At 45.8% G+C, this 61049-nt stretch overlaps 1 protein-coding gene across 2 annotated transcripts; it reads left to right on the forward strand.

Moving 5' to 3' along the window:
* The first annotated feature begins 23435 nt into the window (after positions 1 to 23435).
* LOC130113195 (CREB3 regulatory factor-like) lies at positions 23436 to 59393 on the forward strand. Of its 2 annotated transcripts, XM_056280748.1 has the most exons (11): positions 23465 to 23499; positions 27172 to 27253; positions 27962 to 28046; positions 32508 to 32583; positions 32688 to 32804; positions 34845 to 35658; positions 40462 to 40638; positions 42416 to 42605; positions 47531 to 47604; positions 52005 to 52133; positions 52984 to 59393. In XM_056280748.1, the coding sequence occupies exons 4-11, from the start codon at positions 32575 to 32577 to the stop codon at positions 53097 to 53099; spliced, it is 1626 nt and encodes a 541-aa protein (XP_056136723.1). In that variant the 5' UTR covers positions 23465 to 23499; positions 27172 to 27253; positions 27962 to 28046; positions 32508 to 32574; the 3' UTR covers positions 53100 to 59393. The 2 variants fall into 2 exon arrangements, with proteins under 2 accessions (XP_056136722.1, XP_056136723.1); XM_056280747.1 differs by lacking the exon at positions 27172 to 27253 and having other exon boundaries at positions 23436 to 23499.
* The last annotated feature ends 1656 nt before the right edge of the window (positions 59394 to 61049 follow it).

Below are 61049 nucleotides of genomic sequence, written 5' to 3' on the forward strand. Positions count from 1 at the left end.
GCACGTGGGACTGCACTACATCCTGTAACACCTTGACTCTCCTGGGACGTATGCAAGGATTCTGTTTGCAGACTTCAGCTCAGTGTTCAACACCATCGTCCCCAGAAGTCCTACTCACCAAACTCACCCAGCTCACTATGCCCGCCTCCACCTACCTGTCAGTGCATCGCAAACTTCCTGACAGACAGGAAGCAGTAGGTGAGGCTGGGGAAAATCACATCCAACACCCGGACAATCAGTACTGGCGCCCCCCAAGAATGTGTGCTCTCCCTACTGCTCTTCTCCCTCTACACCAATGACTGCACCTCAGGAAATCCATACGTTCAACTCCTGAAATTTGCAGATAACACTCATCAGCCTCATTTGAGACAGAGACGTGTCTCCATACAGACGGGAGTGGGAACAGCTGGCCCTGTGGTGCAGTCACAACAACCTAAACATTCTTGAAATTGTGGAGATGACAGTGGACTTCAGGAGGAGCCCCGCAACACTGCCCCCCCCACACACACACACCATACTCAACAGCACTGTGTTGGCTGTGGATTCCTTCTGGTTTCTGGGTTCTACAATCTTCCAGGACCTGAAGTGGGAGTCCAACATCAACACAGTCATCAAAAAGGCCCAGAGAGGATGTACTTCCTGTGCCAGCTCAGGAAATACAACCTGCCTCCAGAGCTGTTGATCCAGTTTTACAACACGGTCATCGAGTCTGTTCGCTGTACTTCCATCACTGTCTGGTTTGGATGGGCCACCAAACAGGACAAGAACAGACTACAACGAAGAGTCAGGTCTGCAGAAAAGATTATCGGTGCTGACCTGCCCACCATCCAAGACTTGTACACCTCCAGAGTCTTGAAACGGGCAGGGAAAATCTCTGCAAACCCCTCACATCCTGGATGCAACCTATTCCAACTTCTGCCCTCTGGTAGGTGCTACAGAACACTGTACACCAAATCCAGCAGACACAGGAACACTTTCTTCCCACTTGCTGTCACACTTATGAATAGTTAACTCACTGTGGCACTGTGCAATAATCATGGAACACTACTATAACCACTGTACCTACAAATCATATATATTTATTTTAGTCTACAATACAAATGTGTATCATATTTCACTCACTACTGTATATCTGAACAGGATGTGTACTGCACATAAAAAAGAAAATAATCTTTTAAAATATATGTATATAAAGTAAAAAAAAAAGTTTAATAATCTCAGCACTCCTTGTACTCTTCACTTCTTTGCACTATTTGTTCCCTGTTACAGTTCACAGAAACAGTTTCACCTGTATATGGTCCTTCCTTGTATATATTCCTGAAGATTGCTGTGTTGTTATTCTGTATAAGTACATTAAGGGCAACTAAATCAGAGTCAAATTCCTTGTATGTGCAAATATATGTGGCCAATATAGATGATTCTGATTCTGACAGCATTACTGTTGCATCATAGATGCAGAATTTGAACCCATGAGCTGCTATGATGAGACTGTAAAAAATAAAGATAAAAAAAAACCAGGAAACTTGCAGATGTACAATTTGCAATGTGGGATAAATTGTCAAATTGGCTGTACACTTTGATTCAAAACCCCCTTGTCATTTTTTTTTTAACAGTTATCAACATGGAAGAATTACGGAAAAAATTCCCGAAAGCCTCTCTTTTCAGAGACCATAGGGTAGGGCTTGACTATAATTCAATACTATAACTTATTGGTTTTCAATGTTATTGTATCTGAATGAAATGTGGGTATTTCCATATCATTTGCTGACTAAATGGATGCAAATCTATTGCCTAAAATTTATCATAAGATGGGGTCTGAAATGTTCGAGGGAGTATTATTTGACAACTAGTTTTGGTTTGATATTAGTCTGTCCTCTGCACATCCATCACTGTCTGGTTTGGCTGGGCCACCAAACAGTACAGAGACAGACTACAACAGACAGTTAGGTCTGCAGAGAAAATCATTGGTGCCAAGCTGCCCTCCATTCAGGACTTATACACCTCCAGACATCACTGCAGACCCATCACACCCTTGTCACAACCTGTTCCAACTCCTCCCCTCTGGCAGGCGCTACAGAGCACTGTACCCCAAAACAACCAGATATAAAAAGTTTCTTTCCGCGGGCTGTCATTCCAATAAACACTAAACACTGTCAATAAATCCAACCATTTTGTATATAATGTACTGTACTTTGTAAATATACTGGGATGCTCTGTCATGTCCATCTACCTCAGGCATGTATGTAAGTAACCTGCTAACATCTATTTCAGCATCTCTGATATATTCTCTACATCATTGCACCTTATCGACTCTTATTTCACCTGTACATATAGTCAATCCTTGTGTATATATCTACAACACATAACAACTACAACACAACAAGATTGTTGTGTTGTAGTGTTGTTATTCTATGTTAAGTACACTGAAAGAGTCACGAAACCTGAGTCAAATTCCATGTGTGTGCACACCTACATGGCAAATAAAATCTAATTCTGATATTATACTTTATATTACCAAATAGTTCAATGTAATTAACCTTAGAGAATAATGAAGAGCCTCATTTCTTAAATATGGTAGTTTTTATATGCAAGTGATAAATATTGTGATATAGACATTGATTGTTTCAAATTCTATTTGATTATTGTGATATTTTCCCAGCATGAGTTAATGCATGCTATTTCAGGACTTCCTTTCCATAGGGCACATTCAGTTCAATTTTAATGTTTTTATGAATACATGTCTCGTAGGCTATGTGCATACACATACATGGGCTGCACTCAAGTACAGACATAAAGCACTGAGCTTATGTAATTTCACTAAATTCGTACAACACTGGCTTATGTAATGTTGATTAAAGTTGCACAAACCTACACGTATTGGCCATGTCCCCTTTTCCTTTGCCAGCTATATGAGCTGACCTAAATTATAAGCACCAGAGCACGATGTTCTTCTTTCTATCAGAAACCAGCAGTCCATACCAGTGGAAAACCCTGGTTTAGACCTTTAAGTCTGCTGGTTTAGCCCATATTTTAGCCCATTTACTGCATGTTTTAGCCCATTCACTACACATTGTCTAAGCGTTACATCACTCAAAAAAAATGTGTTTTTTTGACAGTTATCAACATGGAAAAATCATGAAAAAATTACAAAAAGCCTCCGTCTACAGACTGCAGAGTAGGTCTCGGCTATAATTCAATAATATAATTTATTGTTTTTCAGTGGTATCGTATTGAGATGAAATTTAGGTATTGGCATATTGTAATGTTTCTGTCAAAATTTTACTCCCACTGTATTACCTTCCACCCCTCTCAGCCATCCTATTTTAAAGGACCACTTTGCCGATTTTCAATCTCTATCCGAAATCGGGGTATAGTGTAAAAAACGCCTGCAGTTGTTGCCAATGTCTCTGGGACGTAGTTGCAAATTCTGTTCTTCCGGCACCAATGTCATCATCTGACGCTTCAGTGACGTAGTTGGTGACAAGGAAGAACTACGGGCAAGTTCAACTTCGATTTCTAGTCTCCGCCTCCGCGGGCGTGGTCTAGATGCCCCTCAAAAACAAAACTTGCTCGTTCTCTTCGCTTGCATTGCAAACGAGCTTTCCAACAGCGAAATGGCGCCCCAAAATACGAGTGCAGAGGATTGTATGGACGAGGATACATTTTACAGTGTTTAGGCTGGCTCGGACATTCAACCGTATATATTCGAGCCAGAGTATACGACCGAAGGAATGCAGTGGAGAGAGGCCGAGGCCGGCAGCAGGCATCCAGAACCTCAGCTGCATAGAGCAAACAGCGACTGCTGGTGCCATTGCTAAAATCAGGCATGACTGCCTGAAAGACGTTTTGAAGAACACCCATTTCAAAGTCAGTGACTATTCCAGGTTTTGCATGGCTTGTCACGGCCCGCTCCAGACCCTAGATGTCTCTTCCTCTCAAGTTTCCCTCCTGTGTGATTACCGGTACCGCCCTTGTAATATCCGTAGACGCCTTGTCTTACTGACATAAGAATAATTCAAGAACGAGCCGACTTCGTAGGTTCTTAACTGTGTAGCTTTTACTAGCGTTCATCCGACATACAACCTTCATAACATGCGCGTCTCCTTCCTGTATACGTCACACGCACTGCACGTACACCCGTGAGTAGGTCAAGTTAAACACGTGACCTTTCATTCATTACATCTCCCCCTCTAAGATGATTTTCTAACCTGTATATCACCCCCCTTTTAACACAAAAAATAAAAAATCCCCCACAGTACACAAGTCCATACGCCTCACAAATCCAGCCGGATTGCAGGCTTGCTCACCCTGCCAGAGCGAGTAACATATGGTGTGGAAGTTGGCATTTCTGCTGCTCGGGACTCATCCATGTTTCCACTCTCCCCTGGAGTGACATGGTCAGGATCCCTGCTGACAAAGGTGAGTGTTTTGGGTGTGGCCAACAGGTGGCGCCTGTTCCTTCTGTAATGTTCACCTTGAGCTGTCTCCACTATGTAGGATCTGGGAGTGGAGCTCTGACTGTGAACAACTGCTGGCATTGTCCATGTTTTCTGTCCATCAGGTTTGGTGAGTACTGCGTCACCCGAGTTCAGTGGGCGCAGTGTCCGCACGCCGTTCCTGCGGTTGTAGTAGAAAGCCTGCCTCGATTTGGCTGCGGCGTCAGCGGTTTTGATCAGTTCCTCTTTAGGCCAGGCCGGTTTCAGGTTATGCTGCAATGTGGGTAAGGTGGTTCTGAGTCTCCTACCCATGAGCAATTCCTCTGGACTGGCTCCAGTGGAAGAAGAGGGTGTAGCTCTGTATGTCAACAGGGCGAGGAGAGGGTCTTCCTGCCTTAATATGCTTTTGGCTATCTGAACAGCCCTCTCTGCCTGTCCATTACTCTGGGGGTAGTGTGGGCTTGAAGTCACATGGATGAAATCATAATCCTCACTGAACCTCCTCATCTCTTCTGAAACTAGCTGTGGCCCATTATCGCTAACTACAATTTCAGGGATACCAAAACGTGCAAATGTAGCCTTCAGCCTAGCTACAACCTGACTGCTAGTAGTTGTTGGTAGATTTAGGATCTCCAAAAACCTGGAATAATAGTCAGACACTATCAAGTAGTTTTGCTTTTTGTACTCACACAGGTCTATGCCAACTTTCTGCCATGGTCTGGATGGGAGCTCACTTGACATTAAAGGCTCTTTTCTCTGTGTGTTCTTGTGTTCTCTGCAGAATTGACATTGCTGTATCTTTGTTGTAATGTGCTCTGTCATTTTGGGCCACCACACTGACTGGCTAGCTCTCTCTCTGCACTTAGCTATCCCCTGGTGCCCGTCGTGTATTCTGTCTAAGATCACCTCCCTCATCTCTGTGGGAATGACGATACGACTGCCTCTGATGACTAAACCATCTACCTCAGATAACTCCCCTCTCACCTGATAAAAGTCTCTGACTGTCTCCGGCACTTTATCGACATACTCAGGCCAGCCGTGTCTGATGAAGCCCAACACTGTCTGGAGCTGCAGATCCCCATCCGTGCTCTGTTTTATCTCCTGCATCCTTTGAGGTGTGGCAGGCACCTGGCACACGATGGCATCAATGTGCGCTGCAACATCATCATGAGAAGCACCATCTCCGTAGCGCTGCTCTGGGCCTCTGGAGAGTGCATCAGCCACAGCTAAAGTTTTGCCTGGTGCGTATTCAGCCACTGCATTGAAACGCATCAGCCTCATTAACAGTCTCTGGCACCTAATGGGCACATTATCCAAGTCTTTGCTGTTCATGAGAGGCACTAGTGGTTTATGATCGGTGACAAGTCTGAAATTGTCAAGCCCAAACAAGTACTTCTCGAACCTTTCACATGCCCAGACGCTGGCTAAGCACTCTTTCTCGATCTGTGCGTACCTTGTCTCTGCGTCACTCAGCCGTCGGGAGCAGTAGGCCACGGGCTTCCAGTGTTCCCCGTGCTGCTGGAGCAGAACGCCTCCCAGCCCGTAGCTGCTGGCATCTGCTGACACCACCGTAGCCTTAGTGACGTCATAAAAGGTGAGTACCGGGGCGGTGGCGAGTGCTGCTTTAAGGTCTTGGAATGCTGTGTTCTGTGCAGGTCCCCACAGCCACTCTGTCGTTGCTTTAAGCAGTCCATAAAGCGGCTGACCTACAGTGGACAGCTCTGGGACGTATTTTGCCAAATAGTTCACCATCCCGAGGAACCTCTTGAGTTCCGTCACGTTCTGGGGCTGAGGAAAGTTCTCTATTCCGGCCACTTTGTCCGGGTCAGGTCTGATGCCTGCCTCGTTGATGATATGACCAAGGAAGCGGACTTGTTTCTGTTTGAACTTGCATTTCGCTTGGTTCAGTTTGAGACCTGCTGTTTCAATGACCCCCAGCGCCTCTGCTAGGCGCCGGTCATGGATTTCCTCAGTCTCTCCATGTATAAGGATGTCATCCATGTACACCTCTGTGCCCTCTAGCCCGGTCAGAGTTTCCGCCATCTTTCTCTGGAAAATCTCTGGAGCACTCGTTATACCAAATGGAAGGCGGCAGAAAGCATACCTCCCAAATGGGGTGATGAAAGTGGTGAGCCCCCTGCTGTCTTCATGCAAGGGGATCTGGTAAAACCCACTTGCTGCATCCAACGTTGTGAAGAACTTTGACCCTGCGAGCCTTGGCATTATTTCCTCCATAGTGGGCAGCACGTATTTCTCACGTTTCACCGCTCGATTCAGCCTCCTGAGGTCAGCGCAGCAGCGAACCTCTTTCTTGTTCGGTTTCAGCACCGGCACCATAGCGGCGCACCATTCTGTGGGCTGAGTCACTTTTTCAATAATGCCCTCATTTTCCATGCGCTGCAGTTCTTTCTTAACCAGTGGTACAAGTGGCAGCGGTATCCGTCTGGCTGTATGCACCGCGTATGGCTGGGCACCCTCCACCAGAGCTATTTTCACTGGGTCTGTTTTCAGCAGTCCACTTGAACCGAAAACTCCACTGACCTCATTCATCCGCTTCACTAGACCCATCTCCACTGCCTCTGGACGACTCAGCAGACAGCTGCCTCTCCCCTTGATCACATACACTGGAAAGGAGTATTGTTTCTCCTTGTAGTTGGTTGTGGCTTGAAACTGTCCTATGCAGCTGATGTTTCCACCTGGGCTTATGAAGCACGTGTCAGGAGGTCCCAGTTTTATGTTTGGCTTCAGCTTTTTAAATGTCCCTTGGTTGATAACAGTAGCGTCAGCCCCCGTGTCAATTTTAAAGGTTATTGGTACATCACTTATTGTTAAACTAACAGTCCAATCTTCCTGACTGCTCTCTTTGCCAACTTCTCCCAGAAAGTACAGCTGTTTAACCTCTTCAGTGACTTCTCTCACCGCTTTAGAGTGACATACACGCTCCCAATGTCCCTTTTTATGACACTTGTTGCACTTACTGTTCGTTGCAGGACACTTCCGCTCATCGGTGTGCTGCGTCTTGCCGCACCTCCCGCATTCATCTACTTTGTTGGTTGCCGGACTGCCGCCACCATGACGCTGTCCGCCCTTTTTGTTTTGGCGTTCGTCCCGCCATCGGACAACATTGACGTTAGCCAGCTGGGCCTCTGGTTGGTTAGCTTGGAGGCTGAGCTGCTTTGTTATTGCCTCCGCCTGGCGCACTTGTTCAATGACTTTCACCAGAGTAAGGTCCGCTGTGAGCTGGAACTGACGGGAGAGCACCTTATCTTTTATGCCCACTACCAGACGATCTCTGATATGTTCATCCCTCTTGTCCCCAAACTCACAGTGTTCAGACAGCTCATACAATGTCCGGATGTACATCTCCGCTGTCTCTCCTGGCTGCTGGCTACGTTGATAGAAGCACGCCCTCTCATGTATGATGTTACGGCGGGGAATAAAGTAGTCGTCGAACCTTTTCAGTACGATATCATAGTCCACTTTATCACCCTCCGCCGCGAAGTCAAACGAGCTGAATATCTTTTCAGCCTCGCTGCCCATTGCATAAATCAGCGAACTCACTTGAATCTCCCCGTCGTCTTTATCCAGCTTTGTCGCGAGCCTGAAGCGCGAAAACCGTTGTTTCCACTCCCGCCATTCAACGGGGCAGTCAAACTTGAATTCACTCGGCGGATTAAACTTCGGCATGACCGCTCGTGTTCCGATACACAGACTATTCTGACACCATGTAATGTCCGTAGACGCCTTGTCTTACTGACATAAGAATAATTCAAGAACGAGCCGACTTCGTAGGTTCTTAACTGTGTAGCTTTTACTAGCGTTCATCCGACATACAACCTTCATAACATGCGCGTCTCCTTCCTGTATACGTCACACGCACTGCACGTACACCCGTGAGTAGGTCAAGTTAAACACGTGACCTTTCATTCATTACAGCCCTAATGTGTTCCACCTGTGTGTCATTGTCTTCCCCATGTGTGGATTTAAGCGATCTGTTTACTCCCTCATGTTGCCAGCTCGTCTTTATCCCCGTGTGAGCGGTCCAGCATTATTTTCTGGTCTTACCAATAAATGTTTTGACCGTTGCCTGTTTTTTTTTGTGACTCTGCCTTTTTAATATAGATGTTGTATTGTATTTCACCGTAGGCAACCACTTTCTTCGAATAAATATCCTCAAACTGAAGCTCCGCCTCCGTGATTCTCTAATCGGAGTCACACCGCCATAGTGTTCGCCCGCTCTATTCAGTGCATCTGTGGAGGCCCTAAACCTCTGTTATAACCACCTCTCTCTTCTTTCTGTAGTTATCGCATCCCAGGCACGATACAACCAAAAGGCATGTTTGTTGTCTGTAAAACCAATCCGATTCAATTTATGTGATTTTAAGACGCCGTTCTTCGAAACACCCGCCTCCACGAGCTGGGCGGGCTTTGGAAGGAAGGATTCGGGGTTTGGATGTCAGAAGTTCGCGCGCAAGGCATCCCGGAACATGTAGGCACTGCCGGGATGGTTCCGCAACCAGGAGAACTCGGATTTCTTGGTCAATATAGCACGCACTGAGGAATTTATTGCTTAAATTGACTAGATTTCCGCTCAACACTGATTGGGCAACCACATAAAAACCGGTGAAATTTCTCTTTAATGTCTGAATTTGGCCTTGTGACGGACTGGCGACCAATCCAGGGTGTTTCCTCGCCTTCCGCCCAGTGACTGCTGGGATAGGCTCCAGCACCCCGCGACCCGGGTTAGGATAAGGGGAGCTATAACATAGGTCGTGTTCCGTTATCGGTTTATAAGCCCCTTGAATAACCCCTTGAATTCACTGAGATGGCAGGTGGATTATGGCTACAATCAAACTAAATAACTCGCTGTTCATAATATGTAATGTATATGGTCACAATGGAGTAGCCCAAGCTAAAATTATGTTCACTGAAGTTTATTCAAAAGTAGGGGATCTACAAGACAAAAACAAAGATGCATTTCTGATTATAGGAGGGGATTTTAATGATGCTCCGAATGACTTGATAGACAGAATAACGGAAATAATCTCTCAAAATTCACAGTTCAAAGCCACACTTTATCTAAGTGAGAAGTTGTCAGTAACAGATGCATAGTGATTCTTTAACCCTGGCTGTAAAGAATTTACTTGGTGTAATGCTAGATGTACGCACCATTCCAGAATAGACTTATGGTTAACCTCTACGTCTTGCATACGATACATATCCGAAGTCTCACATTATTATGCTCCTTTATCTACCATAAAATGATTTCTATACACTTAGTTGGTTCCAAAGAAAGTAATAAGAAACTACTAGGGTACTGGAAACCAAATAATAACTTATTAAAAGACAAAACCTTTCAAGATTCAGTTAAACAGATGGCACAAAACATTTTTAGGAAAAATGAAATGAGTAATACTCAGAAATGGGAATACTTTAAACTTAAGATTAGAGAAATTGCTATTAATCGCAGCAAAAACATTAAAAAGGCTAACAATGCAAAAGAAAATGAAAGTATGGAAAATTTAAAAGTTTTATTAAACAAAGAAGATCTTTCGGAAAATGAGAGCAAAACTAATGCAACTCCAGAACAAAATAGATCATTTATTTGTTAATGCTGCTGAAGGAGCCTTTGTACGATCCAGGGCAAGATGGTTAGAAAAAGGTGAAAAAAACTCCCAATTATTTCTTTTGCTCTTGAAAAACGTAATTGCAAAGGAAACAATATGTCAGCATTAAAAATAAATGGCAACATTACTACCAATCCCAAAGAAATAGCTTAACATATAGGATCCTTTTACAAAGAACTATATAAATCTAGATTTGAACCAGAACACTGTGAAGAATTCTGAAATAACATTAAAGTATATATCCCTACAATTTCAGAACAATTTAAAACTAATTGTGACAAACCTATTCTGAACAGTGAATTTATAGAAGCCATAAAACTTATGAAAACTGGGAAATCACCCGGGATTGACGGTTTATCCTCTGAATTCTACTTATTCTTTTGGGATATTATTGAAGCCCCACTTATGAATATGTATAGAGAATGTATTGCTAACAAAGAAATTACAGCAATGATTAAACAAGGACTAATAGTTTGATACCCAAACCAAACAAAGACTCTCTGTGTATAGAAATTTGGAGACCGATCACTCTTCTAAAAGTAGATTTTTGGGCTTGTATTTGCCAAACGTTTAAAAAGGGACCTTGGGAGAGATTATTAATGAAACCCAAACGGGCTTCATGACTAACCGACATATAAGATTAGTTCTAGATTTGCTTGACTATTCTGAATATGTGGAATCACAGGCAGTCATTGTATTTCTCGACTTTTATAAAGCGTTTGATGCAGTGGAACATCCATTTATATACAAGGTTTTAGACTTAATGGGTTTGGAGAAAACTTTATTTCGGTAGTAAATATGCTATACAAGGACATCAACAGTCATTTAATGATTTACCCCAGTACTTCCAAAAGATTCCCTGTTAATAGATCTGTGCGTCAAGGTTGTCCAATCTCCCCTTTTTTATTTCTGATTGCTACAGAGCTCCTCTTATTAAAGGTTTTAAATAGTCCCAATATAAATGGTCTGTCTATATTTCAAAGAGAAATTGGAATAACACAACTAGCCGATGATACGGTTTTATTTCTGAAAGACAAACACCAAATTGAACCAACTATACAACTAATTACGGAATTTTCCAAAGCTTCAGGATTACATCTTAACATAGGAAAATGTGAAATCTTAAGCCTATATAATACAGATAATGAAAGCATATGCAATATTCTGGTGAAAAAACTGTCAAATACTTAGGAATTGATGTTACTAAAGAAAAGACAACTAGACAACTTAACTTCTTTCCTAGACTTAAAAAAACAAAGTATTTTGAATATGTGGCTTCAGTGTGACCTATTTTTGGCAGAATCCTTTTAACCAAGGCAGAAGGTGTTATGCTCGCGCACCAGAACCTGACCCGTGTGGCGAAACCCAAGACAGACAGACACGAGATGACTTCAAAGTCTACAAAGGGGGGTTTTATTGTGGAAGGGAAATGTATGGTGAAAAAAGGCGTTCTGTTAGTGGGATGTGTGAATAAACTATGTGTGGTGTCCCGTCGTTTGCGTGTATAACAATGTGTGAGTGTTTTTAGCCAATGTGTGGTGCGGTATGTAAATGACCAGGAGGTGTTGAAGAAATGTGCGTGCACCTGGCGAGAAAGTCCAGTCCGTGATCCAAGAGGGGTTGTCCGAGAAAGTCCAGGTCCGAGATCCGGGAAGTCGAGTCCGAAAGGAGGGGTCCAGGTAGAGGGACAAGGGGGGAGATCGCAGGAGAGGTCCGGGGAGAAACGTGAAGGTCGCTGGGGACGAGGGAGACGCGGGGAGCCGTGGAGATCGCGGAGGGAGAGTCGCAGGGTTCAGTACGTCGAAGCACTGAGAGACGTTCTGGGAGGCTCTTTGTAGAAGGCTGCCTGATTGCCACAGGTGTGCCTGATGGATGATGGCAAACACCTGGTGCAGTGCAGCGCTCGTCTCAGAGCGCGAGCCGAGCGCTCGGATGTTTCCGGCACGTCCGAGCTGGGGGAGTGGCTTGAACGTGCCGGGGAGGCAGCTCGGGGCGGTGTAACCACAACAGGACCCCCCCTCCTACGGGAGACACCGGGCGACCGTCCGATGGCGTTGGGGTGGGCCCTATAGAACTCCTCCAGGAGTGCGGGGTCGGCCAGGTAGGACCGGGGAACCCAGCTGCGGTCCTCGGGCCCATAGCCAACCCAGTCCACCAGGTATTGGTACCCACGCCCCCGGCGGCGTACGGCGAGCAGCTGGTCGACATCCCAGACCATGTCACCACCGTCGAGGACCCTGGGGGGTGGAGGAGCTTGGACAGGGGGAGACAGGGGGCTGGTGGCTACCGGTTTGAGGCGCGAGACATGGAAGACGGGATGGATCTTGAGTGAGGTAGGGAGATGGAGACGCACCGCCGAAGGGTTGACGATGCGGTCGATGGTGTAGGGACCGACGTAGCGGGGAGCCAGCTTCCGGTTGAGGGTAGGGAGGGGCAGGTCCCGGGCCAGGAGCCATACCCTCTGGCCAGGTCGATAAGCTGGGGCCGGCACTCTCCGCCGGTTGGCGCTGCGCCGGGCCCGCTCTGTAGCTTGCAACATAGCGGCCCGGGCGGTCTTCCAAACGCGCCGGCATCGGCGGAGATGGGCCCTCGTGGACGGGACCGCTACCTCCAACTCCTGATGGGGGAACAGAGGGGGTTGATAGCCCAGGGAACACTCGAAGGGGGACAAACCGGTAGCCGAACTCTCCATGGAGTTGAGCGAGTAGTCCACCCAGGGCAGGTACTTGCTCCAGGAGGCGGGGTTGCTGGTGGTAACGCAACGCAAAGCCGCCTCCAGGGCTTGATTGGCCCGCTCTGCCTGCCCATTGGTCTGGGGGTGATACCCGGAGGAGAGGCTGACCGTGGCCCCAATCCCCTTACAGAAGGCCTGCCATACCTTCGAAGTGAACTGGGGACCACGGTCAGAGACAATGTCCAGGGGAATCCCATGAGGTCGGACGACGTGGGAGACGAGAAGGTCCGCCGTCTCGGCTGCAGAGGGGAGTTTGGTGAGGGCAACAAAATGGACGGCCTTGGAAAACCGGTCGACAATGGTCAGGATGGTGTCATTGCCTTGGGACACGGGGAGGCCAGTTACAAAGTCCAAGGAAATGTGGGACCAAGGTCGGCCGGGGACAGGAAGGGGGCGCAGGAGACCTGCTGGAGGGCGATGGAGAGCCTTGCTGCGGGCGCAGGTGGTGCAGGCTGCCACGAACTCTCTGGTGTCTGCCTCCATGGTGGGCCACCAGAAACCCCTGCGGATGAAGGCCGCCGTTCGGTAGACACCGGGGTGGCAGGCAAGATGGCTGGAGTGGCCCCACTCCAGCACCTGGGGCCGGACAGAGGGAGGCACAAATAGCCGGTTCCGGGGTCCATTGCCTGGGTCGGGATGGGCGCGCTGGGCCCTTCTCACCACTGATTCGATGGCCCAGGTGACGGCGCCCACCACCCGGGCCGGGGGAAGGATGGTGTCTGGGGCGTCAGGGGACCCCTCGGGAAACAGACGGGAGAGGGCGTCTGCCCTGACGTTCTTGGTGCCCGGGCGGTAGGTGAGGGTGAAGTCGAACCGGCTGAAGAAGAGAGCCCAGCGCGCCTGCCTGGGGTTGAGCCTCTTAGCCGTCCGTACGTAGGTCAGGTTTTTGTGATCGGACCATACGATGAACGGCTGCCCTGCTCCCTCCAGCCAGTGTCTCCACTCCTCTAGGGCGGCGTGGACGGCCAGCAACTCCCTGTTGCCGATGTCATAATTCTTCTCCGCAGGACTGAAACGCCGGGAGAAGAAGGCGCACGGGTGGATCTTCTGGTCCTCCTCCGACCGCTGGGAGAGGACGGCTCCGATGCCCGTGTCCGATGCGTCCACCTCCACGATGAACTGTCTGCACGGGTCCGGGTGGGCGAGCACCGGAGCCGTTGTGAACAGCCTCTTCAGGGCCAAGAAGGCGGCTTCCGCCTCCGAGTTCCAGGAGAAGGGGCGGAGGTTGGAGGTGAGTGCAGTGAGGGGGGCGGCCACACGGCTGAACCCCCTGATGAAGCGCCGGTAGAAGTTTGCAAACCCCAGGAAGCGCTGGAGTTGCGTCCTGTTGGTGGGCCGTGCCCACTCCTCCACCGCTCGGGTCTTCCTGGGGTCAGTGCGGACGAGCCCCTTCTCCACGATGTGGCCAAGGAACTCCACGGAGGCGGAGTGGAACACGCACTTCTCGGCTTTCACGAAGAGCCTGTTCTCCAGCAGCCGTTGGAGGACCAGGCGGACATGCTGGTGGTGTTCCTCCTCAGTCCTGGAGAACACGAGTATGTCATCCAGGTACACCGCCGCGAACGTGTTCAGCATGTCCCGGAGCACGTCGTTGACTAATGCCTGGAAGACGGCCGGGGCGTTGGTGAGGCCGAAGGGCATAACGAGGTACTCGAAATGCCCTAGGTGGGTGTTGAAGGCCGTCTTCCATTCATCCCCTTCCCGGATGCGCACCAGGTGGTACGCGCTGCGCAAGTCCAGCTTCGTGAACACCGTGGCGTGAGTGAGTGGCTCGAACGTGGAACTCATAAGGGGGAGTGGGTATTTATTTTTCACTGTGATATTATTTAACATTCGATAATCTATGCAAGGCCTCAGGCTGCCCTCCTTCTTTGCCACAAAAAAGAAGCCCGCCGCCACCGGGGAAGACGAGGGCCTTATGATTCCTGAGGCCAGCGACTCTGTGATATAATTGCGCATAGCCTCCTTCTCTGGGACGGAGAGGTTATACAACCGACCGGTGGGAAGGGCGGCCCCGGGAAAGAGATCTATGGCACAATCATAGGGACGGTGAGGGGGGAGGGAAAGTGCACTTTCTTTACTAAATACTGGGGCTAAATCGTGATAAATGGAAGGAACACCAGTGAGATCCGTGGGAGGAGGCACGGGTCTGAGGCCGCTGGACGGGGAGTGGGCGGAGCGAAGGCAGTTGGCATGACACGCTACGCTCCAACCCAAAATCCGCCCAGTAGACCAAGAGATGTAGGGATCGTGCCGTTCCAACCACGGTCTTCCTAACACCAGGGGCGCGCAAAACCAAGAAACGGATAGCTTCCACGTGATTACCCGAAAGAGTGAGGGTGAGGGAAGCAGTGCTGTGTGTGATTTTACCTAGTGAACGTCCATCTAGGGCTTGGGCTGTGAGGGGTGTGTCTAGGGGGACGAGTGGAATGCCGGCCTGCCGGGCCAGCGAGGTGTCCATCAAACACTCATCCGCCCCCGAATCCAGGAGTGCACCAACAGACAGTGAGCGGTTACCCCAGGTGAGAGTGACCGGAAAGAGGTGGTTGTGCTCCTTCTTGGGCTGGGGCTGAGGAAGGGTCGTCAGACTCACTAGGACACCCCTCACTAGTGAGCCGGGTCTTTTTGGGCGAGTCGGGCAGGCCTTGATATAGTGGCCCGACCTCCCGCAGTAGAGGCAGAGGTGGCCATGCATCCTCTGCTCCCTAACTTCCAGCGGGAGCCGTGACCGACCCAACTGCATGGGCTCCTCCTCTGGCCTGGATCCAGAAGCCAACCAGGGTTGCGAGGTGGAGTGTGAGGGTGGAGAGAGCCCACGGGACGCTGACCCAGGGAAGGCACCGGTAGGACGGACGGGGGTTGGTCTATGGGAGGGGCCAGCGCGCGGGGCGCGTTCCTGGCGCCGCTCCCGCAGCCGTTCGTCCATCTGGAGGGCGAGGGTGACGAGCTCGTTGAAGGAGGCAGGGCGGTCCCGAACGATAAGATCTTTGATGGGCTCGCTCAGCCCCCTCCTGTACGCGCTCTTGAGCGCAGTGTCATCCCACCCACTGTCTGCCGCGAGTATCCTTACCTCCAGGGAATACTCTGCCACCGACCTGGCTCCCTGTTGGATGGAATGGAGGCGGCCGGCAGCGTCCTGCCCGTCAGCTGGGTGGTCGAACACCAGATTGAACTCGCGGCGGAAGGCACCATAGTCCGAGGCGAGCTGCTCGGTATGGCCTACCGCCGCTATGGCCCAGCTGAGGGCTTTGCCGGTGAGGAGGGACATGACAAGGGCTACCTTGGTCTCTCCTGTCCTATACCAAGCTGGCTGGTGTTTGAACAGGAGCTCACACTGACCAAGGAAACCCCTGCACAGCTCGAACTCCCCACCGAAGGCCTTGGGGCAGGGGAGGTTAGGCTCGCACCGGGGGTCCAGTGGGGGTTGACTCGGAGGGGGAACGTCGGGACCAGGAACGGGGAAACCGGAGGCCGAGCTGGGGGCAGAGACCGAGGCCAGGGCAGGGTGGTCGCTCATCCTGGAGACCGCTGTGGAGTGCAGCGATCTGCGCGGTGAGGGCATCTAACGTGCTCGTCGCGGCCTGGGAGCCGGACTGAAGATCGCTGATCTCTCCGGTGACACGGGTGAAGGCAGTAGTAAGCTCTGAGCAGAGAGAGGCAAGTTGGCAACTGTGACTTCTTACTACTGCCTCTAGGGGGACGGGGCTCAGGGGCGTCACAGGGACCGTCCGCTCCTTGGGTTTGCCTGGGTCCATAATGGCTTCGACGTTCCGTTATGCTCGCGCACCAGAACCTGACCCGTGTGGCGAAACCCAAGACAGACAGACACGAGATGACTTCAAAGTCTACAAAGGGGGGTTTTATTGTGGGAGGGAAATGTATGGTGAAAAAAGGCGTTCTGTTAGTGGGATGTGTGAATAAACTATGTGTGGTGTCCCGTGGTTTGCGTGTATAACTATGTGTGAGTGTTTTTAGCCAATGTGCGGTGCGGTATGTAAATGACCAGGAGGTGTTGAAGAAATGTGCGTGCACCTGGCGAGAAAGTCCAGTCCGTGATCCAAGAGGGATTGTCCGAGAAAGTCCAGGTCCGAGATCCGGGAAGTCGAGTCCGAAAGGAGGGGTCCAGGTAGAGGGACAAGGGGGGAGATCGCAGGAGAGGTCCGGGGAGAAACGTGAAGGTCGCTGGGGACGAGGGAGCCGTGGAGATCGCGGAGGGAGAGTCGCAGGGTTCAGTACGTCGAAGCACTGAGAGACGTTCTGGGAGGCTCTTTGTAGAAGGCTGCCTGATTGCCACAGGTGTGCCTGATGGATGATGGCAAACACCTGGTGCAGTGCAGCGCTCGTCTCAGAGCGCGAGCCGAGCGCTCGGATGTTTCCGGCACGTCCGAGCTGGGGGAGTGGCTTGAACGTGCCGGGGAGGCAGCTCGGGGCGGTGTAACCACAACAGAAGGTATTTCAAGGCTTGTATATGCTGCTCTATCATTATTTGCCCAAGATTCCACATCTGAAGAAATTAACAAAATACTCACTAATTTTACATGGAAAAATAAACAACACTGCCTAAAGAAAAAAAATCTTTAAGGATCCAGAAAAGGGGGATTTTAATTACTGAATGTTGTTGATTTAAATAACAAATTTAAGGTAAAGTGGATTAAGGAATGTCTTAAAGCCCCAAACTCTATTTGGTATTTTATTCCATACAATATTTTTAGAAAACTGAGTGGACTTCATTTCATCTCACATGTAACGTCTGTATTACCAAATTGCCTCTAAAATTATCTAAATTTTACTAACAGGCTCTCATAGCTTGGAAATTATGTTACTCCCATAATTTTTCCCCCACGTAAAACTATTATATGGAATAATGGAGACATTATAGTTAGGAAAAAAATCAATATTTAAGCAGAATTGGGTTAACAAAGGTATAATTTATGTAAATGATCTCTTTGACACTAAGGGTGTATTGTTAAGTTATGAACGTTTCCTTCTTATCAAATCCTTCTCTATTATAAGCAGAGTTTAACTATGTAATAAAAGCTGTCTGTTCCTAATGGCCTATCCCTTCTAATGAAAAGTAATCTTCAGTTTCAAGAAGCACTGAGAGTAGAACCCCTTTTGATGATAAACACTGTTGATATTATGAACTCTAAATGTAACAACAAACATATACGCAAGACATTTTATGAAAGAAGGAAAATATCTCCTAGAGGGAAAACATTTTGGGACAACATTTTTATAGACATCGACTGGCAGAAGACCTGGTTATTGCCATTTAAGTTCTGTATTATTAACAAGATAAAAGAAGTGCACATCAAAATTTTGCACAATATATATCCAACAAATTTGTATTTCTCTAAATTCTTAGACATTGATAACAAATGTAGCTTTTGTAATGATGAACCAGAATCTTTTAACACATTTATTTTACCATTGTATACACTCGATTACTTTTGGGGCCCGAATAGAAAATTGTATATTTTGTAAAATTAATGATAATATCAAAATTGAATGTAAAAATGTCATTATGTATTTCAAACATGGAAAACAAGACATTGAATTTATTGTGAATTTGTTAATTTTGTATGGTAAATTTCATATACACAAATGCCGATTTAGAAAGGTTTCCCCCAATTTTATTGTTTTTTTAATGCGAATTGATGTTACGTTTCACAAATGAAGACCAGAGGCCAGTGTAGCGAAACCCAAAAGGACAGGCAGACAACAGAGCACCGGGATAACCCGAAGGGCGATTTAATGCAGGGGAGAAAAACAAACAAAACTGCCACAGGGGTTGTCCGAGGAAGTCCGGGTCCGAGATCCAGGAAGTCAATTCCGAAAGGAAGGGTCCAGGTAGAGAGACACGGAGGGAGATCGCTGGAGAGGTCCGGGGAAAAACGTGAAGGTCGCTGGGGACGAGGGAGACGCGGGGAGCCGTGGAAGTCGCGGAGACTGAATTATCCCCCCCCCTTTTTTTTTTCTTCCCAATTGTATCCGACCCATTATCTTCCGCGCCGTCCCGGGCATGGCTCCACCCCCTCTGTCGATCCGGGGAGGACTGCAGACTACCACATGCCTCCTCTGATACATGTGGAGATGCCAGCCGCTTCTTTTCACCTGACAGTGAGGAGTTTCGCCAGGGGGATTTAGCGTGTGGGAGGATCACGCTGTTTCCCCCCAGTTCCCCCTCCCCCCTGAACAGGCGTCCCGACCGACCAGAGGAGGCGCTAGTACAGCGACGAGGACACATACTCACATCCTGCTTCCCACCAGCAGACACGGCCAATTGTGTCTGTAGGGACGCCTGACCAAGCCGGGGGTAACACGGGGCTTCGAACCGCCAATCCCCATGTTGGTAGGCAATGGAATAGACCGCCACGCCACCCGGACGCCCCCTCTGAGACTGCATTACTAAGCGTGACCAATGACATTCTTATGCATGCAGACAAAGGGGAATATTTCATTCTCATTCTATTGGATTTAACCGCTGACTTTGATACCATTGATCATGCCATCTTACTTGGTAGGTTGGATAACTGGGTTGGCATTTCTGGTACAGCGTTAAACTGGTTATTTTAATATTTGACTAATAGATATTTTAATGTTTGTGTTAACAATCGTGTCCTTGTCAGCTCCCCTGCTGTGTGGAGTCTCTCAAGGGTCTGTCCTTGGGCCAATCCTCTTCTCATTATACATGCTTCCTCTGGGTCATTTATTCAGCTGCTTTCATGACATGTCGTACCACTGTTATGCTGATGATACACAGCTCTATTTCTCTGCCAAACATAATAACCTGAATCAACTGTCTTCCATCCATGATTGCTTACCCGCCACCAAAGATTGGATGTCCTTTAATTTCCTCCACCTAAACCCTGACCAAACTGAAGTTCTCCTCATTGGTCCTGAGAACTTCAACACTGTAATTGATTAGTTTATTGGTCCACTTCACTCAAATATCAAACCTACAGCAAATAATCCTGGTATCATCTTTGAGAGTATGTCTTTTGACCCCAATGTTACTAAGCTCATCCAGTCCTGTTTTCTTCAGCTAAGAAATATCGCAAAACTCAGATATAGCTTGTTTTCTAGGGATCTCGAACTATTAATTCACGGTTTCATTTTCTCTTGTCTAGATTATTATAACTCCCTCTACACGTGTCAGTCATGCTGCTTTAAATCGTTTACAGTTGGTTGAGAATGCAGCTGTCAGACTCTTAACTAGGTCCCACATTACCCCTCCATTGGGTTCCTGTAAAATTCTGAATAAACTACAAGATTTTACTGATTACATATAAAGCACTGCATGACCTTGCACCCAGCTACATTTCTGATCTCCTCATTCCTGATTCTACTTCTGGACCACTCCAATCCTCAAACATTGGTCTTCTATCCATCCCTCGCTCCAACTGCAAAACAAAAGGTGGCTGTGCCTTTGCAGTTTAAGCCACAAACCTCTGGAATAGTCTGCCCAAATCTATTGCATTACATTACATTACATTACAGTACAGTACAGTACAGTACAGTCATTTAGCCGATGCTTTTATCCAAAGCGACTTACAATAAGTGCATTTAATGTAGGAAATCAGGAGAACTACTAGCCATCAGAGGTCATAAGTGTATCTTCTCAAGCAAGCATCTAAGAGCAAAACCAGTGCTAAAGTGAAAGCGCAAGAAAGAGATTTTATTTTAAAATTAGTGAATACAATAAGTGCTAAGAGCAGGTAACAGGGTAGTGGTTCTTGAAGAGGTGAGTTTTCAACCTGCACCGAAAGATGGGCAGCGACTCCGCTGTCCTGACATCAGTGGGGAGTTCATTCCACCACTGTGGGGCCAGGAAAGAAAAGAGCTGTGACCGGGTCAATCGGCAGCAGGGGCCTCTGAGCGACGGGGCAACCAGGCGTCCCGAGGCAGCAGGGCGAAGTGGTCAGGCGGGGGTGTAGGGCTTGACTATGGCCCAGAGATAGGAAGGAGCTGTTCCTTTCACTGCCCTGTAGGCTAGCACCAGAATCTTAAACTAGATGCGAGCAGCCACTGGGAGCCAGTGTAGGGACATGAGAAGGGGAGTTATGTGGGAGAACTTAGGACAGTTGAACAACAGACGAGCTGCAGCTTTCTGAACAAGCTCCAGAGGTCTCATGGCCGACGCCGGGGCGCCAGCAAGGAGGGAGTTGCCATAGTCCAGCCAGGAGATGACCAGAGCCTGGATGAGCACCTGTGCCGTCTTATCGGTGAGGAATGGGCGAATCCTCCTGATGTTATAGAGTAGAAATCTGCAGGAGCGAGCAACCGATGCAACGTTTGCAGTAAGCGACAGTTGGTCGTCCAGGATCACACCCAGATTCCTCGCAGTCCGAGTTGGCATCATCCTGGTGTTGTCAATGGTGATGGCCAGGTCTCGGTGCGGGCAACGTTTCTCCGGAAGGAACATCAGCTCCGTCTTGACCAGATTGAGCTTCAGGTGGTGTGTCGCCCTCCACTCCGAGATGTCAGTCAAGCACGCAGCAATGCGTGTCTCTACTTGTGTGTCAGAGGGAGGAAAGGACAAGATCAGCTGGGTGTCATCGGCATAACAATGGTAAGAGAAATCATGCGAGCGAATAACAGAACCCAGGGATGTCGTGTACAGGGAGAAAAGGAGAGGACCCAGAGCCGAACCTTGTGGAACGCCTGTAGTCAGTCTGCGAGGCTCCGACACAGATCCCCTCCATGTCACCTGGTAGGAGCGACCTGTCAGGTAGGATGCAAACATTGAGAGTGCAGAGCCTGTGACACCCAGCCCCTCGAGGGTAGAGAGGAGGATCTGGTGGTGTGTCGAACGCAGCTGATAGGTCCAGGAGTATCAGGACAGAGGAGAGAGAGTTTGCTCTCGCAGAGTGCAGCGATTCTTGTCACTGCAAGGAGGGCCGTCTCTGTCGAGTAACCACCTTGAACCCAGACTGGTTGGGGTCCAAGAGGTTGTTCTGGTGGAGGTACAAAGAAAGTTTATTAAAGATTTGCTAAATCTTTGGACTGTCTTAAACAGCTTATGAAAACCCATCTGTATAGAAAAGCCTTTTATACATCCCCATCCCTGTCTTTTGATTTGGTTAGTTTTTAATTTAGTGTTTTTGTCACTGTGCCATGTTTTATATTGTAATTTATTGTATTTATTTTACTTACTTTTCGCGTGTGTAAATCAATTTGTAACTGTGTTTTAAAAAGTACTATATAAATAAAGCGTTACTGACTCAAATGGATGACAATCTATCACCTAAATTTATCATAAAATTAGGTCTGAAATGTTCGAGGGAGTTGGTTTAATATTATACTTTACATTACCAAACAGTTCAATGTAATGAACCTCATAGGATAATGAAGAAATATGTTATTTTTATATTCAATAGATGAATATTGTGATATGTATATCGAAGGTGTCAAATTTCCTTTGATTATCGTGATAACATTTTCCCAGCATGAGTTATTGCATGCTATTTCAGGACTTCCTTTCCATAGGGCGCATTCATTTCCATTGTAATGTTTCTGTGAACACTCACGTCCCGTAGGCTGTGTACATACACATACATACATCGGCTGCACCCGAGTACAGACATAAAGCACTGATCTTATGTAATTTTATTAAATTCGTACAACACTGCATGGGCTTATGTAATGTTGGTTAAAGTTACACAAACGTGCGTTTATTGGCCATGTCCCCTTTTCCCTTACCAGCTAAGAGCTGACCTAAATTGTAGGCACCAGAGCACGATGTCCCTCTATCAGAAACCAGCAGTCTTAAAGGACCATACCAAGTGAAAAATACTGAATTGGTCTTTTACATCTGCTGGTTTACCACATATTTTAGCTGTACTGCATGTTTTAGCCCATTTACTACATCACTCCCGACCATTAACAGAGTTGTTTGAATGCATTTTTCTTGCCTTCTGTTTAGCCGTTGGTCTCGATTCATTTCAGTGCTGTGTAAAAAAAAATTTTTTTTTAAATCAATTTGCATGGATTTCAAATTTACTTGAGATTGGAAATCCGTCACAGTGAACATTGGTCGTCTTGGTTTTTTTTTGAGGGGGGGGGGTGTCGGAGTTTCCATGACCGCACCTGAACTTCTCAAATCAATCCGCGCTTTCAACAGCGCTTATTCCGCTGCAACGACAACGCAACTTTGACGATAAATAATAAATGCATGAATACGTAAATAAATGCCCACTGTGACGGATTACCTGTCTCAATCAAGTTTGAAATCTCTGCAAAGTCGATTTTCATACCACATTGCAATGAAAACCGACTTCCTGAAAGATAGGAAAAACATAAAACACCATAGGGTGTGCCTTGGCCAGTGGTAAGGGAGTCATGTAAAGTCTACGGGATTCGCAGCGAGAGGGTTGAAACTGAAGAAACAAAACAAACAAAAAACACCGCTGCGGTCCTTTAGGCAGCCTATACAGTGCATACTTCCGTCCCCTGGCGTGTCGGGAGGAAACGGTTCAGTGGCGGCGGAGCGTACACGAGTTCGGGGCCGCGCACGGTTCGTCATCGCTCCGTGGTGTCCTGAAGACCGGGTCACGTGGACGCGCCCCCCTGTGACGTGCTGTGTCGTAGATCCAGGCCATATCCGTTTTCACTGGAATCAGAAACGCTGGTTGTGAACCCAAATGCCCCCGTCCGCCGAGATCTGCACCGTTTCGCGGCGGACAGGTTTGGTTCCCGTCAGGTCAGTCAACCCTCCACTTCTGTTTTTTGTCTTGTTTTCCCGCAGGAGGAGAGCGGTCAAATGGCGTTAGATAAGCCCAGGGGAGCGACTTAGAGAAAAGTGTGTCAAAATAACAACAAAGCATCCATTGGGGAGGTCCACGCCCTCTTTCTCCGCTTAAAAAAAGCGGATTTAAACTAAAGTGTGTTTATTGTTAACCCGATAGAGAAAGTGAGCTGTTTCGAACAAGCGACGCGGACCGCACCACATATCAGACCGGGGGCCTACTTCTGGTGAAATCCCGTGAAACTTTGGGAAAAAGAACATAATCTTCAAAGAATGATGGTGGGCACCGCTTTTATTCAGTGCCACCCGATGCCTCCTCTCAGAGCCCAAACAGTTGGCTTCTGTGCGTGAGATTTACCATCATCCTCATCATCATTAATTTATTATGCAGCGTTGTTCAATCCCGTTTAGTCGCCATATGCCAACTCAGTAGCCGCGTTGAGTTCCCAACTTCCTCAGTGACTTATAGAATAATATTTTCTCCATGTCGTAGCCACTGTCCATACTGGCTGTTTTCTCTCTCTCTCCGTTGGATGTGCGTAATATCATCTGGAGCGGCCAAGGCCGACATTTTACACTTGACCACGCAGCTCTAGCGGTGTCTGGAGGTTTCTTTCAGGGGGGGGGGGGGGCAGCCGACGACACCTCGTAAGGTAGCGGTAAGCCCTTGTGACCACCTCGCTGTTTTGTTTTGTTTTGGTTTGTTTTGTTTTGTGCTGGCCGTGTCTGAAGTTTACCACGGCGATCTTCGCCTTGCGATTGCAGGAAAACTTTCCGCATCTCCGTGCAACGTTAGAGAGAAGAAGAAAAAAAAGTATGCTGTGATTTATTTTCGGTCCGCGGCTTGTTCTGTCTTTAGCCTACCGCTAACACGACTAATTCATGTGGAGATCGGGCAGCACCTGCAGGTGGAGGAAGGGCAGAGTCGCAATACTGGTTATCTGATTTATTCATCACAACTTTGAATTTTCGTGATTGTAGTAGGGGTTTTGGGGATATTGCGCAGGTTATACCTTCTATGCATTGAAACACGGAGCCTCCCCCACATGCTATCAAATCCCCCCCCTCTCTCTCTCTCTCGCTCTCCAGCGTCGCGCTGTATTAACGATTAATATTGGACATCCGGTGGCAGTGCCAGCTGCGCCCCATTTTCATTGTCTGTAGGAGAGGGGGGGGGAAAGGGATTTCGGTCGCGTCGAATACATGCGTACAACACGTGGTGCCGAGCGTGGATACGGTTTTCATCAAAAATGTGAGAATATTTGTGATTCGCCGTTAGCGGTGGATGAAGTGTGGAAGTGCTCGTTTTCGCCTCCGTGCCATGCGGGACGCACGGCCGTGGCACCTTCCGTAGATCTTTGTTCCAGCTGTGCAGACGGACCGCCGCGCTGTCCCGCTGCACTGGTTTAACCGGCGAGCCCGAGAAATCCACCACAACTGGTCATTTTTGGTAAATGATGGAGGTCACCCACAGGATTGCAAGCAACGAGGGGTGATAAGTGATAGGTATGGACTACTTTGTTTTCTGTTTCATGATCGAATTACAAAATGCAAGGGCACGGGGAGGAGAGACGTGAGGGGGTGGGGTGGCATCGAGTTGGCCTGTTTCGGTTGGATTTGGTTCTGTGTAGCAGTCACATGCTTACCGTCTTAAATGGAAAGACGATTGCCTTAGAGATGGAAGGCTAATTGTTGATATTCTGGGCGAAAAGGCACTCGTCCGCTGCCCATTATTGGATCTTTATAATTTGCCAAATTGAACTCCCAGACAGCCCCCCCCTCCTCCTTCCCCCATCCTTCCCCATTCATTTCCAGGCTGCCAGAGCAGTCTGTTTTTTAGAATTGTTATTATTATTATTTATTATTTATCCCCTTTCTGACTTGTTTTAACCATCATTCAGTCTTCAAACCAGCTTTCCATCATGGTTGTGAATCTTTTTGTTTTTGTGATGAGGCCTTTACAGCTTCAAGGGTTCGTGGTCTGGTCAGATGGCTCATGTTCTGAATGTGCCTCGTGGTGCTTGTCTGATCACTTGCTCATTATCGGATGTATTTGGAGAGAGAGGGAGGCTTTAGCATCCTACAAACGGGTCAGATTCAGTTATCTTCACTTCACAGAACTCATAATAGGTCGATACAACTGGCGGCCATAGGACCCCTATGGCCGCCAGTTGTATCGACCTATTATGAGTTCTGGCCTGATTTAATTGATTTTTATTTTGATTCGTTTTGTCACTCTGTCTTGTTATTGTTCTGTCTTCTTCACTGTATTTTCTATTTTATCTGTTCACTTTCACTTGATGTAAAACATGTAGCATTGTGTTTTAATGTAGAAAATGTACCATGTAAATCAAGTTGGATTGATAGATATTAGGGATTTGTTCCCCTATACCGAACACTGGCAAGATCCGAAGATCCTTTGTAGCATTTTGACAGGTGTGTTTAAACCAATTTCAGGAGGATGTAAGACTCCCAACATGCCAAACTAAACAAGTTATATATATATATGAACTGTATACCTAAAGCAGAACTCAAAGGTCGTTTTAGTGTTTCACTGTTCAGGATTTATTGCTTTACTACATGAGGGGTTTGTTTATATAACACCGAGTAGCGTAGAAGTACTTGAACCACTTGACAAACACAATACAGCACGTCCTTATGGACCACTATAAAGCCTCCGCCCGCTCTGCACATGCAAGCACACACCTTTGATTTGGGAATAAGATGCGGTTGTGTCGTGATCTGCTTTTCCTGTCAGTTCCTGTTTATGGGGAGGTAACTGACTATTTAGCTGACCTCGATGTTGGAGTTACTGATGGTTATTGACCCTGGGTGGTTTACGTGGTGTGATGTATTACTCAGCCTTGTTGTGTCGCTGCGAAATCTGACTTTCAGCCTTTGTTTGACTGCTGGGACTGGCCACTGACCTTTGGACTGGGCTCGTGATTATTTTGAATCGATGCATAACAAATGATTGCTAGCATGCAAGTTTTCCGAGTGCCGCCCGGGTCCGCTATAGGAAGTGTTTTCACCGGCACTGCAGTCAAAATTAGATCCAGTTTGAAGTTTGCGTTCAGATACATAAGATCTTTTGAATACACGTCAAGATTTTACCTCATGCCACTGAAAAGGGCTCAAACACTCAATACTTAAAGTTCAGTAGAGGTTAAAGTTAAGGCTGAGAGCAGGCATGGTTATTTAGGTAAGTAAACTTGATTGTCTGTGTGTTTTACAATTGAATTGGGAAACTTTGGTTCAAGCATGACACCGAACTGTAACCATTTCAGCAAACGTGACCCTTTTTTTCTGACGAAATGATTGCCGATATTGAAAGCAAACCTCATCGTACGATATTGCAGCAGAGGCCATTGGTAGCCTCCAGCACCTACTGTTTACCAAGGCCAACAGGTAATAATAGCTACAATGCAGTGGGTGATAAAATCAAGTAAAACAAGTTGATGCAACTCGATGCACACAAACATTTGTCAGGAACATACGGCAGTGTTTTTACTATAACTACAACCTCAGCTCCTCCAAATGGCTGTAAGTTTATGATTAAATGCTTTTGCACATGCTTAGTCAGTAACTTGCATGCTTGGTGTGCCAACAAACCATTTTTCCCCACAGCATGCCAAGGCAGTGTCTTAACCAGGCAGCCATCCTCATTTCCTCATTCTTGCGTGCCTGAGGTCATTCAGCCACAGAAAAGGTATTATGCCATTGTTATTGAACCGTTGAACCCGGGTCAATGTAAACAGTTTCTACCTAATTTTCAGTTTGCTGGTGCCATTGTTGCATGCACAGATTCCAGACCAGAGACTGTGTGTGTGTGTGTGTGTGTGTGTGTGTGTGTGTGTGTGTGTGTGTGTGTGCGCGCGCGCATGCGCGCGCGCTTGTGTTTTATTGTTGCTTGGTGTTTCATCATGTTTCAGGCTGAAAGGAGCAGAGCTCGATCAGCTCTCACAGCGTATCGGCAGTCTACACTAGCCTCCTTGTCTAGCTTGGCCTTCCCTTTTCCCCTTTTCCTATCCCGTCCTTTCTTTTTAATTTCTGTCAACACGATAGTCTTCCTCTGCCATCATCTTCCTTTCTTATCCTTCTCTCCACCAGTCTCCCATCTCATCTTATTATTCTCCAATCTTTCAGCTGCAATCAGTAAATTATGGTAGCCTAAGGACTCTTTAAGGTCCACTAAACAGGAGGCGTGCACAAATACTACTAGTTAAGGACACACACGCACACACACACACACACACACACACACTTCCTTTTGAAACATTCACACGATTTAAGTGCGCTTGAGTTTCGATGTAATATGTTGATGAGGTTGTATTGTTATGAAGGGAGGGGAAAAAGACAGTTGTTTGTCATCTAATCCAGGTCTGAATGCTTGTTTCTCTTCCTACTTCTCCTGCAGTGGCAGTCTGCAGCATCCCTTTGCGTCATGTGAAGAGGGCCTGACCTCTGACCCTCTCAACTGTGACCTCTCCCTGTCACCGCAGGTAACTTTTAGGTCAGATCCTCGCCATCCTAATCTCTATGTCCTCCCCCTCTTTTTTGACCTTTGAACCCCCTCCACACACACACACACACACACACACACACACACCTTCATCTCTTCATGAGCTCTGGTGAAGGTCACAGTCTTGTACGGAAAGCAAGTGATGAGGCTGTGGTTGAGACCTGGGCTTTCACTCCCTTCAAATGTTATCTACTATTTGTCAATTAACTAGACTGAATGATATTGGGGGGGAAAAATCGACACTGCATATTTTTGGGTTTGTTTGTTGTTGTTTTTTTGCAATATGTATGGCAAAATTTAAAAATAGAGTTGCATAATTTCACCAGATATCTGCAGCTTTAAACTTTCAAATCATTCTTCATTCTAGCAGTGATTTTAGAGGGGATACAAGTCAGTTGTCCGAGAAGTCATTAAATCAGATTGAATCATATTATTTGTCAGATGTACTAGAACATTTTTATTCAATCGTAATCATAAAAAAGCAGATCTTGCTAGACTTTCTATCAAGCAATAAAAGTTGAAGCCAAACATGACTAATGGGCTTGATTCACCTTACATCAGATCCTTTGCAAGGTGACTGTTGCACATGTGTGTATTGTAATGTCAATTCTGAAACTATACCTGCCCGGCGCTTGTCACCTTGGCCAACTCCAGAAAAGTAAAGAGTCCATCCCCTCTCCAGGAATTTGGTACCAGAGCCCATGATATGTGTGGAGGTGAGCCCAACTATATCTAGTTAGTACCGCTTCACCTCCTGCATCAGCTCAAGCTCCTTCCCTGCAAGAGAGGTGACATTCCACATCCCGAGGACCAATCTGCGATGCCAGAAATTGGCACGCCCTGGTCCTTGCCTTTGCCTGCTGCCTGGCCTGCATTGCACCCTACCCCAATGCTCATCCCCGCATGTGATGGGTCCACGGGGTGGTGGCTTCATGTTGTTTTTTTGGGCTGGGTCTGACTGGGCCCCATGGGGCAAGGTCCAGCCCCCAGATGCTCGCTGGTGAGCTCCCTTCCCAGGTCTGGCTCTAGGAGGTGGCCTTGGTTTCCCTTTTCCGGGTGAGGTGCTGTAACTCTTCTGCCTGCCTGGCCATGCGGGTGTGGGGATACTCAAAAGTCCCCGGTTGAGTGCCGCCGTGTTGGAGTCCTCCCTGGGAAATGAGGCGGTCACCTCTATATGACTGCAAGTCACTAGGGGGAGGGCTCTGATTGTTGTGTGTGCTTATGCAGTGCATAGCAGTTTGGAGTATACGGCCTTCTTGGAGTCTCTGGGTGGTGTCCTGGATAGGGTTCCACCTGGGGACTCTATAGTTCTGCTGGTGGACTTCAATGCTCACATGGGGAATGATGGAGAAACCTGTAGGGGCGTGATTGGGAGGAACACCCTCCCCTATCGGAACCTGAGTGGTGCCTTGTTATTGGACTTCTGTGCGAATCATGGATTGGTGCTAACAAACACCGTGTTCGAACATGAGGTAGTTCCTAAGTGTACTTGGTACCAGAACACCTTAGGCTGAAGATCGATGATAGACTTTGTGGTCATATCATCAGATCTGGGGCCGTATGTTTTGCGCACTCAGGTGAAGAGAGGAGCAGAGCTGTCAACTGATCACCCCCTGGTGGTGAGTTGGATAAGATGGGGGGTGCTGGACAGACCTGGCAAACCCAAACAGGTAGTGAGGGTGACCTGGGAATGTTTGGCGGAGGCCCCTGTCCATGAAGTCTTCAACTCCCACCTCCGGAAGAAGTTCTCATGTATCCCGCGGGAGGCTGGGGACATGGAGTCTTGAGTGGGCCATGTTCCAAGCCTCTATTGCGAACCCTATTGCGATGTAGCAGGTAGGAGCTGTGGTCATAAGGTCATTGGTGCCTGCCGAGGTGGCAACCTAAGAACCCGCTGGTGCGCACTGGCAGTGAGGGAAGTCGTCAGGCTGAAGAAGGAGGCCTTTTGGGTGTGGTTGGCTCAGGGGTCTCCTGAAGCAGCAGACGACTGGTACTGGGAGGCCAGAAGGGCTGCGGCTTCGGTGGTCGCAGAAGCAAAAATTCGGGTGTGTCTCAACGAGGCTATGGAGGAGGACTTTCAGTTGGCCTCAAGGAAGTTCTGACAAACCATCCGGCGACTCAGGAAGGGGAAGCAGGGCCTGACTCAGGCTGTGTTCAGCCGGGGAGGGGAACTGCTGACCCGGACTGGGGATGTTGTCGCACAGTGGAAAGAGCATTTTGAGGAGCTCCTGAACCCAGCTAACACATCCTCAGTGGAGGAGGTAGAGTCTGAGGACTCGGGGGAAGCCCCACCCATATCCCTGGCAGAGATCTCTGAGGTAGTTAAGAAGCTTCTCGATGGCAAGGCGCTGGTTGTGGATGAGATTCGCCCTGAGATAGTGAAGGCTCTGGACATTGTTGGGCCGTCTTGGCTGACACGCCTCTTTAGTGTCACGTGAAGGTCAGGGACAGTACCTGTGGAGTGGCAGACTGGGGTGGTGGTTCTCATATTTAAGAAAGGAGACCAGAGGGTGTGTTCCAATTATTGGGGCATCACATTGCTCAGCCTCCCTGGGAAAGTCTACTCTAGAGTGCTGGAAATGGGGCTTCGACCAAATGTCAAACCTCGGATCCAGCAGGAACAATGCGGATTTCGCCCTGGCCATGGAAAAACGGACCAACTCTTTACCCTTGTGGAAGTGCTGAGGGAGGCATGGGAGTTTGACCAGCCAGTCTACATGTGTTTTGTGGACTTGGAGAAGGCTTACGGCCGTGTACCCCGGAGCACTCTGTGGGGGGTATTGTGGGAGTATGGGGTACAGGGGCAGTTGGTACAAGCCATCCGGTCCTTGTAAAACCAAAGTGAGAACTGTGTCCACATTCTCGGCACAAAGTCAAACACGTTTTCAGTGGGTGTCGGACTCCACCAAGGTTGTCCCACATGGACAGGATCTCAAGGCATAGCCAAGGTGAGGAGTGTGTCTGTTTTGGGAATCTTAGAATTGCATCTCTGCTTTTGCAGATGATGTGGTTTTGTTGGCTTCATCAGAACGTGACCTTCAGTGCGCACTAGGGTGGTTTGCAGCTGAGTGTGAAATGTCCGGGATGAGAGTTAGTACCTCCAAGTACTGACTTGGTTTTCTACCGGAAAATGGTGGATTGCTCACTCCTGGTTGAAGATGAGTTGTTACCTCAAGTGAAGAAGTATCTCGGGGTCTTGTTCATGAGTGAGGGTAGGACAGAGTGAGAGATTGACAGGTGGGTTGATGAAGCATCAGCAGTAATGCGGAAGTTGTACTGGACCATTGTGGTGAAGAGGGAGCTGAATTGGAAGGCAAAGCTCTCAATTTACCAGTCAATCTTCGTTCCAACCCTCACCTATGGTCATGAGCTTTGGGTAGTGACCGGGTTGGTGAGATCGCAGATACAAGTGGCTGAAATGAGTTTCCCCCGTAGGGTATCTGGGCTCAGCCTTAGAGAGAGGGTGAGGAGCTCGGACATCCGGAGGGAGCTCGGAGTAGAGTCGCTGCTCCTTTGCATCAAAAGGAGCCAGTTGATGTGGTTTGGGCATCTGATTAGGATGTCTCCTGAGCGCCTTCCTTTGGAGATTTTCCGGGCATGTCCACCAGGGAGGAGACCGCAGGGGTAGACCCAGAACTCGCTGAAGGGACTACATGTCCAATGTGGCCCGGAAACGCCTTGGGATTCCCAAGGGGGAACTGGAGGGCATTGCTGGGGAGAGGGACATTTGGAGTGCCCTGCTTAACTTGCTGCCACTGCGACCCAACCCTGGAGGAACAGCTGATGATGAGATGAGATGAGATTCTGAAACTATATATTGTTCAGCCCTACAATTAACACACCCTATCCTTCTTTTTTGGCGCTTTCACAAACCCATGAATACAGTTTTATAATTTTCTATTAATTTTCCAGCTTTCAATTAAATGGCAGAATAGTCCAAAATATTGGTCAGATTTAAAAAGGTGTCCAATCCATCTTGCATGTCTCCATTACATTTTCGCATTTATGGTGTGTAAGCCTATTGGATATAACTTGTAATGAGTGCAACATTAGAACAAGCAGAAATTCCCAGATGGCCGGCATTACAAGCAATCATTACATCGCACCCAGACAATAGTTAGAATAAATATACCCATTACGCTCAAATATTTATGTTTGGCTGGTCATTAGTGAAGAAAGGATACTTAGGCAGAATTCATCAACCCATCTTTCACTCCTGCTCTTTTACTTATTCCCACTGCTCCCCCTCACTGTGTCCTCTTCTCTTTCAGCCTCTTCATCATCCGTCCCTTCCTTATTGTCTTGCTTCCTGACCTCTCCCTCGCCTCTCTTCTTTTTTTTTTGTCTCCCTTTCACTCACACACACACACACACACACGTACACATACACTTTCACTTCGGTGTGGACCACTATTGTCTGAGCTTGGTTCTGTCTTTGCAGAAGGAACACACACACACTCTTTTCTACTGTGACTACACCTTGACTCCCCCCCCCCACTGCCTTGGGCATGCCTCAGGTAATGCAAGAGCACTGTTCACACTGTACATGCTCAGTAGACCTGGATTGATTTGGAACTTACTTTGCCCGTTTGTGTGTGTGTATGTGTTTCCCTCCCTATAGCCGGGCATGAATGGGATGGAGCCTGTATTTGGCGAGGCCTATGGGGGCCACAGGGGCCTAATGAGCCCCTACCCTCTGGCCATGTCGCCACAAGGGGGCAGGACTGAGTTCGACCAGGTGAGACATCATAGCATTTTGCTTTGATTTCTTCTAGAGCTATACACTGATGAGCCAAAACATTATGACCATCTGCCTGATATGCTATTGGTCCTCTGTGTGCCGCCAAAACAGCGCCAACCCGCCAAGGCATGGATTTTACAGTACCCCTGAAGGTGTCCTGTGGTATCTAACACCACAACATTAGCTTTAGATCCTTCAAATCCTGTAAGTTGCGAGGTGGAGGGGCATCCGGGTAGCGTAGCGGTCTATTCCATTGCCTACCAACACTGGGCTCACTGGTTCAAATCCCCGTGTTACCTCCAGCTTGGTCAGGAATCCCTACACACACAATTGGCCGTGTCTGCAGGTGGGAAGCCGGATGTGGGTATGTGTCCTGGTCACTGCACTAGCACCTCCTCTGGTTGGTCGGGTTGCCTGTTCAGGAGAGAGAGGGAACTGGGGGGAATAGCGTGATCCTCCCACACGCGTTACATCCCCCTGGTGAAACTCCTCACTATCAGGTGAAAAGAAGCGGCAGAGGGGGTGGAGCATTGACCAGGATGGCTACGGAGAGTGGGGTAATTGGCCAAGTTCAATTAGGGGGGGTTGCGAGGTGGAGCTGCCTCGGGTTGATTTGTCGGTCCAATACATCCCCGAGATGCTCAATCGGATTAAAATCTGGAGAATTTGAAGGCCAGGGCAACACCTTGAACACTATCATGTTCTTCTAACCATTCTCGAACAATCTGCAGTGTGGCAGGGTGCATTATCCTGCTGAAAGAGACCACTGCCATCAGGGATTAACATTGCTATGAAGGGGTGTACCTGGTCTGCAATGATGTTTAGATAGGTGGCACGTGTCAAACTGACGTCCACGTGAATGGCCGGAGCCAGGGTTTTCCAGCAGAACATTGCCTAGAGCATAACACTTCCTCCACTGACTTATCGCCTTCCCACAGTGCATCCCAGTGTAATCACTTCTCCAGGTCAACAGCGTACACGGCCATCAATGTGATCTAAAACAAAATTGGACTCATCAGACCAGGCAACCTTCTTCCACTGTGCCATGGTCCAGTTCCAGTGCTCTGGATAGGGGGTCATCATGGGCACTTTGCAGCTACACAGCCCCATACGCAACAGGGTGTGATGCACCGTGTGTTGTGACACATTCCTCTTGTAACCACCATTAAAATGTTCTTTGACTTATGCCACATTTGACCTTCTGTTGGTTCAGACCAGACAGGATATCCTTCACTGCCCTCACTCATCAATGAGCCTGCGGCGCCCAACACCCTGTCACTGGTTTGTGGTTTGTCCTCCTTCAGATGTCATTAGGTACTCAACACTGCTGACCGGGAGCAACCCACAAGCCTTGCCATTTCAGAGATGCTCTGTCTGACCCAGTCGTCTGGCCATAATAATTTGGCCCTTGTCAAAGTTGCTGGTCTTTACTCCTGCCCATTTCCACTATATCCAACATGTTGACTACTAGAACTTATTGTTCACTTACTATCTAATTTATCCAGACCTGACATGTGCCCTTGTTTGGAGAAGATCAACGTTATTCGGTTTACCTGTGAGTGGTCATGGATGTTTTTGCTCATCAGTGTAAATTTTTTGGTGCAAATTGCTGTGAAGTCTGTCAGAGCTGAGTAGTAGTCACTTTTAATTTCCATGCAGGAGTGTGATCTCTGGCATTGGAGCAGAGTCCTTGGGGGCCTATAGCAGTGGCCATCAACCTTGTTTTGCTTAAAGCCATTTAGATGCAGGCTTTCAATTTAACTTTATGGCACACCTGCAACGAGAGATAGTTGAGATACTTAATGGAATGAGCTGGTTTAATGTCTGGTTGGACTGAAAAGCTAAATAAACAGTCCTTTGTGGCACATGTCCACAATGCAACACAGTGCATGGATGGCAGGACCTAACATTCTGTGCAATGAAACAGTAGATGATACATGTCCCTTTTGAATAAAAAAGGCTTGTTTTGAACTCTGGTTTAAAAGCACATTAAGCGAGTGTTTGTTTTCTCCACATTCACGTGTATTCCACCTTCAGAGCGTTCTCCTGATGCTGGGCTCCCCAGCGACACCACGGAAACGGCCCTTTGAGTTGCTAAGCGACCTGGTGGATGATGGTGGCTTTGGCGAGGACCTGCACCCAGAGCGCTGGGACGTGTCTGCGCTGGATGAGATGGCGCGCTACACCAAATTGGGCCTGGGGGTTGGAGGGGAGCTTGCCTGCTCGGAGGAGGCTGTTCTCATGGGTCGCTGGGGCCGTAGCCATGAGGAGGAAGATGAGGAGGAGCGGAGGAGGAAGAATGTCAAGGTGCAGATACACATGACGCCACCCCTGCATGGTCCCCTCATCGAGGAAGTTCAGCCCAGTGCCACCGAGAAAGGGGAGGGGCTCATCTCCTCTACCACAGTGACAGAACATGAGCCCAGTGTGGGGGCAGCAGGGCGCGAGGGACGTGTTTGGGGAACCGCAAGGGCACGTGCGATGGAAGTGTATCAGGTGGAGGAGGAGGTGTCGGCACAGGGGGCCATGGCCTCAGGGTCGACCCTTGAGCACTGCAGTGAGGAACACAACTACTCCCTGGGCCAGGGAGGGGAGCCAACAGCAGGACCCAGCCACAACTCCCACATCCAGACTGAGCAGCCACCAGCAGGAGAAACACCGCGAGATCAGGGGGGCCGAGAGGAGAGCCAGGGGAAAAGTGACATAGAGTTGGAGGAGGAAGACGATGAGCAACAGGAGGTGGAGGAGGAGGAGAAAGAGGAGGAGGAGGAGGAGGAAGAGGAAGAAGAGGAGGGGGCAGAGGAGACAGCAGTAGAGGCCGAACTTTCCAGTTTCTCTGAGACAGAATGCGGTGAGTGTTGAATATGCAGTGAGTTTTGAATCTGTTGTCTTCTGTATCATTTTGTTTCTGTTACACCTCCAAATTGTTTTGTGGTGAAGCAATCTTTTCTCCCTGCACTAAACCTATAAATTCCACCCATTTATGAAAGAAAAAATAGTTTTTGTTCAAGCTCGTTTGTTTTAAAAAAATTAAAGACTTACATTTCTCATGGACAAAAGTATTCACCCCTCATAGTTTGTAGGTGGGCCTTCGGCAGCAACTGGCCTGTAGGAGCCTGTTAGATTTTGCAAATTTTGCCCATTCCTCCATGTTAATTTATTCTGCTCTGCAAAATTAGATGGGGAGCATAGGTAGACACCAGTTTTTAGGTCATACCACAGATTTTCAATTGGATTACCATTTAAATCTGGACTATTCAAGAATTGTAACCTTTTTTAAGACATTCCTTTAGTAGTTTACTTGTGTACTTTAGGTCATTGTTCCATTGGAACATGAATTTTCATCCCAAATGCAGGCAATGCTGCCCTGCTGTTTGGTTTTACACCCCCCCCTCATTAAAAAAACGTTTGTTTTATATTTGATTTCTACTTTATTTATATTCTTGTCTCTATTTTATGCTCAGTTACTACCAGTACTGATATCTTGGATGAATTCTTTGCTGTTTGCATATCAAGCACAGGAAAGCATAGCATAGAAAAGTCACTTTTTGGCTTGTTATGCTTTTTGGCAATGACTCAGGATGTAAAGCTAGTTTTTGGATGGTGGATCAAATAAATATGCGCTTTCACACCCAAGAGAACATATATAGTCATTAATAGCCCATTGCAGCTTAAAATTGACACTAAATGTTTTTATTTTCATTTATTTCAGAAATACTTGTTGTGAACAGTAGCAATATATTTATTCAATATATTTTATCAATGTCGAAATTCCACTACAGAAAGACATCGAGAGAAAAAACGAAAACACGTTTGAGATAAACTTGATGATTGTAGTCAGATGAGGATTAAATTCCTGAAACCTCACACAGGAAAAGATTGTTTGCACCAACTGTCCATTATGGCCCAACACAAACCAGAACTAGCTTTGGTAAAACCAGTCATAATGGCAAAAAAGTGGCTTTAGTGTGCCTTAAAGTAGTGCAGTGTGTCCCCAGCCTTTGATGGAGGAATCTCAGGCGTCTTGCAGCAGAGTAATGGAGAGGTCCCTGGCAGGCCCTCACTGACCTTTCTCTCTGGGCTCATATTTCTACTGTCGCCAGACGGCCATTGTTGTTCTCTATTGTTGCAGCTGTGTGTGTGTGTGTGTGTGTGTGTGTGTGTGTGTGTGTGCGTGCGTGCGTGCGCCTTTCCAACCGAGCTATTCTTACCACCCTGGGCCCAAGGAGATTGTGGGAGACTGAGTAATAGGTGGTAAAGTGCTGGTTAGTTTGTGGTGTGTGTTTATGTATCTATACGTGTGTGTACCTAATGTTTGTGCCTGTGTGTGCAAAAAGGCAGTCTGGGAGAAAGACGGCACAGGTTTAGTGAATCCTTTAGACACAGCGCAGAGTTTTTAACCATGTGAGACTGAGTGCACATATGTAGAGAGAGAGAACAAATAAGTTGAACAAATCCATTAGACTCAAGAGTCAAAGACTGTGTGTGTGTGTATTTTTGTACATCTACATCTACATGTGCATGTACAACATGGAGATAGAGTGGGAAAATGAGGGAGTGAACGATGACAAGTGCACCGTCTGCCAGCTGGACCAGGCAGAGCTCTGTTGTAACTACAGGATCAATGATTCCCTGTTGGCTGAAGTACCAAAGTGAGAACAGCCAATAGGAGGTGGTAGTAGTTGTAACATGTTGTAACGTCTTAATTAGCTTGTTTTTTATGGTCATTCTGAGTCCTTAAAATGTGTTTGTTGTTGCTATATCTGGACCTGGGGGCTTGTTGCTTTATCATTACCTACAATTGGGATAGGCAAATCTTTTGCAAATTCACTAATCGACTGTAATTACTAGTGTCAATAGCAATAGCGGCGTGGTGATGTGAATGACTGTTAAAGGGAAGTAATCGTGAGGAAACTAGTTTATTCATCCTCCGTGGAGTGCAAAAGCTTCTGCATCGCTGTCAAGATATTTTGTAATTATAGATGTTTGATAATTGTGCTCGAATGTCAATCTCAATGACGTCCCTTTTCAACTCGTAGTCTATTAATCACGAGTGAATTTAATCATGTAATATCTTTTTTCTTTGGTAACATGAGCAACCAAAATGATTAGATTGATAGATATGATGTTGCATGAGCTCTAAAATTTTTCCATGAGCTCATTACATTAGGCAAGAGCCACAGAATTATAAAAATGCTGACATCTTATAATGCCAGTAAGAATCCAAATATTTACCTATGGCAGAAATGGACGACATTCTTGCAACAGTTCCTGCTTTTTTGATTTTTACTTTGTTGTTGTTGATTTTTTTCATAAACCTAATCCACCTGTGCCCTTATAACAGTCCTATAGCAGTGATTCCAAATGTCTGTCCCCTGTTTCGCCAAAAGCAAAAATCCATGATTTCTCTGATCATCTGTTCCTCTGGTAGTGAGGACTACAAACAAGGTGTAGCAGCCATTGTGGCTGTTGTGCCGTCAGCTTGGCAGTAAACAGTTGCCACCCTTGTAAAAATAGATCCTGGGACCAAAGCTAACACAGATGGTCTAATGTATTACAAACTACATCAGACTATATGGGAAAACTGTTGTACAGTAATATCGGATGTAGAATTGTTAGATTAGCTGTCCAACAGAAGTATCGCCACGTTGTCATCAAGTTTGAATCTTTTTTCCTGTTTGAGTAGAAAGGAGTTTGCCACTCAACAAGTGTTCATCCTACATGGTAAAAAGTCACAACAGCAGTATGTAGAGAGTCTCTCCAACCATGGTAAAGATGTCAGTTAGTATTATGTAACCTGACTCCAGAAGAAGGATCTCCTGGATTGCCACCTTGGTGTGATGAAGAAGCTTGCGTGTACCAATGATCCCAAGAGCTATGCCGTCTAGAGCTTGGCTCCTGGTAAGGTCACCCAAGGCGGATAGGTCAAGGGGGAGGTTCCAGATGAAACGTGATCCAACAAAAAGACCTCAACGGCAGAACTGGTGGAAGATGTCTCCAGGTTACAGTGCCAGTGAAGGTGGATGAAGGCTGCAACAGATGGTGGTCCCCAGTCGTCTTGGTTCTCCATGCCATTGGACTCTGGCCACCCCCTGCCGTGTGGACTATGTGGTGGCTGCAAGCGCATCAGCCTCTCCACATAAAAAACTGTCACACGTAGGCGTCCTCCCACTATGCAGCTCCAGGATCGGCCTCTACTCCCACCTGAAGACCCAGAGGGGCCCAGAAGGAGGACAGTCATACTCGACCCTGGGTGACCGCCAGTGATGAACCTGACTCCATGGTCCAGATGGATAGAAGAACTATTTATGAGTGGAGAAAAATCCTATATTTCAATTTTAAACACATCAGTGCAGTAGTTAGCTACCCCTGAACAGGCGTTGCTGTTGGTTATGACTTAAGGCTTTTCTTTCCATTTATGGTTTGTCTGCCTGTTTGTCTTTTTATGTGCTGCTGTTGCTCCTTGAGATTGGACAGGCTGTGAAACAGGCTGAAGCTGGTCCTGAATAATGGCTAGTTGTTGACATTAGCCATAGGTTCCAATAGCTGTGTTGTATTTTCTTATAATCCCCCTTTTCTGTCAGACAAACACTGGATGTTGTGGACTGTTGAGTTTGCTCTCATCCCACTGGGGGAGCTCTGCATGCTGTGTTATTTATGATAGCTTTATTGATGACTTTCTGCATTTGAAATTTATTATTTGACATATGTCTGTGTTTTCGGATGGGTGTGTGTCTGCGTTTTTGTTGGCATTGGAGTATATGGGTGCATTGGTGGTATTTGAAGTGTCTTGCTGTTGCTGTCTGAATGTACATATTAGTTTGAGGCCCCAGGTTCAAGGCAGGATTTCACACTGAACAAATTTGAAAGACAATAGCTCGGGTGTAGCGATAGGCTCAAGGAATCACAGATGCATTTAGGAGCGCACCACTTAACCATAGAGAAAAGTTACGGGAGATTTTTGTCTTGTGTATGGGTATGCTGTCATTTGTTGTTTGTCTCAACTGAGCAAGATGCTTCACAAAAATGTGATCCACAGGCGGTCAGGAGTTTCAAGTCCAATCAGATTCCAAGATTACTTCTGTCCGAATAAAGCCTTTTTATTTGTAGTCTCCTGTTAAGAAGGCCATGTGGGCACATGAAAGATAAGGAGTATGTTGATTTTTTTTTTCCCCCATAAGAGTTGGGCCACATTTTTCTACATAATCTAATTTTATTTCAGCGATCTATGGGTTAAATTGCTCTTTTACATGATATCATGAGACATTTCCAGGTATCAAAATCAAGTGAACTTTAGTGAAAATTATACATGGTTAATACTCTTATTCAGAATGACCAATAACAAATGAGCAGTTTCCTTGACCTACTTCAGGATAACTTGTACGTATACATTTTCTCTTACTTGTATGTAAACTTGGAAATTTTCTTAATAGATTTGCTCTCAACAGCTCTTGTTATAATTTGTGTTTCATCAACCTACTAAGTGAGATTTCTTGTCCTTACTTATAACCCAGGCTAATAAAAACTGATCGAGTTGTAACAATTTATAGATTTAAAGCAGGGGTCATGCATAAGCAAGTAGGTCTGTGTATTTGTGTGTGCATAAGGCAGATGGAGTTCAGCTCATTCCTTACAGTGATGTCATTTCTTCCAGAGGTGGAGATAGAGCCAGTCAAGCAGCCAGGTGAGCGTCCTCAAAAACGTCGCTGTTTCTGGGAGTACCGGCGTGCTCGTGAGTCAGCCACCAAGAAGAAACTGGCCACCGGAGAGGTCCGCTGGTCCTTGTCCTGGAGCTCCAGTACCCTACCAAGTACACTGTACCGTCGAGAGGGTGAGTACACCAACCACTGTTCTACATTATAATAAACGGTGGTGCTACAATCAACAATTACTTTGATTATTGATTAATTTGTTGATTATTACTTTAATTAACTCTGTTTTGGTAAATGACATATCCATTATCTTCATTCAGTTTAAATGTTTTAAAATGAATTTAATGGGTTGACTGAAGGCTGAATCTTTGAACTAGTTAGTTGAACCCAAGTCAAAAAAAAGAAAAGAAAAGAAAGAAAAGGGCAGAATAATCCCTTTGAGTTGGTGTGCAAGGGTAGAGCAGTCTACTTCTCCCTTGCTAGTTGGAAATTTGTTTTTTGTTTTTTTTAGGTTATTGTTACAAGACATGACCTGACATGTAGGTCAGGTGAATCGGCTGTACTAAATTGCCCCTAGGTGTGAATGTGTGTGTGTTGTGTGTGTGTGTGTGTGTGTGTGTGTGTGTGCGCGCGCGCGCGTGTGTGTGTGTGTGTGTGTGTGTGTGGGCCCTGTGATGGTCTGGCAGCCTGGCTAGGGTGTCTCCCTGCCTGTTGCCCAATGACTGCTGGGATAGGCTCCAGCATCCCTGTGGCCCTGAGAGCAGGATAAGCCATTTGGATAATGGATGAATTAATTGAAAGGAAATGAATGGATAAAGCGGTGCACTGATGAAACTTTTACAAAAATATAGAGCAGGAATTGCTCATATATTTTGTGACAGACAGAAAAAATAGTGAGTTTTGTCAATTAACACTAATCAACAAAAGTGAAAAAGAAAAGATTTGTCACATATTGGACCAATCAATAGCCACATGATGTTGGTTTCTCGTATCACTTTATAACATGACATCTTGTCATTCAGTTTCTTGCAATCAAAGGTGTTTCCAACCAAACCAGTGTTATTTTAGTATGGTCTGATTGCAGCCGCGGCAAGCCGATCCTTGTCCTGGAAGCATAGGAATGCCCACTGAGGCATGTTTTAGGGTTAAAGTTAGCTCGCAGTTAGAGAGTGCTGTCATCATGTTGACCAATAAAATTGATCTGAAGGGCTTATAAAACTACTGCTGGACATGGTTTGCGCGCTCCAGGTAATAGGTGCATGACAGGAACAACTTCTTTGCTCGTTGGTTGATGGCAGTGCCGGAATTACTCGGACCCTGTTATTGTGCAACATGATGGAGGCAGATTTGCACTTCACAATAAGTCCTATAATGCCCTTTAGTAGCTGAATGTGGTAATATTGGTCATCACAGGCATTAAAAGTTGGCATCAATACTGAAAAATTGCATCACTGTGGCAAATTCAGAGGTCCCTCAAAAGGCCCAACATTTAACCACTTACTTTTTACATTTTAACTAGCTCATGTCCTGTTCAGGCTTACAAAAACATTCCTAATCCAAATCTTGTGTCATTGAAACTACCTTGCTATTTTTCTTTTATACATTCTCTCCCCTTTTTCTTCCAACTTGGCATGTCTAATTCCCTGTACTCCCTAAGGTCCCACCATTGAAAACCTCTCTGCTGGGTGGGGATGGTGTAAACTACCGCACACGCTACTGATTATGTTCCCTTCAATTCCTAGCTAAGCCAGGGGCTCAGACTATGACCGGCAAAGTTCCCAACTTTTTCTTTCATTATTTCTAAAAACAAAAACATCTACTCAGGTCTTTTCTAGTCATTTTACCAGCATAATTTACTGGATGCCACTTTTCAGCTAAGCACACATTGCAGCCCATCGCACAAAAGCACTGCTCACTGTCAAAATCGTCAAATATACACTGTTCTTGTTCCTCCAGGTAAGAAGGGGCACCGCAAAGCCCGCAAGACGGATGCCAGCGACCTGACCCCCAACCCGCAGAAGCTCCACAACATTGGAGAGCAGCTACAGAAGCTCAATGCTGCCATTGATGGCATGGGCCCTGTCAATGAGCTGCCTGCCGTGGCCCGAGCCCGCTCCCGCAAGGAGAAAAACAAGCTGGCATCCAGGTACCAGTTTGCCAGCCTGCTTTGCCTTATGTACAGTTTTAGTACTCTGGAGAAAAAAAAACAACTGCAATGTACTTTCAGCAGATTCCAATGCCAACTATCATGTTACGAACACAAAACAAGACTAAGGGCCCTATTTAAATGGTCTTCATTGCATGGTCTAAAGCGCATGGCACAAATGCATTTAGGACGTGTCCAAATCCTTTTTTGCTAGTTAAAGTGCATAATCTTGGCTCAGTGCATAATCTTGGCTCACAATAAGGCACAAAGGGGTTGATCTTAGTCTTTTAATTAATCATAGCTGTGTTTTGGGCTTAACATGAATTAAACCAATCAGAGTGTCATCTGCCATTCCCTTAAAAAGCAGGTATGCTTGCACCTTGGCAAATTGCTATTTAAACGGCGGATTTGGCAAGTTAGAGAAACAAACGGTTTTCTGCTGAGGAAATGGATCTGCTCATGCGCGAAGCGCATGAGGAGACCATCTACGGGAGCAGCAGCACTCGACCAAAGCTCCCTGAGGGGAAGCAGGCGCGGAAGTAGGTAGTGGTGAGCTTTTCCTCATCTTCTAGCATCACCAGAATGGCTGTACAATGTTGAAAGCAGTATAATGATGTCAGGAGACGGGGAAAACAAAACCTTGCTGCTCACTGACAAAATCAATTGCAATTAACTAATTATGATAAATATTATAACCATTTTGACTCTTTTTAAAAAAAAAAAAATTTCTCCCCAATTGTATCTGGCCAATTACCCCACTCCTCCAAGCTGTCCCAGTTGCTGCTCCACCCCCTCTGCCGAGCCCGGGAGGGCTGCAGACTACCACATGCCTCCTCCGACACATGTGGAGTTGCCAGCCCCTTCTTTTCACCTGACAGTGTGGAGTGTTGTCAGGGGGACGTAGTGCATGGGAGGATCACGCTATTCGCCTTAGTTCCCCCTCCCCCCCCAAACAGGCGCCCCGACTGACCAGAGGAGGCGCTAGTGCAGCAACCAGGAAGCATACCCACATCTGGCTTCCCGCCCGCAGACACGGCCAATTGTGTGTGTAGGGATGCCCAACCAAGCCAGAGGTAACACGAGGATTCGAACCGGCAATCCCCGTGTTGGTAGACAATGGAATAGACTGCTACACTACCCAGACACCCCGACATTTATTTTTTGAATATCGTGATGTACACAATAAATCTTTCATATTGTAATGGTTTTAGTTATAATCTTTGCATGTTTGTGCGCTGATGCGCATCTCTGTTTGTGTAACAAGCAGAGTGTATGCGTGTTGTGAACCCGCCTATGTAGGCTCATCTTACCATCTGAATAATGCGCCCTTTAAATAGCAGGAAAACACTGTGCCACTGACTTTAGACCAGATTTTTATTGGTCAATCGCTTTCCGCTGCCTCACGATAGCAATGTGCCAACAATGGGCCTGACCACACCTCATTTTAAGACCAACACGCCCATGGGCACATAGATGGGTTTAAGTACATCTGCTATTTAAACAATGTGGGCGCTTTGGGGGAAAATGACAACTGCGTCGGTCGGAAACTAGTAATGACACTTGTGCTGTGCTTTGTGCTGGGTGTAAGATAGGGCCCTGAGAGTCTTAACTCCCCTGCTGGCAGGTGTTCACACTGCATCCTGTCTTGCTATGCAGATGCTACTCTTGGTTACCCATTTTAGCACTGGCCCCAGCATTTAACATGCTTAACATGCATAGATTAGGCTATCAGCCACGACACGTCTCACACTCACTGCCTTGATGAAGGCAGCAGTGCATTGGAAATCGTGATCTGAATAAATGCTTCACCTATGATTTTGCTGTGACTAAGAGGTCTGCTGCAACAAAAAATGTACATACATCGATTGCTAACCACAATACAATTTCACAGTCTTCACTAGTTTCACTTTGACATTTGCTGGTTGTACAGAGAAGGCATAGCTGGTATGCACCATGGATGTATTAACAAAACGGGGTACAAGATGGAAAATGGCCACTAATTGGTTTCAGTGTAACTTTAATCACTCAGTACATACATGGTACCTCTAGGTTGCAGTACAACATCTGCAGCGTTTGGCACATGCACATTTTTGGCTTTTATCATGTTTGCTGGTAGAAAGTGAGTACAGGCTCAGACTAGCTCAAGCCAAGCTTGTGCATTTTGCACTCACTCTAGCAGGACTGAGAGACATGTGCTTGGCTCGTACACCGAGATGGCGTCGCATGCAAAAAATGAGTTTTTCTGCGCTCTGAGTAAGTTTTTACAAATAATTGGCCTTCATGGTTTGAAAATTCATAACAACATAAAGAATTGTTTATGACTTTGTATGCTGTTCATGGTGCCCTGTCAACAGTTTTAGAGATGTCCTTTCTATGGGCTGTCAGTGGGGAAATACTTTTTAGGCCACAGGGGAAATCTTTGTTGCAGTTTCGTTGTTGGCCACCAGGTCAAATCGGCAGCAAGGTTGACTACCGTTCGTGGGGGCCTGGCATCCAGGTGATCTGCATGAGTCAGTACAAAACCACAGTCAGGTCCTCTAGCAGTCATTAAATTCTGCCTGATCGAAGTGGTGAGCAGACCGAAAGACTGACGTTGCCATCTGTAGAGCCCCCTGCTATTGCTAGGGGGTTAATACTGTTAAACACAAAATAAAGAAATGGGAGGTTGTATGCTTCTGCAGGCCACCACTGTTCATCTAAGTGTGTTTACTGTCTCTTCTGGTGTCTCGGTCTTATAAAGTTAAGTTTTTTCCCTGACAATCGATCGTTTTTTCTCAATTTAAATCTAGAGATGGCCAGCGAGGGAAGGAAAGGATGAAGGGCGTGATATTTGATGTTAGGAAATGTCAAACTAGTTGCAGCCAAACTGAACTCAGTTTTGATTTTTGATTGTTGTTCTGTTGGTTCTGGTAGTCCTTTCATTTTTGGGGGGGGGGGGATTTTCCCCCTTTTTCTCCCCAATTGTATCTGGCCAATTACCCCACTCTTCTGATCCATCCCAGTCGCTGCTCCACACCCTCTGCAGATCTGGGGAGGGCTGCAGACTACCACATGCCTCCTCCAATACATGTGCAGTTGCCAGCTGCTTCTTTTCACCCGACAGTGAGGAGTTTTACCAGGGGGATGTAGCGCGTGGGAGGATCATGCTATTCCCCCCAGTTCCCCTTCCCCCCCGAACAGGCGCCCCGACCGACCAGAGGAGGCACTAGTGCAGTGACCAGGACACACACCCATATCCAGCTTCCCACCTGTAGTAGACACGGCCAATTTTGTCTGTAGGGACACCCAACTAAGCCAGAAGTAACACGGGGATTCGAACTAGCGATCCCCATGTTGGTAGGCAACGGAATAGACCGCTATGCTACCCGGGCGCCTGTCCTTTCATTTTTAGGCCAAAAAAATCCCATGACAACTTGCCCCCTGCCACTGGAAATAATTTGGAACAGATACTTTATTGTAACAATAGAGAAGGTCAGAGTTAATGTACAGTAGTTTCTTTATGGAAAAGACTTGATTCCCTCTAAAACCAAACTGTGGAAACCAATTCCTAAAATTTTAAGGCATTTGTCAGAAGGCCCTTATTTTGAGTCACTTGTGCTTAAGTATTCGTAATAGTTGTGTTGCACTTGGAAAATAACTGAAATTGCAGTCTTAAGTTGAGCTTGAGTTGAATAGCCCTTACTGGATCCTGTGTAGTGTGCTGGCAGTTGCATGTTTGAATAATGCAGGAAGGAAGAATGGATGGCAGATGAGTTGGAAAATGCTGCAGGTGAGGAAAAAAAGGAGACTGGAGGTCTGAAGTGAATTGGGACAGTATGAGGACCGAGGAGGCGCGTGAGGCAGAATAGGGTCACTTGAAGTTCAGCTGTTGACTGTTAGTGGGAGGAGAAGAGAAATGGTTAAGAGGGGGTGGTTATGGCAATATTTTATTACAAACATGTTTAACATGGGGGGGGGGATGAGAATGAAGGATTAAAAGGCACTGAGAAAGAGTTAATGGACAACTTTACATTAGGCCCATTGCCAACATTGCTTTGCATTAGCAGAAAAAAGGTCACATACGAGTAGCCATTAACTTGCAAATAGTCTGTGGAAAAAACACTAATTTTCTTCCTGGTTTAGTCTTGTTTATCTGCAATGGCAAGTAGATGACATTAAAATACATGCTGTACTTTGGTAGAGTGCACTGTAGTTACAAATCAGTATTTCAAAACAGAATTCTAGACTTCTGTTAAGACTTGTTTTACATTAAAAAGTGGAACACAAACTTTCACATGGCAGGTTTGGAGGTACCAGTTAAAACAGCATTTCTTCCCACAAACATGTCAGAGCTGGGTTGCCAAGTTGCTCATCTGTTGTTGATTGCAAGCTCAGTTGTGATTTTCTTATTGCTTGACACCTATCTGACCTTCTGTTTCTGACGCCAGTACAATCTAACAGCAGAAGCACACCACTTCCCAAGCAGGCCTGGTAATTTCTCTGTAAGAAAGAAGTAGAAAATACTGCAGAGTAGGCCCAAGTTTTCAGCCTAGTCACAGCCACCAGAAATGAAGGGAAGCAAAGAAAGGTCTTTATAAAACACCTTGATGTCTTAAAAAGTACCATTTGATATATTTACTTTGATTCTTTTTTTGTATCACATTCCCCTAAAAATGAAACCTGTTGTATTTTGTAAGATTTATGGTATTGGGTGAAAATGGCAGATCAGAGAGTGAGGAATGGGAATTAATGGTTGGGGGGGGGTCTTGGAGTCAATCAGCTGTACATCTTGGAAATACATCTTCCATTCAGCGCTCTCCAGTAGTTCTCTGTCAATACCAACCGACTAATAATGGAGAGTCGTGGAGAACAGGAATACGGTCCAGAGGATGATGGAGTGCTTTGACAGTCCTCTCTGACTCCTCTCTCTGTTTCCTCCTTCCCAGGGCTTGCAGGCTGAAGAAGAAAGCCCAGCATGAAGCCAACAAGATCAAACTGTGGGGACTCAACCAGGAGTATGGTCAGTAGTGTGATGGAACCTAATTTTTTTATCCTATGGTCTTACAGTAGGGGTGTCACAGTTTTGATTTTGATTCTAAATCTACTTAGACTGCTTTTGTTGTCATTGCCTCATGTGCATGTCTCATACATACAGGGGAATGAGATGACGTTTCATATGGACCACAGTGCCACATAAAAACAAATAACACACAATAAATATTAAAAACAAAAAGTGCATTAAAAACAAAACTGATTTCACAGACCTAAACATCATGAGCACACCTGACACAGATAGTGAATAAGACGGTCACAAAGTCATTTTGTGGAAGGTCTAAGTGTTCAGGCTGTTGAGGAACCCCACAGCCTGAAGAATGAAACTGTTGCATAGTCTGGTGGAGGCAGCACGGATGCTCCAGTACCTCTTGCCAGAGGGTAGGGGGGTGAAGTGGATGTGGGAAGGGTGGGTGGGGTCCTTCACGATGCTGAGAGCCTTCCAGGTGCACCATACGTCATAGATGGCCTGGATGGATGGGAGAGCAGTTCCTATGATCTTTCCAGCTGTCTTCACTATCCGCTGCAGGGATTTGCAGTTAGATGTACTTGCATGTATCCGGTGCGTCTGAAGAAAAAACAAACACGACACAGCGTCGCTTACTGGTATGCTGCAGCTGCACTTTTCAAGACAGCATGGCCACTGCCCGAGTCAGAGATGACGGAGAAACAACAGATCTGGAAAATCCTCCTGCTTCCCTGAAGTCACCGGTGTGGCAAGATTTTGCCTTCCCCGTGAGTTATGTCAACAACGAACATGTCGTTGACAGAAAAAACTACTGTTTGTGGGCTATGCTACATGCGGGTACCATACACCAACTCAGGCAACATGATAAATATGGCAGGATATCTTCGCAGGCATCATAAAAAAATAGATTTGACTGGGAAAAGAACATTGTTGACACAGGCAACTCTTCCATCCTCATTTAGAGCCAAATTTCCACAAAATTCAACTTGTGCTCATGAAATAATGAGTTTTAGCCTTAGTATGGTACATTCCAAAAAAAATATGACAGGTATATCACACTTAATACCATGTAGCCTGTCTTTTTAAAGAAAATTTTGAAAATGTAAATGAAAGTTGTCAAGGCTTAAAACTAATGATGTGTCTTTACAAAACAAAACTCAATAATCTTAACAATGGCATAGCTGCCAGTGCTGGAAAAAAAGTGTTTAAATCGAAATGAATTGTGACCTTAAAATCGAAAGTCAAATTGAATCGTGGATTTGGAGAATCATGACACTCCCTAATATACAGTAGCTCACAAAAGTTAGCTATTTCACAGTTTGGCAAACTTTTCATGACATCTTTCAAAGCAGCTGCATTAGAAGCACTAGCCTTGAGTTTGTTATAGGGGAGACATTCGGTGAATTGTGTGCAAATCTATTGTCGCATGAAAACAAGGTAACATACTTTCAATGTCTCTGAAGGGTAACAAAAAAGTGAGTACACTCTGAGCACCATTGTTTTTTATAACAGCATGGACATCCACATCATCTGGGCATAGAGTTAACAAGAGGTGCACAGGTGTCTGCTGGAATGCTCTACCAAGGTGTAGCACCCACCTGGGTGATGCACTGCAGCCATTTTGCACCAGAACGCTCACCACACATCAGCTTGAGGAGGAGAAGGAGGAATCCTTGAGCCAGTTACATGGGGGATGATTAGGTGGCCAGATAGAGAGAGCCAGGTTGGGAATTTTGCCAGGACACCGGGGGAACCCCTAGTCTTTGTGATAAGTGCCATGGGATCTTTAATGACCACAGTGAGTCAGGACCTCGGTTTAACGTCTCATCTGAAGGAAGGTATCTCCTACAGCACAGTGTCCCCATCACTGTACTGGGGCATTGGGATTTGATATTTGTTGTTTTTATAAGGATCAGAGGGAAGACTGCCCCCTAACGCTACTTCTGGCAGCAACTCATTTTCCCGGGAGGTCTCCCATCCAAGCACTAGCCAGGCCCATACCTGCTTAGCTTCTGTCATTTGGCAGAACCAGGGTACATGTTGGTATGGCTGTCGGAATAAATCGGATTCTCTGTTGTGCGATTCTTAGAAAATCTCTGTATTACCTTGGCCTTCATTGCTGCAGCTCATTTTTAAGAAAGCAATGATCTTTTTCTATCCTTGTCCTTCTTTATGAAGGGGAACAATTTTATCTTAAAGATCGTTAGAGTTCTTTGCCATGCTGATTACGTCTGCAGTATTTCTAAGGCGAGTATTTCTTCAGACAGCACATTACAGTTTCAGCATATGTTAACATTGCTATGGTCAAGTAATGCAGAAAGGATGTGAACATAACAATTGGCTCACCATGGTTGACAGACTGCAAGCCTATGGGGTAGTAAGATTGTACTCATTTTTGTTGTTGCCCTTTTGAGAAATCTTGAAAGTATGTTAACACAAATTAATGAATGTCTGCTCTATAATAAAATCTATGACAAACTCATGGCTAGTGCTTTTATTGCAGCTGCTTTGAAAGTTGCAATGACGTTTGCCACATTGTTAATAGTCTACTCACTTTGTGTGTGCATTCACTGTGTTCATGATGCTGTGTTGTGTCCTTATCAGAAAATCCCGTTAAAGTCAAAACGCAGTCTATCAAATTAAAAGGGTGATTGATTATTGCTATCAGCATTCTGTTGTTATTTTTACACGTTAAAGGTATAATATGTAAGTTTGTCTACATAAACAATTAGATAAGAATAACATCTGCAGGAATTGCATAAGTATGCTAATCGAAGTATTGCTTTTCCTGAGAAAATTTATATTACCCATTTATTTTTATGTTTAAAAAATATTACGGCCCTACAAAATCTGTTATGTTTGTGGGCTGATTTCAAACAACAGCAGGTCCCACATGGGAATGTACGCCTTAGAAGCCAGTTAAATTTGGATCCATCCAAACTAAGAAAGTTAATGGCTGCTAAGGCATGCATTCCCACATGGGAGCCACTGTTGTGTGTTGTAGATCAACTTACATATTGTACCTTTAAACAGAAACACCACTATTTACCACCGTCTATTTTGCCAACTTTGTATCCCAAAACATTTTGCATTATATAGAATGATCATGCATGATAATATACGCCTCGGCAGTCCATCTTGGCAATGGAAAAGACTGGGTTTGTTACTTCCCAGTCTTGCTCCAGACCAGCTGGCGTCACCTAGATTATATTCGAAGCCATTTGTTTTCCAAGAGTAAAGTCTCAGCAAATCTGGATGAACCACCATAGTGTAAATGTAGAAAAGATACAAATCTCTTACAAACACTGACGACAGCCCGTAGGAGCTGAGCTTGAGAGGGAAATGAATAACAAGAGTAAGTGAATATTAAGCTGGTGTCTTTCAGTGCTCGGTGTTCTTAGAGGGTAAATAAAAGCTCCATGATGTTTGAGCATAGCTGGTCTCTCAGTGTGACCTATCGCTAAGGATTTATATTGTATAGGAGGGTCTTGGTCGGGGTCATCTTTACCCGTGGCTCATCACCACCTTATGATTTAGACACTATGAATTCGGACAAGGATCTTTGGCATAAAATGCAGTTCGTTTACTGCAGCAGGTCTGTGGGTACCATCGGTGAGAAAAAACCAAAAGGTTGCCACTTCCTGTTATATAATTCGTACCAACAGTCATTCAAATTTTGCAGGCCAGTCACCTTGACCACCTCTGTTTGACTAGGGTAAGATAACCTCTTTGAGTGGGACTGTATCCAACTTCCTGCAAATTTTTCCCCGGTCTTCGACATTCCAGACATTCCAGACTCCTTTAGTGGCGTTCCAATAGCAAGAGCTGCAGTTTCGGCTCCGGCAATTTTCCAAGGCTCAGCTCCTCCTGGCAGGAAACCAAGACACACAAGGGTTTAACCTCACCCCTCCCGACTTCCTCTCTTTCTCTATCACTCTTTTTTCCTTCCCTCCTCCGGCTCTATTTTCTCTCTTGCATGAGCACTTGCTCCCTTTCTCTGTACCTCCCCTCTCCCTCTCTCTGTGTATTCCCTGCCCATCACTGTCATTAATGTCCATGCAAAACATGTTTCCATGGCTAGTGGCGAGCTTGACAGAGAACTTCTAATGACCGAGGCTTTGGTCCTGTACCAGTCCTGAGAAGCCTGACCATACCATGTTTATGTGAGAGTGCATGTGAGTGTCACAACCCCTCTTACCCTGCTGGTCCTGGATAAAACCCTTCTGGTGCTCTAGGATAATGGAGACAGCTGGGAAGGGTGTCGGGGCCCAAAATGCATCACATCGTCCTAAAGAAGGAAGAGCCACTTTCACAAGACGTTGTGCCGGACACCTCTCTTTGGTTTGCATGTTGGTGGAAACGGCTTTTGTCTCAGTTTTTGAAATGATGTTGTTCCACAGAGAACCTGCTGGGGGCACTACTACGGATCAAGGAGGTGATCCGACAGCGGGTGGAGAGCAGTGAGGAAGAGGACACAGATGAGCGAGGGATGACCCAGCGGCTGGAGGACATCCTCAAAGAGTCAAGTGGTGAGACAGATTAACACACACAGAACCACTCGCTCATCCCATGTTTTGAAATGTTAAAGCAGTTTATCTTCCTCATATTCATTTGCATTTCCATGGTTTTGTGTCTTTTGTCTTATATATTTTATGTATATTGACAATAAATAGGGGAACTTACTACTTCTAAATGATTGTGCCATAATATGAAAGGACATGTCACTGTGCAATACTCTGAAATACTTGATCAGTGCATTATGCTGATGATAATAATAATAATGATGATGATGATGATAACAATAGTTTATTTAGATAAAACCTTTTAATTAGTAAGATGCAAAGTGATTTGCATGCAAACCATCAAAAAGTTCATATAAAATGACAGGATAAAACAAAGGTACAAGTTGTTTTAAATTCAGTCACCTAAGAGTTTAGTACAATTCATTTAAATCAAAAGCATGAAAAGATGAGATAAAAAGTCTAGAAAGTAAAAAGTAATAGATGATATAAAACTAATAAAAGTAACAAGATATTACTACTTTTTGTATATTGCACGTTTTTTATATATACTACACACATGCAATATAATATATCAATATTACATTTATGTATTTTGTCTCATCCTCTGCAATTTATTTTTATAATTCATAATAAAAAAGAAAAAAATCTCACATATTCAACGTTATCCCCATTCTTTCTTTTCTAATAAGCTCTTATTTTCTCCCCTTCCCTGCCTTCTATCTTCTTCACATTATCACATTCACTCTTTCCAAATGTGTGTGTGTGTGTGTGTGTGTGTGTGTGTGTGTGTGTGTGTGTGTGTGTGTGTGTGTGTGTGTGTGTGTGTGTGTGTGTGTGTGTGTGTGTGTGACTGAAGGTCCTCTAGTTGCTGGGCAGACCAAACACTTTGTTCAGAGAATCCTGGCGGCCAGTGCCGGAGGGCAAGGCCAAAGCAAAGAGACTCCTGGGAGAAGAGAGGAGACGGTGGGATAAATGCAGCCAGCCTTCCCTTTTTCCATGCTCCCACTGAACTCATCCGACCATTCTCCTCCACCAACCCCACCAATGGCTCGTCTGACGCTGCACAAGCCCTCCACGTTTAAAACCGACTCACTCTGTCAACTGCAAGAAGAGAGATGAAGGAGTGGACAAGAGGAGGACTTTGGGGGTGGGGTAAATGGAAGAAGGAGCAGCCAAATCAAAGTCTGGTAAAACCTGCCAAATCGTGTGCTTCTCCTCCAATCAACAACCCTGCTCTCCCCTCTCTCTTTTTCTCTTTCTCTCTCTTTGAAGGCTGCCCCACAATCCACCACCAAGCCAGAACTGCTGCTGACTTTTCTGTATTCTGTGTGTGTGTGTGTGTGTGTGTGTGTGTGTGTGTGTGTGTGTGTGTGTGTGTGTGTGTGTGTGTGTGTGTGTGTGTGTGTGTGTGTGTGTGTGTGTGTGTGTGTGTGTGTGTGTGTGTGTGTGTGTGTTATTGGTGGGGGATTTGGTATGTATATATGCTGTATGAATGTGTGTGCTGTTGCTCTATCCCTTTGTGTGCGATATATTTGTATCCCATCGTGCCTATGAATAGACATTGCACTGTTTTGTAGATCGTGGTAGTTGCCGGCAGGGGAAGAGTTATGAGTTTCGGGCAAGGGGGCATTTGAGGATGCTTAACAGGACACGGAGGGAGGAGCCCAGCCATGATCAGAAAAAAAAGAGGAGTGGTTCCTATACATTCTTGCACAGCATACCTTAAAGGCTGTACTGTATAGACGTACTGCATACCATTTAAGATGGTGCGTGACATGTCACTTGATGGTTTGTTATGACACAGTTCAGACGAGGGAGCTTTTCAACTCCACACGCCTCTGCTGGACCTTATTGTGGCAAAATCCACTGAGCTTTCACACCTTCCAAAAAAAAAGAAAGAAAAAAAAACAATGAAGAAAAGTTGAACCAGAAGCGAAAATGACTAGAACGCACCTTAATTCAAACTGACCAAAGATGACATACTGCTGAATCTGGCCTTGAACTGAAACCTCTTGCTCCATGTTTCCAATCACTCCCCAAAAAGGTCTCTAAAATATCAATTGTAATATTCACCCTCACGTGTCCTTAATGGATAAAATTCCCTATAGGACAAATGCATTCATTCTTAGCGCCCTATGCACCCTTTGCACTATCATTTATGAGGCCATCTGGGTGTGACTGTTCAGATAATGAGCTACGTTTCATGTTTGGTCTGCCTGTAGCTGTGCAGCCCCATGCTGTTTGCATTGGCTGTATTGTTTCCTCATAAAGGGATGTGTCCTCAAAGCCTTCCCCAGGCCCTCTCCTTAACCCCTGACCTGATTATGTAGCGCACCTTCCTGAATTGCAATGACAAGTAGTCAGAGTTACAAAAAACACTTTGTAGAGCTAGAAAGCAATTATTTTTCTTTGTGTGTTTGAGTGTGTATTTTGTTGTTATTTGGCTATGCCACCGCTCACACAGTGGGCATCGATCTCCTAGAGTTTTGAAACCGGCCTTTCCTTGGTGATCTTTATCAGAGCCGTCAGACCAAGTTGTCCAAGGTCTCTAAACATTGGACTTTAAAGACAAGGACCCTTCCAATTGCACTGTGGTAGGAGAAACTAAGCACCTTTTTCAAGAGGGCTTCAGATCCTCCTAAAAAAAAAACAAACACCCATTGCACCTTTCTTAAAATCTGTTAATTGATTGAAAGACATTTGATGAATTTTGGCTGATCAGTGTTGTAGGTTTGTTTCATTGTGGTGCTACTGTACGATGGGGGAAGGCACTGTAGAACCGTGTTGGAGTCAACAGCTGTCTGGATTTAAGGTTTGAGAGCACACACAATTACAGAAGACAGTTTGTTTGCATAATGAAGCTTTCCGAAGTGTCTGGAGCTTAAAGTTGCAGGGATGGGTTTCATTTTGCCCAATTTTAAACACTACTACAAAGTTGAAATTAAAAACCCATGACTCCCATGACTACAAATCAGAGTTAGGCCTGACTTGACCCAAGCTGAAAAAAAGACCCTCGCAAAAAAATCACATACATGACTGGAAAACAAATTGCCCAAACCAAAACATTAGCCGCAGGCCAAATATTATACATTAGAAACTTGTTGGAACCCACTTTCTTTGGTCAGTGTCCTTGGGAAACATAAGGAGACTTCATTTTGTTCATAACCCATTTATTTTTCAACTGTGACAAGCTCCTGCCTGGACTTTGCTGCAAAAACATTGACCGATAACCCAGCGGCCCATACCTATGGATGGTCCATTTTCTCATTGACCTGTTTGACTCGCCATAATCAAACTCCTGGATATCTCATTCAAGGATGCCTTGAGACCTGTGGTAACTTTAGGCCTCTCATTTTACAAACTCCAACATCTGATTTCTTGGTTTACCCTTTCAGTTTGACTCTGCGGCAACCAGAGGATTCCTTCCACCTTTTTAAACTGAAGGGAAAGTCTCTTTGTGGAATACTGCAGCTAGTAAACGGAGCTCTTAAACACTGTACATGAATCGGATGCCAAAGACAGATGGCCTGTGGAGTAGCAAGAAAAGAATAGTATCTGACGTGAGCGATCAAGCGGGAGGCTGCAACGCCCAACACAGCTTGTCGCCACGGGGTTTATGAATCGTTTCACCGGCACGACAAAAAGCTGTGGCTGGATTGTCAATAGGACAAGGCTAATGAAAAGTCTCAGTCCTGGCCTGTTCTGGGTAAAATGGCGTCAAGCTCGTAATGCTGTTCTCTGTTCCCCTCGAGCCCCCACCAGCCCTTCTGTCTGGGCAACGCTGGACTCGGCAAGCCGGCAGCCCTACCAGAAGAGTTACAGGATCTCATCTTGGTTGCTGGCTGCTTAACGTGCTCTCGCATAACAACAAACAGCATAAAACACAGCAAACTGCAGAAAACAAACTGGGGGCTCTCTCCATAGTTTCACGTATTTTTCTGCTGATGTCTTCCTATCAGACGGTTTGGGTTTAAGGGCTAAAGAATGATTCCACTTTGATCTCAGAGGAAATCCTCAGCGTTTCCTCTCTACAAAGTGGTGAACTACAACCCAACAAACCATCTGCTGTGTACGTACATTGATTTATAATGTGTTTATATACTTGACATGTTAACTGCACACCCTTTCCTTACTTTGTAAATTATCTCCACACATTCCAACTTAAGATATAATGCTGGATTTTATCTAACCAGTGACATTGTACGAGAACTTAAAAATAATGCAGCACTTCGTTTTCCTTGTCTTACAAAACATTATTTTGTGAACCGTTGAAATGTCCCTTTAACTGTAAAGGTTTAATGATGTGCCGTGGCCATTATTGGCCGAGCCACTTGTCATTGCTCACATTCCTGCCACGGTTTCCCAGAAGTCCTCTTGTTTGTGTGTACCTACAGGGTGGTAGAGCGGCAGGACATACTTGCCCCCCCTAGCCCCACCTCCTTTAAGTTAGCCTGACAATAGATCTAGAACTTTCGATCAGTTTTCCATACTTGGTTTTTCCCATGGTTGTTACAGAGTGAGCTCAACTGAGGATCAAACAGCTGGTCCTAAAGTACCGAAGTGATGTTCTTTGTCCTTATATGGTCACAGGATGAGAAGAAAACAAGCAATGGTGGTCTGAATTACTGCACTTTCTCACCACCTGTCATGGCCAGAGAAGCGGGACAACCAGCCAAACCTGAAACGGTCTCTCCTTGTTCCAGTTACCACCTTCTTAGAGAAAAACAAAGATCCAAAATGTTTTGGTATCTGGTGCTGGATCTGCCTCAGTTCTTGTGACTTGACTTCACTGTAACGTTGCATAAATGCCTTTCCTAAATGTACACAGATTCACTGCAGAAACTTTAATCGTTCTGGCAGGGTTGTTGTTGAGGAGCTCTACTTCTGATGAATGAATGGAATGGCTTCATGCATTGTCAGAGAGTCCATAAGCCAGATTCTGGTTAAAGTCTTTACTCTTAGATAAATAGGGAGGTAACTTTCAGTTGGCGGCATTGTCCTTCTCTTAGAATCACGTTTGTTGCTAAGTTAGAAGTTGAAGCATGGGACATAAAGATTTCATCACCACTGGTGTGGATGTGAGAGAGAATGTGTCTGGCACCTTGTCCAGGATATCTTTCATCCTTGTGCCGAGAATCTGCTGGGGATGGGCTGCAGCCCTGCTACCCTGAATTAAGTTTTGGATTAAACTAGTGTAGCATATGAATGAATGAAAGAATGGAAATATACAGAAAGCGGCTGGTGAATTTCTCAAGTTCATTGGTTTTGCCCTAAAATCACAGTTGCAGTCTCAGACGGCTTTACATTAAGAGGGTACAGTCAGACTTTGCTGACGCCCTGCATCCTTAGACCGTCGATTCCCAACGACTCCACATCTGATAACCTTTGACTCTCGACTCAAAATCTGGAGCTTTTACTGGCTGTAGTGGCTGTCTGCCTGCCAGGTGCAGAGAGCCACTGTTTTAAGTGTCTATGCAGGCAAGCTGGGGTCAACAGAGAAACAAAAACCACTTAATGCCACCTGTTAAACATGGCAAGAGGAACGAAAAGTAGTCACACTTCCTGCAAGTGAAGCTGAGTCAAACTGTGATTGCCCAGGTCTTGAATAAAAGTACAGGTGTATTCTTCAGTGCTCTTAGCCCTTTTCAATGCCACTTTGTGTTCATTGGAGAGGCAGCAGTGCAGCGCCATCACATGGGGAGCCAGGTCAGCATGCTCCGTGCCAGCGGGCCAAATAGACCAAGTGGTAAACCGACACTTGTGGGATGCTGCTGACCTCTGGGTGCCTGTCCTCACTCGGCTCCAGCGCTCACAATGCCTTCTGACACACATACGCACACATATATATACGCGCACACACACACACACACACACACACACACACAGTCTACTCTGGTTTCAAAAAAGGCAGCTGGCCCCAGTTGGTTGGGGAGTCCAGGGAAAACAGGACTTTGCCCACATTTTTATTTAAAAAGGCTCTTGCTCAGTCTTGTCTACCGGAGGAAGTTTCCAGTCAAATCTCTGCAGTTGTCATCTTTCGAGCAGTCTCTCTAGGGTTGTGGTACTCCAGTATGGACTTGGTCCCCAGTCCGTATTTTGATGGTCTCGGCCTTGTCTTGGACTTCACAGCATAATGAGACCGACTTGATTCAACGTCATACAGTATGGAGTCGTGCTAATTTTTCAAGACCAGTCGAATTTAAGACTTCAGTAATATCAAAATTCCTCTGAGGAGCTCAACAAAAGGGCAATCAAAATTTTCTTTTGTTAGTAATTTCTCAAACATTGGAAAATTGGACTATGAAACATTCCTTCATTTGTGGAGGAAAATAAAATCCAAAATATGACAATGAAGAGAAATTTTGACTTTTCCTACGATGGTAGACAGTTACAGTGTTGTTTAATTGGACTTGCACTGTTCTGGTGTAAGTCTTTACAGACGTTTTGATCACATTGGTCTGGAGTTGGACTCACCACCTTAAAGTCTTGGACATGACTCAGATTCAATCAGCATCGGTCTTGAACTTGACTTGAATTTGTCCCCTTTAATACTCGGTCTGGACTTGGTCTCGCCTTGGTTGGTTTTGATCACGAGGTTTGCTCAACACCTCTTTTCTTTTGTTGGCAATCTGGAAACATCCATTTGGGAAGAGAGGAGGTCAGTGTTTCTAAACCTGTCCAGGAGGAGTTTGGTGCTACTTAAGACGAGGGAGGAACTGGACCAAGACGTGTTTTGTGGCTTTAACCAGACCCAAGTCAGTCCTTTTTGTGAGGATGGATATAAACAAAAACCGAAATAGAGCAGGAAAAGGTTGAGTTCCCGCTGAGAAATAAGTTGTCAAAAGAAAAAAGACAACACAAAACCCAAACACCTGTCAAATCTCCACTAATCTATCTGAACGTGTGGGAATAAAGTGTAATTAAACGAGACTTCCAAGACAAGAGCAAACATTCCACAACGTCATGTCATATACTGTACAGCAGACCCTACGTCTACCTATTCTTCCTACCTTCTGCCTATTTTTCAGTAACATAGTAATCAAAATACTACAGTAATACTTTGGACCTGTTCATTAACACATCTTTATGTACAACTCCTCTGTAACCTCTAAGAAAATGAAAGGAAAAAAAAAGATACAAAAAGTGCCGTAAAAATAGAAGCCTAATATTTTTTGTTTGTTTTATGTGAGTGTTCTGTACCTGTATAATGTATATTTTAATATTTATATGCAGCTGTTGTATTAAAAGTATATTTTTAAAATAAAATGTTGCTGTTCCTTTTATTGGCAGTCAATAATCCAAGTCATGTATATGCTTCATGGTGGAGGCACCGCAGAGATTCCCCACATTTTTGGTCATAATGGGTCCATAGAGATACAGAATTACATCTCAACCAATGGAAAAGTGTCACATCTGCTCTGACCGACATGATGGTGAGATCACTACTGACTATTTAATATTACTAGCCTTTGTGAGCCTTTTAATCTGAGGACAGAAGTGTTTTGCAGGATCTAACTACCTTAACAAACCTGGAGTTGCAAAATGTGTTGAAACTGTTTGCAGGAATCAAGATGGTTACACCACGCGGCACCAACCTTCATTTTCATCTCACGGTTGAGAATTTGAAAATGGCATTGGGTGTTACAGTGACTTTGAGACTGATTTAACAAGGAATTATGGTAGATTCAATAGGTGGTTTTAGCTTATCTTTCTGCTTGAGGTCTGTAGGTTTTGCAGCGACCATCTTAACCATGGGATGCTCCCGTACCAACTGCTATTCCATCCCATGTTTTAACCTCACCAAAACCTGTTGAACCAGTGACTTCCTTCAGTGTGTGTGCAACAGACTCTGCATACAGGAACTGGCCAGGAGGCATTCATTTAATAAAAAAGATACTTGATTTATTAGAACTGAACTGGTTTTGTTCACATTGGTGATGCATTTTCTTCACATCTAACAGTCAAGTGTTTTTTCAACTGAAATCATATAACATTGCACAATGCCCCATCTGGTCCCTTGTCTTATCAGAAGTAAAAATAATCAGAGGAGCAAAAAAGTTAAAGCTCCTAGGATGTACACAAAGCATGGACAGTCCAGTCTAACAGAAAAAAATGTTCCATGTGAAAATAGTCCCAAAATACATTGATTGGCAATATATCGATGAATGAAGACGTAGCTGGGGACATCCGTAAATATCACATTTTAACCCTAATTTACACTCACCGTGGACTTGAATGCTTATTGACCGGCCTTCCAGATCCTCACCTGACCTTAACCACACCAAACCATACCAAACCCTAACCATTTCTAATCTAATACCTAAACATAACCATTTATAACTTGATAGCGACACATAACCATCTTTAATCTAATGAAATAAAGTGGATGATCTGACTGGATGTCGTTAACAACGACCTCATTCACCAATATGTCGACATGCATTATATGCATGTGACAGAACGTGATTTGATACACAGACATGTAGTTTCGAGGCCAGACATTCACATGTATATACATATATTCTCAGAAACTGCAAATAAATTGTATAGGAACATTTTGCCTGAGACCGGGCTGGAACGGATTAATCAGCAGTATGAGTTTGATTCACTTTCTCAGATACCACCTACAAATACTGGAATGAAGACATTAACATAAAACCAGATTTTGGTCTGTCAAAGTGCTCAAATTCAGACCACCGACACATGTCTGCAGCACCGTGAGTTCCTCTTGCTGAGAGTTGAGGACCCTGAAGTAAAGACGGATTTGACAGGAGAGCAGAAGAGATGCAGGTTGCTATTGTACTCTGGCAAATTGACACAAGCCTCTCAGAACACATTAACGTCAGGAGGAAAGAACATGGAAAAAAAATTAAATTTCATACAAACTGGAATCAAAGGGTTAGCTTCATAGAAATGTGTTGA

Source organism: Lampris incognitus, chromosome 5, assembly GCF_029633865.1.
Source record: "Lampris incognitus isolate fLamInc1 chromosome 5, fLamInc1.hap2, whole genome shotgun sequence".
Classification (NCBI taxonomy): domain Eukaryota; kingdom Metazoa; phylum Chordata; class Actinopteri; order Lampriformes; family Lampridae; genus Lampris; species Lampris incognitus.

Coding starts and splice junctions, on each gene's coding strand:
- LOC130113195 (XM_056280747.1), top strand. Junction 32,805..34,844: donor GCAGGACTGAGTTCGACCAG/GTGAGACATCAT, acceptor TTCCACCTTCAG/AGCGTTCTCCTGATGCTGGG. Junction 52,134..52,983: donor CATCCTCAAAGAGTCAAGTG/GTGAGACAGATT, acceptor GTGTGACTGAAG/GTCCTCTAGTTGCTGGGCAG.